Source organism: Hordeum vulgare, chromosome 7H (assembly GCF_904849725.1).
Source record: "Hordeum vulgare subsp. vulgare chromosome 7H, MorexV3_pseudomolecules_assembly, whole genome shotgun sequence".
Taxonomy (NCBI): domain Eukaryota; kingdom Viridiplantae; phylum Streptophyta; class Magnoliopsida; order Poales; family Poaceae; genus Hordeum; species Hordeum vulgare.
The window spans coordinates 627,436,677-627,508,765 of NC_058524.1; the positions used below are offsets into that span (position 1 = coordinate 627,436,677).

Here is a 72,089-nt window from a genome sequence, read left to right on the forward strand (position 1 = left end):
TTGAAGAGAAAAAGGAGGAGGGTGTCAATGACTAAAATTAGTAATTACCTCAAACTTTACAAGGATAACGGGTCATTAGCAATACATAATCTGGTTTTATATGGGGTAGAGTAGATTGTGAGTTTTTAATAATTTATTCATCTAAATTTTATAATTTACAACATAATCTGACATATTTGGAGACAGTATAGATATAGAAACTAGATTATCATAATCTAAGTGGTTTCAAACATGCCTAGAAAGTCCAGATCTCTCACCTTCTTATGCATATCGTTCCCCATCTATTTTTAATCCAACACCTCCCTGCACATCATGTCTTCTACCAATTCTTAATCGAGTTGTAGCCGCCGTAATCAAGCTCCACCGCGTGTGATCTTTCTTTTGTGGGAATTATTTAGATTCAATCATCGGTTAAGAGGACGGCGTCGGGGCTCTTCTGTATTTGTATGGACATTGCGTCCAACCGGCCGATATATTTGGTCCGCTTTCCGGCCGACGATCAAACTTATGCTATTTATTCATCCATATACGTAACTAAAAATAAACATTGTGTGTAGTTTTTAGAAAACCTAACTTCAATCGATCAGACATTAGCGGTAGATCCGTGCGATTCCATCGTCGCCAAGATCCTGATCAGACGGTGGTCCTTTGGCTTACTGTTGTTCTCCCTTCCCTGGTTCTAGTGCTCATCCATACATGTCACTCATGCATGTCACTATCACAACCAATGTTCACCCCGTATGCTCCCTCTCTACTTTTTACTTGTTTAATGTTGATTACATCCATGATCTTCCTGTCCAATGAAAGATTAATGCACTAATTAACGTTGGTGACTAGCAAATGAGATTTATTTTTATTTTTCATTAGCTGCATGCATAAGGCTAAAAAATTAGATTAAATTTTTGTTTTTTCATTAGATGCCTCATGCATCTGGAGAGATAATTTTTTTTTTGAGGGTGCCAACATAATTCGAACTTAAGCTCTTAATTTGTGGAACATCATGGTATCTTTAGTCCGAAAAAACACATCTCGATAAATTATGTGTAAATAGCATAATATTTTGATCTACAGAAGGCATGATAACTTAGGCCCAAACACAATGGTAACTTCGGCCCAAGGGGAAAAGGTTTTATATATGAGACGAGGAGGCACTAGCCACTATGCTAACAGAATTGCCTAAAAAACACTATGCTAACATAACCTTTGGTGCATGTCTGAATTAGTTTTTTTAATTGTACGCTATACAAACAACAAATTTCGTTTCCCATTCAGATTTGATCTTGGTTGCTAAAAACAGAGCGAAGCATCCACCTTAATTAATTCAGCAAATCAAAGCTATCATCGAGACTTTTGTACCTACTTAGTTACTATGTGATATAATTACCAACATGATTATTATGTAGTTTATCGGTCTAGATGTACTATAGTTACCAACATGGTTATTTTGTAGTTATCGGTGTAGATGTACTATAGTTATCAGCATGCCTATTTTATAGTTATCGGGCTAGATGTATTATAGTTAACAACATTAGTTACTATGCAGTTATTGGGCTAGATGTACTATAGTTATCAGCATGCTTATTTTATAGTTATCGGGCTAGATGTATTATACTCCCTCCGTACCTAAATATAAGTCTTTTAAGATATTTCACTAGATGTCTACATACGGAGCAAAATGAGTGAATCTATACCCTAAAATTTGTCTATATACATCCGTATGTAGTCCATTAGTGAAACTCTTAGAAAGACTTATATTTAGGAACGGAGGAAGTAGTTAGCAACATTAGTTACTATGCAGTTATTGGGCTAGATGTACTATAGTTATCAACATGGTTATATTTTGTAGTTATATTATCTGGCTACATGTGGTATAGTACAATGTAATTTTAGTGGAAATAATGTGCATTTCTGTGGTTTTGACATTGTAATTATTAGTGTAATTTTAGCCATTTGTATAGTTGATTCACAACAACAACTGTACTTTTCACTATTTTAGCGCTCAGAGTGTTATTCGGCTGTGTGGTTAGATGTCACTAGTTTTGGTCCTTTTCATCCTCCTGTAGTCAGCTTAGTCCACCTTTTGTTAGCTTTTCTCTCTTTTAGCTACTTTTTGTACGGGTTTGAATAATTTTGTGTGTGGACCCGTTTATAGTTTGGTGTGTGGACATGTTTAGAAGCGACCTATTTGTAGGGCAGAAAGAATAGGGGAACGGGGACAGGATACATGTGACACTTGTCATTCTTTAGTTGGCTGAAAAATATGACTGAAAGTGAATTAGATTTCATCCGGATGTAAAATAGACAGTCCCTAATATATTGGTACATAAGGATATCATCACCCTTGTTCAAGAATTCATCCAAGTAGCTAATAAACTGATAAATCACTCGATTAATTAATTAACTTATCCATTAGTCTATTAATCTCCTGTTCGCCAGTCAACCGAGCAGCTACTAGTTAACGGTTTTCTTAACAATGTTCATCATAAAAGAAGAAGAAAATATATAGTAGCAAATTGAATCTCAGACTCTCAATTGAAAAATGGAGATCCTCCCGTGCATCCGTACTCTGCCTCCTCCCGAGTCAACCAAGGCACGGCCAGCCAACGGACATAAATGATTCGCGGCATCCCGCTTGCTGCTTCACCTGCTCCATCAGCTTCCAGTTTATTTGCTGCGAGCCTCACAAGTTCACAACCGCCCGTGGCCACCATGGATTGCTCCAGTGTGCCGCTGCCGCGCAACGAACACTTGCCCGCCGGCTCGCAGCCCGACTTTGTCACCTTGGATATCCGCACCCCCTCCTTGCATGGACGCCGGTGCGCCGGCATCGACCTGCGGTGGGTGCACTCCGTGGCCGCCGGGGGCATCCTCTCCCTGTTCCTCCTTGCGGCCTCCGGTATAGCATTCCCCGCCACCTCGCTATTCCTTCACCCGTACCACTCCTCTGCCACCCAGAGCCCGTCGCCGGCCGGGCCCCCGCGCTTCGCCTACCTCGTCTCTGGTTCGGCCGGCGATGCCACCAGGCTGCGCCGCTGCCTCCTCGCGCTCTACCACCCACGGAACCACTACATCCTCCACCTGGACGCGGAGGCGCCAGACTCGGAGTACGCGGAGCTGACCGCCTTCGTCGCCACGCACCCGGTTCTTGCGGCCGTGGGCAACGTGCGCGTGCTGGAGAAGGCCAACCTGGTGGTGGCCAACGGGGGCATCGCCATGGTAACCACCACGCTGCGTGCCGCCGCCACCTTCCTGCGCGGCGCCCGCGCCGACTGGGACTGGTTCATCAACCTCTCCGCCTCTGACTACCCGCTCGTCACGCAGGACGGTCAGTACAGTACCACATGTATATACACATAGCTGCTTCCATTCCTGCTGAATTATACTGCTCATGATTTCATGTTGGCATTATCGACCGCTGCAGATCTGATGGACGTGTTCTCGCGGCTACCGCGTGACCTCAACTTCATCGTGGACCCGGGAGTCTTCATGAACGAGACCGAGAACTTCACAGGTATGCACGGTCTTCTCTCTAGTATAGACAAAAATAAATAAATGGTTTAGATCATCGGAGTTACTGGATACAGAGTATGCGGTATTTTTGCACTAACGACCTTTACTGCTGCTGGTTTTCGAGAACTGTGAATCTTAAAAGTATTTTGCATCCATACAAAGAGACTAAAGCTGGTTGTAAAGGGGAGTATCACATGCTAGTATCATGCATATGATAATAATAATATATGATAGTACATCCGTAATGTATAATATCATATGGTAGTTTATTTTTTGCTATGCGGGACATATATATAGTAGCACATCTTTAAATATGATACAATATCATGATAATGGTACTTAACTTTTTCTTTCTACATTTAATTCTATGTCACCTTATCAAAATTGTCTAGTTGACATGCATGATACTACCTATAATACTCCCATTACGACCGGCTAAGAGCAAAGTTGGGAGGAAATTAAATTGCACTTTGTTTGATAACCAGGTTCTGCTTGGATGGTGTTGTCACGGCCATTTGTCGAGTACTTGATCCGGGGGCGGGACAACCTCCCGCGCACCCTCATCGTCTACCACACCGACTTCGTCTCCTCCCCGGACGGCTACTTCCACACCGTGGCCTGCAACGCCGAGGAGTTTCGAAACACCATTATGAACCACAACATGCACTACATCTCCTCGGCCGACTCCCCTGGGCATCACCCGGAACTCATCACCTCCGGCCACTGGGAAGGGATGATTGGGAGTGACGCCCCCTTCGCGAGCAAGTTTGGCGACGACCCGGTGCTTGACAAGATCGACGCAGAACTCCTATCACGGCAGCCCGGAATGCTTGCCCCCGGCAGTTGGAGCATCGGAGATATTGGCGGCGATGGCTCCTTCTGGATTGTGAGGGACGCGACGCCCCTTCGTCCTGGTCCTGGAGCTGCGCGGCTGCAGCGCCTCGTCACGTCACTCCTGTCGAAGGAGAACTTCCGGCCTAAACAATGCCAGATGGTCAATCACAATGCCTAACATTGATCTGCCGGCTGCTAGTATTGCCGGCCGTGCTCTGTTTTTCTTCCAGGGCTGAGCATCATCAATAATAATTAAACCCGCTCCATGTATTACGCAGACTAGAACTTTAGAAATCAGTGAGACGTGTGTTCTAGTTCCGGCACCAAGCACTTGACAGTACAGAAATACATGTTCCCTTTCTCTTTGCCTCTTCGCTCTTCGGTGTCGTGTAACATAACTTTTCTGTGCCGGAGTTGTGTAACATAAATGATCAAGGGCCACTGATGTCGTGTAACATAACTGGCACTTGAGCATTTGTCAAAGAAACAAGGTGCATTTTCTATAGATGTGTATAGTCAGATGTATACAACAAGTTTTGGGATCTTGGTGCAGAACTTTTTATCTAATCCAAGGCAGTGCCTTCATAGTGCCACCCAAGCACGGTAGAAAATATCTCCCTGGTTTGGAGAAGCAAGAGGAACTACGATCACTTGACTCTAAAGACCAACTCAGAGACTCCGCTCCTGGAGAAGCAGGAGCTTCAGTTAAAAACAGCGAAGCGACGAAATAGGTACTCCGTCGATTCTAGGAGTTTCGAAGCTGGTGAATTTCCGAACAACTACTAAGTCTAAGCCCATATAACGATACAGCCGCTCAGTCTCGAGTAGAAAAGCGAAGTCTGACTTCTTCTCTATGTCAACTCACGTACTTGCATTGTTTGAAAAGTCGTCATGGACGGTTAGAAGTCTACTGGACCATGTGATTGAGCTCAGAAGTCGCCAAGGACTAGCGGGTAAGGTAATTAGGTAAAATAACTGATCTGTTGATGCGTAGATCTAAGTTGGAATAACGAGGAGGAAATCTTAATGAGCAACCCAAGTCAACTATAGCACTGCCCCGCAAATCGAAGACATTGAGCGACTTAATTAACTTTCTCGTAATACCTTGAATTAGGACTACTTCCTCCTTTTCGGTTTGTAGGACTCATCTTAAAATTTTCAGATTTTCATTATATTAGGCTCGTTTTAAGTCTAAGTGAGTTAAAATGTTTTGAGTCTCACGTCATATTTAATTCATAGAGTTTAGAGAAAGAAGATGAGTGGCTATGCATGCATTGTTTTCTATATCCATCATGCAAGTTTAATAAAAAAAGGATGCTACATTTATTGCCTTGAAAATTGCATATGTGAGAAATATTTCATTGGCTAGTTCAAACTAGTGTCATCCACTCACAATTCACCTTGGTTGATGAGATTTCAGATTTGAGCCCTATAAACCGGAAAGGAGGGAATATGTATTAGGTCATTCTCAATGCATTGATGTTAAGATGAAATGCTAAGCATATTAAAGAGTTTAATAACTAACAACCCTACTCCCTCCATCGATCACATCACAGTTCAATAGATGCGTCGAAAAATTCTCTAAAACCTAGATGGTTATCGATACAGCGGCTCAGTCTACGACCACTTGACTCTAAAGACCAATTCAGAGACTCCGCTCCTGGAGAAGCAGGAGCTTCAGTTAAAAACAGCGGAGCGGCGAAATAGGTACTCCGTGGATTCTAGGAGTTCCGAAGTTGGTGGATTACTGAACAACTACTAAGTCTAAGCCCATATAACGATACAGCGGCTCAGTCTCAAGGAGAAAAGCGAAGTCCGACTTCTTCTCTATGTCATCTCACGTAGGAGTACTTGCATTGTTTGAGAAGTCATGGACGGTTAGAAGTCTACTAGACCATGTGATTGAGCTCCGAAGTCGCCAAGGAGTAGCGGGTAGGGTAAAATAACTGATCTGTTGATGTGTAGATCTAAGTTGGAATAACGAGGAGGAAATCTTAACGAGCAACCCAAGTCAACTATAGCACTGCCCTGCAAATCGAAGACATTGGGCGACTTAATTAACTTTCTCGTAATATCTTGATTTAGGACTATAGTTCAGTAGATGCGTCGAAAAATTCTCTAGAACCTAGTTGGTTACTGATTGACTATATAATACGCTGAAAATAGTCTCGGTGGTTAACTATTGCACCTAATTAGAGGAGAAAATAATACTTAGTGTGCCCCATATGCCTTTCCACCCCACGTGCACATCGAGTGTTTTCAATATGCATGCAGCATACTAGTATTCCTAATTAAGTAAATAGTAAATGCCACACGGCTTAATCTTATTTTATTATGGAAACGCATATAAACGAAATTGTGCCTTTTAAATTGTGATGGAGTTAGTAATGCACAGTTGTTTACATGCATTACTCCCTATGTTACTTACCTATGTAAACAACTATGGTTATTACCTATGTTACTCCCGATGATACATATGTTAGTATTTACAATGAAAAGTAATATAGAGTAGTAACATGCATATGTTACATATCTTGTCTTCGTATCTGTTATGATACTTATAGTATGAGTAACATGTTAAGTTATTCAGTTTCTTTCTCTTCTCATTAATTATTTGTCACATCATATTTTTTATTTAGGTGACATGTATGACACATTTATGTTACTCCTATTACGAGTAGTCTTAACGCTTAAGCGATTTGCAACTGCCATCGGTCAGAAGTTGTCGTTTCAGTACCATAGACGTACGGACGAGCATGATAAGCTATACCTAAGCAATGGTGTAGCTCCCTAGACCTAGTTGACAATCACTTGTCAGCGCTCTCTGACGTCCCGATCTGTGCTACTAGATTTCTGATCGATTTACCTTTGAATACTTCACCTCTATCGAGTCCTCGCGAGCCCCGCCTGCTTGCCTGACGTTACTGTTTTCTAGAGTATTTCCTAGCACGGGAACACACGTACGATTCCGTGCATATCACATGCATCTTTCAAGCAAAACGATCAACGACTAGTACAGCGGTACGGATGCATCTTCTAATGCAAAAGGTACTACAACGGTACGGACCATGTGCTAGCTTTCTTTTTCGGACACATACCATAGTTGCAGAAAATAAAATTGTGCTAGCTACATCGAAGCCCAGAATAACGTTTTGGCTTCCGGGAATGCAAGCTCCCGCCTTTGTCGTAAACAAAAAAAAAATAGAGCAAATGTTTTGTAATTATTATTTTTTTGTAGATGTTCGTGTTTATGTCGCAAGCATCTTCAAAAAGATTCTTGTAAAACGGAGAAGCGGTGTTTCAATGATGAAAAACATAAATTTAAGGTGACATCTTGGGATAACATTTGGTGTGTTCTTTTAATTTTTTTCGCACATGCCAAAATGTTTAACCTTGTTGCCTACAAATTTGTGCATAGCATTTGGATGTGACAAAGAACACATAGAATTTTCGTTCCATTTTGTTTTGACATTTCAAAAAATATTTCCGCGCGCAGGAGCGCCTTTCTCGGAGCACCAAAGGATTTATGCGGCCAAGCCATGCTAGAAAAATGATTGGTCCGCCCAGGCCTGACCCTGAGAGGGCGCCCTGCAAGAGCAGCGGTGTTTTACCTCTAGATCAGATTTCTACAGAGCTCGGACGAAGCCCTGTAGGAGTAGATCATCACCACCACCAGAGCGCCGTCACGCTGTCGGAGAAGTCATCTACTTCTCCGTCTTGCTTGCTGGATCAAGAAGGTCGAGATCGTCATCGAGCTGTACGTGTGCTGAATGCGGAGGTGACGTCTGTTCGGTGCTAGATCGGAACCATTCGTGGGACGGATCGTGGGACGACGGTGATTTCAATCACGAAGCTGTACCACTACATCAAGCACGTTTTTTAACGCTTCCCGCTGAGCGATCTACAAGGGTACGTAGATCTAATCTCCTCTCGTAGATGGACATCACCATGATAGGTCTTCGTGTGCGTAAAATTATTTTTGTTTCCCATGCAACGTTCCCAACACAATTTAGCGTTAGAACCGACATGAGTCAAACTCCGTGGCCTCCTCTTTCTATCTTCCACCTTTCTATCCACGTGCTTCTCTTCGGGAACCCCTTGACGACTACACACAAACTTCCTTACAATTATATGATTGTTGGATCCATCCCACTCAACGTAGCTTTTCCTCACACTTAAACCTTTCTCAAGAGCATATTTGTTGTAGAATGCATAGCCTTCAGCCTCACTATCAAACATCTTGCTGACAACATTATAATACTCAAACATACACTCATCACTTACAAAGGCCATGTCTTCCTGCATATAACATACAAAATTAACAGTTGGTTTTTATCAATATTGCAGATGTAAAATAGCTTATATGCAAAAATAAGTGCATGGAAAAGGCTTTGCTCGTTTTACGTGTCACGACAACCGATCCTCAACGTCGAGAAACTGAATTGTACAACATGCACTACGAAAACCTAAAGTGATGATGACTAGAATAAACTAAACTAAATAGGAAGAAAGGAACTAGTATCTCATATTCTTTGCATAAGCAAGCAAGCCTCCAATGCCATGATGAAGCTTTCATCTCAAAGGTCAAGTAAGTCTTTTTTCTTCAATAGTAAAGGTAGTAAGCAATGTCCTAGTTAAATACACATGATGTGATTAGCTCAACGAAAACGTTGCTACGCTGAAGCTTTCCACTCATTGATCTTGTTGGTACAAATCTCGCATGAAAAATACTGGTAAATTACATACTCATGCAGGGTTCAGGTTTTACTACATGCATGGTGGATGGGCGCAAGGGCAGGAGAACTAACCGAACGATCCAAAGGATCCTAGGAGAATTCATATCTAAGGATGGTAGGCGGGAAGATGGGATTGCCCGCCGCCGTTGCAGATGTGGTGGCTTCTCCTTCTTCTTCTCGCCGGGCACGTCGAGGACAATGAGGGCGTAGGGGGTGGGTGGGTGGGGGGGGGGGTTGGGGGCTGGAGGACAAGAGGGCCATGAATCTCGCCGGGCACGTCGGTGAGCACGAGAAGGAGGACGAGGACTTTGATCCGACGAAGATCTTCAACTCGATCGAGTAGACGTGGATCTGCTCATGGTGATTGGTTGTAAAAAATTATTTGTCCTGGATCATTTTGCCATTCTCGAAATAAAACTATTAAATTTAATCAGTTTTAATCTCCCTCCGAATAAGACGGCTAATATAATTCGAGGGGTAAGTACTGGGTAGTACTCCGAGTACTATGCCAATAACCGTAAAACAGCTCAAGAAAGAATATATTTTATCACTTAACAATTATAATCTATAGAAAAGACATTACTTAACAAATACAGTGTCTTCTTTGTCAGGACTACTTGAACTCAGTTTAATTTTATATAAATTAGTCTGCTACAGACTCACCTATATGTTGTAGTCTTTCACTCGGTGATACTTCTAATTAAGAAACTACTCTTTTGTATACCACATCCCTTCCAATTGATGTATTTGTAAAAACTCTCATACAGAACTAATAATGTGAGATTGAGAATACCATCGACAAGGCGGTGACTTGCCGAAACAGCTACCGACAGCAGCGAAGGTGGCGCTGGTAGCGTCGGCGATGACCATGTGACCATCTCCAGCCGATGGCCGATGCCGGCTGCAAACGTTGGCCGGGACCGGCTTCCGGGCTATCGCCAATCGATCCTCCGACGGCGACTTCGATAGAAGCCTTTTGCTATTGATCTGAGTCCCCACGATCATATTTCCTTGTTTTAGGTGTGATAATCCTATTTTTGATCGATTGAGCAGCGCTGCAGCGGTCGTCTCCCGTCTGGACGCCATGCGAGGCCAAGGCCCATTGCCCAGGAAGAGCATCATTTTTCTTCTGAAATATATATACTAGGCCTATGTGCAAATTTGGGGCCCCTAAAACTATGGGCCCTTTGTGGGCTGCACATTTTGTATAGCTATGGGACCCGCCCTGGGCTACAATATCTTACCCGTGTCTCAAATATTTAGGAAAATTTGTATTATTTTATTGAAAAAATAGACAGACGCAGCCAACATGACACATGGATATTAGACTATTAGTTCAAGCCAATTTAAAAATAAAGCAAAACCCTCCATATATTTGTATCCATAACTAATACTAAATTGTTAAAATGGACGGACGCAACAACACGCATCATCAATGATCTAGTGGCAGTTAATTTCTACAAGAGCCCCTGGTTAATATTTCAATCCTGTTCATACATAGCCGAGAATAACGGATCATGTGATCACCACTTCCTTCATGGCATGCTGAGAAGAGACGTCTCACTCGTTTCCAATGATTGATCATTTCCTACCTCAAATGAAAAAATGATTGATCTTTCAAATGTGGATAGTTCTAAAGGAAAAAAAATGAAGCATCATTCGCAGTAGCAGTAGCAACAACAATAGCTCCTCCTCCACACGCACATCGACCATGCTCAATCTTTGTGCTCGACTATCTTACACTGTTTTGGCCGGAAGTTGTCCTCCGACATGAGTGACTCGACGAGCCGCTGCAGCTGCTTAGCTCTAGGGCCAGGATGCAGGTGTGCCACATCCCCCACCGCGGAGCAAGGGTCACCGCCTTCATCGACATTGCCCTTGCACCAGCCACCTGGGATGATCACGCCAGGCTTCCGTGACAGGAGTTCTACGTCAATCTTTGCGAGCACCGGGTCATCCGGGTCTCGCCCGAACTTGCGCGCAAAGGGAGCGTCGCTGCCGATCATCTTGTCCCAGTGGGTAGTGTTGATAAGCTCCGGGTGCTGCCCCTGGGGTTCGCCCCAGGAAATGTAGTGCATGTCGTGGTTCACGGTGGTGTTCCGAAAGTCGTCGGTGTTGCATGCCACCGTCTGGAAGTAGCCCTCCGGGGAGGAGACGAAGTTGCCGTAGTAGAGGAGGAGGGTGCGCGGTAGGTTGTCCCACCCCCCGATCAGGTACTGCACGAAGGGCCGCGACAACACCGTCCAAGCAGAACCTGGTTATTAATTATCAACAATTGGAACACTAAATATGTATAGTATGAAATATAGTGTTATGATATATTTATGAATTATGATACTCAATTTCATTTGATATTATGATAATTGATAATTTTCTATAAACTCGATCAAACTTCACCTCATTAATTTGACTCCACGCCAAATTTATATGACATATTTGCAAACATAAAGCATGGAGTTAGTAGGTGGAATCCTGGCTCCGACACCGGGGCACCATGATAGTTAATTAGAAACACAAATTCTTTGTAGGGGAGAAGTGCCCTCCATCCTCCCACTACGAAGCACGAGCTGATAGTTGAAGATTATTGAAAAAGGATATATAGCAGCTAGCTAGGAAAGAAGCACAGACGTGGAGCTTTGTCGTCGCACACGAGAGGCCTGCGACTGGTCTGCACGTATCTGGACGTGTTTTTTTTTTTTAATTTAAACTGAGACCTGAATTCTTTCTTAAAAAAAAAAAACTTAGACCTGAATTGCATATTTGCATGAACCTAACTAGCTATCTGGCCGGCCAAAAACCCTTTTTCAAAAGGAAGGAGACAACAGATTGATGAGTATTCAAGAGCTATGGATGATGCAACCGCAGCAGAGTAGTCCCTACATGAAATGAATGATACGTACGTACCGGTGAAGAGCGTGAAGGCGGTGGGCAGCTCCCGCTTCTCGGTCTCGGTGTTCATCCACATGAGATCGCGCTTCGTCTTCAGGTACAGCCCCGGGTCGACCACCAACGGCTTCGCCCTCGCATGCCTGCCATGCATGGAAACAACTCAGCAATCGTTCTCATCAATTCTAGATATATAGCTGCAGATTTGTTAACGACAACACATACGCTTTCCAGCCCATGTCGCTCGTGTGCTCGATGAAGTTGAGGTCGCGCGGCAGCCGCGAGAACACGTCCATCAGATCTGCAAAGGTTGATTATATATCCAACGACAAAACCCTCAGCGATAGAATTCGGCAGGAATGGAAGCAATTCAAAGCAGGCGTGTGCATATGTTAGTTATATGTACCGACCGTCTTGAGTGACGAGCGGGTAGTCGGACGCGGAGAGGTTGATGAACCAGTCCCAGTCGGCGGCGCCGGGGCCGTGCAGGAAGGCGGCAGCGGCATGCAGCGTGGTGGTGACCATGGTGATGCCCCGGTAGGTCACCAGGTTAGCCTTCTCCACCACGCGCACGTTGCCGACCGAGGCGAGGACCGGGTGCGCGGCCACGAACGCCGCCAGCTCCGCGCGGTCCGAGTCCGGCGCCTCCGCGTCCAGGTGAAGGATGTAGCGGTTGCGCGGGTGGTAGAGCGCGAGCAGGCAGCGGCGCAGCCTAGCCGCATCGCCCTTCGAGCCGGATACGAGGTACGCGAAGCGCGGCAGCGAGGGGTGATCGGTGGTGCGGGAGTACCGCTGGAGGAAGAGTGACGCGGAGGGCAATGCCGCCTGGGACGCCGCCAGGAGGAACACGGTGAAGATGCCCCCGGCGACGACCGAGAGCACGCACCGCAGGTCGATGCCGGCGCAGGAGGAGGAGCGGCCACGCGGGGAGGAGGAAGGGGTGTCGATGTCGATGTCCATGGTGGCAAAGCCGGGCTGCGGAGAGTCGGCAGGCTGGTGCTTGATGGGCGGCAGACCGGCAGCAACCATGGCGGCAATGGCAAAGCAGGTTGTGAGTCGTTGTGAGTTGCCAGCAAATGTATGTTTGTAGCTGCTGGGGATGATAGATGTGCAACGAACAACGCAAACGACCGCCGGTCGTCGGATAAAATATCCTATCCAGCCGAGGACCTGACCCCGCCAAATGAATGGGTGTTTAGAAATCTGAGATGAGATGAACGTCGATCGGACAAGCAATCATGGGCAGTGGCACGTCGACGATAAACACGTCGGGTGTCGGTGGCTCGGTAGTTGTATATACGTGGGAAGTATTCGAGAAACCTCGCCTCTAAGGAACAAATCCCTAGAGCCAAACTCGTCATCTTCGTTCAATCCTTGAGTAGATCTCAAACAGCTAACACAAAATCATGATACCATGCATGCATGGCAGAAAAAACCTAACCTCGCGGCCTCAAGGAAATGGCGGGAATCTATGCCTAAGCCTGGTCGACTACATTTAAATGGACAAACTAATGATAGGTTCCTGGAAAACCAAGTCAAAGGATAAACATTGCCATGCACCGGAGCTCCGGATCTGTCAGGACTAAAATGATCCTAACCTAAGTGAACCTACAACACCGTCCTGAAAAACCAACACATTATTTGTCGACGAACTTGTTTTGACGCGTCCGAGGACACCGACACGGAGCCTGCCATCCAGCGCTTGCCCCAAATCTCCGTCAACAATACAAAAAAAAAAAAAAATTGACCAGACAAACAAATATCATGCAAACATGGCAGAATTCATGCAAAGGCATAAGTTTGATATTATTTTTTTAGATGATATTTCATCTATTCAACTAGAACTTAAAAAAACCTAAGACTAATTGGTAGCGACTGGTGACCTCGTATGCATGGTCGGGCTAGCAAGCGGCAGCTCCATCGCCATCCATGTTGTCGTGGTCAACCTTCCAGCGGCGGAAGGGCGGGGGTAGTGCCATGCATAAGGCTGCATCGGCTAACGCCGACCCTATCCAGGAAACCCTTCCCTTGCCCTTGCCGATGGTGATGGCGGTGCGGCTCAACGATCATTCCTCAGTGATCCCGACGAGTGACGAGCTCCCTATTAAGGCGGCACCATACCGTGTGGACGGCTCTACGGTGTTCACCAATTGGTTCAGGACCTGGGCCTCCTTGAGGTCAAGGTTCGTGAGGACGCATGCGAGTGTGACATCGAACTTTGCAAACGCCGCCTTGTGCGCCGTGTTGTGTCACCCGTTCTATGCTTCCTCTCTGGCCTGCTTCTCCTCTGCCCTCACGGTGCTTCGTGATGACAAGCCACCACAGTAGCACCCAAGGTAGTGGAGGAGGCACACGCGCGCCCTCCGCGATCTTCGGTGGCACCTCCTCCTTCACAACCATGTCGCTCGAGATGTGGCATTGTGAACACCATGCGGTCGGTGCAGACGTATCAGCTGTGCAGGGGTGACACTCGCTGATACTCCACGCGGTGTCTGATTTGAACATCGCAGTTGCGGCGGGGGGAGGGGGCTCGTTCTTGATGCTTCAGAGAGGCGGTGACGCGAGATACGCCTTTAAGTGGTGCACATGAGGTGAGGGTCGCTCCGAAGTGATGTGCTCCTGCCATCTACCTAAGTTTGAACTAGACTAAGAATATGTCCAAATATTTGGCACAAAATACACAAAACCGTCTCTCCGCCTCCATGAATTTTTAAAACTAAATGTAGGTTCAAAATTACTATATGAGCTATTCCTAAGAGAAAAAGGTGTATGCTAAAATATCTCCCTCCCAATAGCGTGTAAAATGGAAAGGAGGTAATGTTGCTCCCAATCACGGCAAAAGAGAACTCTATCTAGTTCTTCATACTCCATGTTAGGCTAAGTAAAATTTCTACCATGCAAAGGCATTTCTCTAAGACCAACATGTTTAATAATTGCATTGCACATAAAAAAAGGGTTGTATAATGTTATAAAGTCACCCCCTACCAAGAATTGCAAAGGTTTGCGTTGGTAAACTCAAGACAACTCTACTATAAAAGGAGTTATTCTTTGAACTTCAGCATCACCATACACCTTAATCAAGGTCTACTTAAATTTTACAATCTTATCAAACATTAAATTCTGATAAAATATTCCCCGTTTTTCACTTGAATCACATCCATTATATTATTGTGAGTACCCATTTTCGGTGAGGTTCAGACTGCCCAAGTTTAGAGACGTTTCCACGGACTTGCCATTACGAGTGATGTTGGTGCAAATAGCTATCCGTGGCCCACTTGCCAGACACATACCTCGACGCTTAAGTCTTTGAGCTGATGAGTGAGTCTCTTTTTGTTTTAGCTTCAACTATATTTTCTAACTTCACAAATAGGTAAGCAGCATCATCATTTAAACATCTATTTAAGACGAGGCCCCCGGGTCGTCGTCTCCTCCTGCTAGGGCTACTCGGGCGAAGATACACCGTGCTCTCGAGCCTCCTTCACCGCGTCCTCTCCTCCGCGAAGCCCCGGCTGACTGATGGCGGCGGCGGATGATCACTTTTCTCCCGCACACGTCTGGATCTGGTGAGGCAGGTCACCCATCGGTGCCGGGGTGCTTCACCATGATCTGGGTCATGGCGGCGGCTCACCTCAAGCGATGGCGCATGGCGGCTGCGTGGTGGTGGACGAAGGTGACAGAGCTACAAGGCAACGTGGAAGATCGGGTGGTGCAGGCTGCTGGGCGCGTCCGCGTGGTCAGGACGACCATGGGGGTCGTGGTCAGCCGCTCGGCGATTCAGCGGCGACAGAACGTGGCTGGTGGCGGCGGCGATGTTCGGCTTGGATCCTGGGGCGACGTCCCTGGAATGTGGCGGCAGGTGAAGCTCGATCTGTCCGTGGCGGCATGGCGTGGTGCAGTCCCTGTCCAAGGCGGATCTACGCCGGCGATCTTGTGGTTTTTTCTAAGGATTCGTTCGGGTCAGAGACGGTGTCGACCGGGCGGGATCCATCTCGACGGCTCTCGCAGTTTGGCAAGGTGGGGTGGGAGCCCTTCTCCTAGGCTCCAGTGGTGGCACACTCAGGCAGTGCCCTGTATGCCAGGGCTCCTACGGTGGCAGTACCGTCGTGGATGGTTGCTGGATCTAGGCGGCTTAGATCTGGGGCTTTGAAGGCGGTCGGGACGGTGCGCATGTTGTCGGATGGATTTCTTTGGGACGGATGCGGGTGAAAACCTAGTCTTCGGCCGGTGGCCGGAGCCGGTGATGACGGCGCCCTTATCGTTGTTTCCTTCATGAAGGCATCATCGAGGTGAAAAGCTCCCAACTCCACCCAGTAACTCCAGTGGAAACCCTAGATCACAGATCGGAAGACGGCAACACTATTGTGTCGTTCCCCCCTTGGGGGCGTCATTTTTGGAGGTGTGTGCAGGCTCGAGGGACAAGTGGACGGCATCTTGGGTGTAGCGGTGCTTCATCCTTCATGTTCATGGCGGTGGATCTCGGCGGCATGGAGCAGTGGAGGCTTGCGTCCGATGTGTGGCGATGGACTCACGCAGGAGGACGACGATGTCTGGTGTCATGGTGGCGTCGATAGTAGAGAGGCATGGCAAGGTCGATGCGTTAGTAGCTGCTTTGAGGATGGATCGATGGAAGACGGAGGTGACGGCCATTGCAGCATGTTCGTTGGTACCCACTGAGAGTGCGTCGGACCGGTGTGTCATCCAGTCCGGGCGTGTGGCTTGAAAGGGGCATCCGGCTTTAGATGTTAGGCTTTGGTGCGATGTATGTTCGATATTTGGCCCAGACATTCGGCATCCCTTCAGCAAGGGCATAGAAGTAGCGATATGTGTTCCAGCATGATGACTTCAGGAGTACCGACTTATTATTTTGTAAGGTCTTGATGAATAATTAGTAAAATAATTGTGAACATTTTCCAGATGCAGAGGACGGGGTACATCAAGACCCTGAAATGCATAATGGCTCCCAAGCTCATATGCTCCTGCCTAAATGAAAAAAGCAAATCAAAAGAAGTAGTAAAGCATTTTAAATCATTCTGAAAAAAAATAGGAGATGAGCATATACAAGTGTTGTACAACCGTGCCAAGTTTGGTGGTGAAATGAAAATTGTAGTGATCTGTGCAAAAGAGACAAGTAAGTGGTTTTTGTTTTCTGTGTTTTAGTTTAAAAAAAATGAGGAGGCGGTCGAAGCAAGAACACCAGCGTGATCACGCTGCACGCCTCCAGCTGATCCGCAAGATGATCTGTAGACTGGTCGATCACGCTGCACACCTTCAGCTGGTCCACAAGTCCATCTGTAGATTGACAGAATTCCTGGTCTGAGGTGTGACATCCTTCTTTTGCCCCGCACATTCGCGCCTGGGTTTTTACCACCACCAGCCGGACTTGCGGACCAGCTGCAAATACCCGATCTAGCCAGTTAATCATCAAACATCTTAATTAATTGTCCTGGAAAACACTTTCAAATTAACCATGCCACACATGTATACAGCTAGCTAGCCAGACTGTTGGTTGTGAGTCACAATATCGTCAACACGCCACGATATTTCTCAAGGCCAAGGAACTCGTGAACAATCTCCCGGCAGATTTGGGCATCGATCGACTTGTTAGCTTCTTCCCTTGATCTTCTAGACTGACGAAGGGCCAACAGGTCGATCGTCATCGATTGCAGCAACCTTGCATTCTCGAGAATGTAGAGGGCAAGCTCAATTTGACCCTCGAGACCAAAAAATCCCGTTGCACGCACAATCTTCAGATGATTGTGAGGACTCGGCGAAGGGTTCCCAATCGCTTTACAAATATAGTGCGGATACATACTGGAGTCCATCTGTGTAGTTCAAAAATACATTGTGCAGTCATAGTGAGAATATAAACTGAAACATAGATAAAAGGATTTACATTTGTATCAGGTAGTACAAGGGACATATGATAAGCACTTACATGCAAATCCAATTTCTCAAGAACCGGAGCAGCCTTCACAATAGAAGCTAGCTCAAGTATTCCTCCTGTATACTTTGGATGCCCACGAATAATCACCGTGCAATTCACATATCTCAAATAATTAAACTTGACTTTGCTTATCGCATAATCTCGCACCTGACGTAGTGTCATGAGAAATGAAAGAATAAAAAGAAATGCAGAGATAAAGTGATATAAACATTATCTAGTGGGATGACAAACCTCTGCTTTTAACCGCACATCCATGTATAACTCCTCCAGACAAGGCAGTGCGGTAGAGAGCTCACTACAGACATATCCAAAGTAATAATATGGGCACAGCTTGATATCTGCTATTTTAAGCTTTGGGGATCCGTAAAACACAATAGGTAGTGGCTGCCCCACGTATTTAAAAGTCTCCAGACCTATGGCATGTAATTCGATTGCTTGCAGCTCGGAATATATAACACACAAATGTTGCAGGCGGTAAAATGTGCCATGCAGCTTTAACTTTCCAAAGTTGCAGCAGATGATGTGCAGCCACCTGAGAGCGCAGCAATTCGAGAGCAAGTTCCCAATATCTTCCATGATATGCACAGACCTAATCGTAAACTTGGTGAGCTTTGTGAATCCATAAAAGTCACGAGGTGGCTTTAAAGAAACACATTTGACCCAAACAGATTGGATACCGTTTTCACTCTGAAAAAGATGAAACGGGAAATCATAAGCGTCTTCGGCCGTGCGTGGCGATCTCGGATCAAGGTCGAGCACGATCTCACTCGCCTTTGAAGAAACTGCAAAGCCGATCCAGCTGTCAAGGGAACAAGCGTGCTTCTCACGGAGCTCAAAGGCTACTTCAAACTGGTCCAGGTATGTACCATCATGATTGCGTAACACGGTATCGACGATATCGATAAACTTTTTCTCCTGGCTGTCCATCCCATCTCCTTTCGAATTGGAATGTGTTACCATGGCAGCATGAAAGCTGAGATTAGAGTGAGAGTTCCATAACGTTTTCCACATGCTGGATAGCGTACTCATCCGTGCAGCATCTTTCAAAGTTAGTCGTGATATTATAATCTTTAAAATTTCCTAAAAGAATAAAATCAACCGTGTAAGCAGGAGAAATCACAATTATCCATGTAAATAAATACACCGACAAATTGTCGTCCTTTCTAGGTTCATATATAGGGGCAGTGTATATAGTTTCTGTGTCAAATCTTGTGCAAATGCTAAAGGCACATAGTTACTGTTATGTACAACAATATATCACCAGTGGTAAAAAAAAAAGGGCAACAGTTTGCACGGTAGTGGATAGTAAAATACATACAATAATAAAAGGGAGGTATATTACCTCGGGTAGATCATGGAGTGAATTATTTCTTGATTTTTTCCTTCTAGTAGCAGCTCGTAGAGAACTTGTGTAGAGGCATCTCTTTCTTTGGTTAGCCACCCTGAGAAGAAGTCATCAATTTTTAGAATTAATTGTGTATTAAAGGGGCGTCTCCAGGGCTATCCCCGATCGATCAACGCATTGTCTGCAAAAAGGTTGGGCAATAACAGATAGACATTTCTAACCAAGGTTTAAGATTGTGAGAGGAACCGTTTAGCGGCTGGTCCTCCCAAACGTTACAGCCACTATATATAGCAGGAGCCAATTAATTAGCGGCAATTAGTATATGCGCATATATTTCCCAGAAACAGAGCAGAAAACATGGGATCTTGAGTAGAAATTCAGACATAACCAATTAACGACATAATATTCGATATATATTCGAGGTCTCAAGGATCACTAGATCACCACTTTTCATGTCAATTAACCGGCAAGGGGAGGGAGATATTGGAAACGGCGACACCACCACCAAGGGCATGGCCAGGCCGCGGTCGCCACAACCTGAGGTCGGTCGGATTTCCGGGGGAGGGGGAGGGGGTGGGGGAACTGCCACCCAGCGCGGGGTTGAGCGGAGGGAGGGCAGCGCTAGGGTTACCCACAACCCACTACAGCTACAGGAGGCAGCGGAAACGAACTCCTTGCCTGAATTTGGATGCCGTACTGGGACTGGGACTGGGAGTTGGAGATGCCATCTGGGACTGGGACTTGTTGCTCATCGCCCTGCCGCAGTCACCACCTCCATCTTGGTCACTGCCCGCTCCTGTCGTTCGTCACCACCGCCGCCACAACCTTTTCGGCGATAGGGAGAGAGGGGAATGTGGAGGTCTGCTCTGCTCTGCTCTATCGGGGAAAAATATGGGCCGAGCTTTAGTTTCGCCCGAGATTGTAATCAAAACTAGGCCACGTGTTGCGGGAGGCGCTGCAAGCTCTGGCGCCTGCAGCGTATCTGATATGAGCAGACCCACTACCATGCTCTTCAGTTTTTTTATTGGCCTGTTTTCTTTCTATTGAACCAGTCGAAAAAAACGCCCAGATTTTCTATTTGTTACCAAAATTAAAATAACAAATCAAAAATGGTTTGAATAAAAAATTCATCCATTTGAAAAAAAATCATATAATTAAAAAAGTTCATCAGTTTAAAAAAACAATTCATTACATTGGGAAAAAAATCGTAGAAATAAAAAACAAATGTATTTTTAAAGTTGTTCATTCAACATAAAAAAATCGTAAATATTAAAAAAGTTCATAAAAAAGATGTTCATAAAAGTTCATCGATATTCAAAATGCTTCATACAATTCTAATATTTTAGAAAAGGTTCATCGATTTTTAGAGAAAAGTACATCAATCTTAAAAAATATTTGTTGGAATTTAAAAAAAGTTCATCTTCATCAATCAAGATGTAAGCTTCATCTTCATTATTTTCAGTAGCTTCCCAAATCCATTATCAAATAAATCATTTTTTGCCTTCCATTGCAGCAATTTCAATATGGTACCGAGCTTTGTGTGGTCATCTTTGCAATTTGGGTACACCTTTTTTTGTGTTCCTCTAACATGCGCTCAAACTTCAACTTCTCCATTTCACTTTGGCATTCTCTCTGTGCGTCGAAAATGACCCGGCGAAGATCATCATCGGACACATCGTCTGGTGCCTCTTGATCTTCAGCTTCCCCGGTTGCAGTATCACCGTAGTATACAGGGAACATAGGATCCGGATAGTTGTCATCATCCTCTTCTTCTTTATTGTCTTCCATCATAAACCCTCTTTCTCCGTGCTTGGTCCAAACATAATAGTGGGGTATGAAACCCTTCTCAAGCAGCTGGACGTGAATGATTTTCGCGGAAGAGTAATCCTTCGTATTATCACATTTAACACATGGACAATACATAAAACCATTCTGCTTGGTTGCCTCGGTCACACCAAGAAAATTACGCAGGCCCGTAATGTACTTCAAAGTGCTATTATAAAATTAAGTATATCAAAAACATTGCAGAACATCATGAATAGAGAAATGATCAAATTGATACAAGTCATCATCACATTAAAACCAAAGTACACTAGTGATCAAATGTTATTACTGCAAAAATAAATATATAAAGTTCATATATAGTTCTCATAAAACAACATACAACTATGTAAAATATTTAAATGCAACAACAAATGTGATCAAAATCGCAACTAAGGTAAAAATTGACCCAACAACATAATGATACCAAGCATATTTATCAACGGCATATATTCTAATATTTTTAATCTTCAAGCGCATTGCATCCATCTTGATCTTGTGATCATTGACGACATGGGCAACATGCAACTCCAATTCCATATTCTTTTCCTCAATTATTTTCAATTTTTTCTTCAAGTATTTTTTTTCTTTTCCAACTAAATTTAACCTCTCGACAAGAGGGTCGGTTGGAATTTCCGGTTCACATACCTCCTAGACAGGCGGGGAGGTCCATTGCACCTCCATGACCCAAAGGCCATAGGAGACCGGCGGGGGTGCCTACCGGAGAAGGAAACCTAATCATCTAGGAGTATTTTCTTGAGGAGGAGGAAAGTGATGATTTATAGAGTTATTTTTCCTTCTTTTTTTGTGCTGATTTTGGAGTTGTTTAAAGGAAAACCCTTACCTTCCATCAATGAATCCAAACAAATTATCCACTGCTTCCGCGCCAAACGATTTCTGAAACTGGGCAGTTGTTTCAGAAAACTGCCCAGTCCGTGCCTCCGCCTCCGCCTCGGCCCCGACGACCTCGTGCCGCCGGCCTGTTGCGGCTCGCCGCCGGCCTGCTGCGACCCCGCCGCCCCTTTGTGCGCCGGCCTGCCCGCCGCCCTGCTCGCGGCCCGCCGCCCCTGCTCGCCCGCGGCCCAGCGCGCCCTCCGCCGCCGCCCCGCCCACGGCCCTCCCGCCACTGCTCACGGACCCACCGACCTGCACGCGGCCCCGCGGCCCTCCGCCGCCGGCCTGCCTGCCGCCCTCCGCCGCCAGGGTTGCTCCGCAACTGAGCCTGCAAATTTATGCAACGAGGTCGTTGTTTCTGCAACTCAGCCATTGTTTCAGGAGTTGCATAAATTATTTTCTGCAACGCAATCGTTGTTTCAGGAATTTTTTTTGCAACATGACTGTTGTTTTTGCAATGCTGCTATTGTTTCTGCAACTCGACCTCTATTTTAAAAACTGTTGGATGCGGGGACGTAGATCGGACGGATGTACCGATACATGCAACGGCCGTTGAGGTGGATGCGAAACAGCCCTCAAAAAGGGACTTTCGGAGGATTTCGTACCGGCGGTCGCGTAGGGGCGAGGTTCCCAGGCCTCTATAGAACAACATATCATGGCTATTTTGTGGGCGATTAATTTTTTGCCCTTGACATCAAAAATGAAAGTAGATTAATTATTACTCGTTGGAAACCCAAGATACGGATTATAATCAACCCAAACACGAAAATAGATCTACCTAGATGGTGATCCACCACATAACGAACAACACACTAGATTACACAGGGCTGTCTCAGCAACCATGGAAATCCAGATTTACTCACACCGGCCAAGGAAGGATCTTCCAGCTTTACTCACTCCAAGGAAGGATCTTCCAGCGTTGGTTCTCGCCCTCGCACCATTCCCACAGGACGATGGCGGTGCCGTCGTGCACGCCGCCCTGGCCCTCGCCGGCGTCGAGGGCGTCAAAGTTGAGGTGGATGTTGTTCACCATGCGGACGCAGCGGAAGCCGTCGCCGACGTCCTGGCTCTCCGTCCACAGCACCGACTCGTCCAGGTAGTCCGGGTCGTAGCGCACAAGCCGAACCTGCGCGCAGTAGTCCAGGCCGTCTGTTAGATTATGTACTCAACTTGTTGCATGGTGTACTAGCTAGCAAGTCAGCTTACAGGGTGGGTCTCTCCAAGGGAATGCTTGATGGCTTCGCCGGTGAGCTTGTTCACCAGGGCGAACGCAGGGTATCCATCCTCGTCCTTGATCCTGGTGCTGCGCCGCATGTCCTTCACCCAGTGCTACATATGCATACATTTCGTTGGATATTGTTTAGCCGGGTGATGAGAATTTAAGATCAATCATCATGCATGGTGATGATGTTTTGACTATCTGTTGTCACCTGCAAGTCGTCGCTGGGGTCAGTAGGCACGAGGCACACGGCGCCGTCCCTGGCAGCGACGCTGTACTCCTCGCCGGCGCTGCAGAAGATGCGCACCGTGGATTCAGAAGACAGCGCAGGAGGCAGGCCACCGTCGTCGTACCCTTGGCGTCTGTCCTGTGGCGCCGCATCATCATCCCCGCCGTACTCGTCGTCTTTGTATGATTCCGATTCGGCGTTGGCGTCGGTGTCCCACGGCAGGATCTTCCAGCATTGGTTCCCCCCCTCGTTCCACTCCCACAGCCCGACGACGGTGCCGTCCTGAAGCTCCGGGTCGCCCTCGAAGGCGTCGAAGTTGAGGTAGATGTTGGTGACCATGCGGATGCAGCGGAAGCCGTCGCCGACGTCCTTGCTCTGCGTCCACAGCACCGACAGGTCCATCACCGCTGGGTCGTACTCGTACGGCACCAGATCTACCTGCAAAGATTCATGTGAATGTGAGGACAACAGTTAGAAAGATTCAACAAAAATTCAATCAAGAGCAGCACATAATTATTGGTTTGATTGGTACTCACGGGATGAGACTGGCCGAGGGAGTGCTTGATGGCGAGCCCGGTGGCCTTGTTGACGAGCGCGAAGGCCGGGTAACCCTCCTCGTCCTTCACCCTCGTGCTGCGCCTCATGTCCTTGTACCAGTGCTGCAACCGCCCATATCGATCAAGCACATGCGCGTCAGATCCATGTAATGAAAAGCTAAAAACATTCATCGAGCTTCACAATTGAATGGAAGTTAACTAAATAGCGAACAGGAGAGGTTTCCTTGCCTGGTACTCGTCGTCCGGGTCTGCTGCCGCCATGACAACGGAGGCATCTCCGTCGTCTCCGCCGCGGACGGTGACGCAGTACCCCTCGTCGGCGCGGCACAGGATCTTGAACGTTTTTTGCTCCGGACGAAACATGCTTCTCCAGCAACGACGACTTGGGATTTGGAAGCTATTGGGAGGGGTTGTCACCGAGTGAGAAGGAGGTGCATACCACGTACAGCCTCAGGTTTTATTGAACCAACCTGAGGAGGGATATGTTTTATTCCATGCTAGGTTGTATGCCTTAGTAACATGGATGTAACATGTGGCGCACGCGACCTCGCATGTGAACCAATCAAAGTATTAACATGGCAAACATCCATCATTATGCATCTCACATGCGGCCGGCGCATGTGGGAACCAGGTAATTAGCCAACTAAGCACGCTCAAGATCTCGGATGATCAATCAAATAAATTTATCGACCCAAGAAATTTGTCTCTTCTTGTATGGAATGGCCAAAGCCTTAGCCACTAAGGCAACCAAACTTAATACAATTAGATACTATGTAACAATGTTTACAGCAAGATTTGTCTTTTCTTCAAGATGTCACAGTCCCCTCTTTATTCTCCGTAAAAAATGGTACCTCTCTCGCTTACGTCTTGTTGTAATCCGATGATATCCTATGTGTTACTACGTCTGTTTCCAAACAGATGGTGTATAAAGTATAAACTGAATCAGAAGTCAATGTTATCTAAGTTTAACCAAGTCAATGTTTGGTGGGTTGGGTGTTCCCAACCTTAAAGATTTTAATATGGCTTTGTTGGCTTCATGGAGTAAAATATTTTTTGATGATAGGAATAGTGATTGAAAACAGCTCCTGTCCTTCAAGTATACCACTCATAAACCCAATACAGTGTGGGCTAGAGCTGGAGTTTGTTTTTGAGGCAAACTATCGAAACATTATTAACCCGTCACAATGTTTACAGGTACGAAAGAAAGTTCTTCCGGTTGGCCTAACCAGACATGACAGCCATCACCGAGAGAGAGTGCATATTTCATTAGATTGTGAGCTTCCTTATTGGAGCTCCTAAACTCATGAACGAAATTACAAAATTGAAAAGTCTAAGAATGATCTATAATTTCATGTAACACTGCTCCGTAACAAGCAGAGCTTCCCTTCCGAAGCTCGTCAACCACCAACTTGCCTGAAGCAACGTGAATGTGCCGTACATATAGGTCGTCCGAGAGTGCCAAGGCTTCTATGATCAACATTGATTCCAACGTTGGAAGGTCTATGATATACCTGAAAGACCGAGCCGACGCACCTAGGAAGTTGCCTTTGCGATCCCGGCACACAACACGAATAGATCCAAACCTGCCCCTAGTCGACACCGCCAGCATCAAAATTGAGTTTAGCGCACCCCGTCCTCCGGCGGCAACCATTGAGAGGGTTTAGGTGCAAAATGGGCCACCGGAGCCGGAGGCTTGTTGTGAGACTGACCTCCAGTTCTCACAGAAAAGAAGTTTTGAATCCATGTGTCGCATGTGAAGACTAATTTTTTTCCTCATTTATTGCCTCTCGTCTAGCGCCCTAAATTGCCCATGCAGTAACCACAAAGCACACAAAGGCATCAGCCTTAAGAATTTTGTGCAGAGCAAAGAGCCACTCCTTCGGGTCATCTTGCTGGTTTTCACTAATTTTCTCGACTAGTTCCTCGGGCGCTAGGGCCCATATACTCCTCGACATGGTGCAGGTGAGAAGGGCATGTCTCCAACTATCTCTCGCTAAACCCAATATAGTGTGGGCTAGACCAGGCAATGGTTCTGCATCCTCGAAAAGTATCACTTGGGCGTTGGTTGCTGACAAAGTCTTTTGGGTTTTCTATTTCTATGCCACTGGTTCACTACTAGGAAAAAGCCTATAGGTCTTAATAGTAGCGTGATCCACACAAGCTCGCTACTGCTACTTAGCAGTACCGCGGGAAAATAAAACTCGTTACTGGTAAGCAAATAGCAGTAGCGCAGTCAAAAAATGAGTGCTGCTGGTAAGCTTTCCGAAACTTACCCACCCGCCTATTTATAGTAGCAGCAGTGGTTAGAGAACCGCGCTACTGCTAAACGGGTCAGCAGTAACACGTTTTTTCATATGTGTTGGGCACAGTGTGCCATTTGATGGGCTCCATTTAGCAGCAACACGTTTACTTCTGCCGCACTATTGCTACTGCTCGTAGCAGTAGCGCATTTCTATTGCCCGCGCTACTGCAAATGCGCAACAGCCAATTTTTCCTACCTACCCCCTCCGTGTTCCCCTTCCTTTCTTCCTCTTTCTCACTTGCTTCCTTCTCCCCCATTACTCCTCTGTTCCTTCTCATTCCTCTTTTCTCTCTACTTTAGTGCCCCTCCATCATCTTCATTAATGCATCCCCTTTTCTCTCTTAGCTTCCTCCTCACATTTTCTCCTCCCTCTACTAGCTAGTTAGAGCTAGCTATGCATGCAGCTCCTTCCCCTACTAGCCAGTTAGATCTATCTATGGAGTAAGTGAAACCTTTGAACTTCCCCTACTAGCTAGATCTATCAATTGACTTCGTGGAACATTTCAAGTCTCCGCCAAAAATTATGCTTAGGACAACTTTATGTGTGTGATATGATGAAAATTGAGCGTTTGGCATGAATTGCTGCCTATATGTTTATTTGTCGAATTGTGTGTGTCATGAGAGTTGCTTATGATTTGCCGAAATGTCTATTATTTCTGTTTCAGCAAATTTCGTGCAATCTCTATATGTCCTTTTTTGGGAAGGTCATGCCGATTTTTTTTATGACTTTGATGATGCATGGATCTGTTTATAATCCTTTTGCTTATTAATTATACTGCACATGCGATCATGAAGGTCAGTGAAACGATGGTGGAAAGATGGTTTCGATCGGCCGTGCATGACATGTATGAAAATAACCGGATGTCCGTGTCGAAGATGCAAAGGAGGAGTCTTGCAGGACCCCTTTACGGGAGGCTATTTGAAAGCGCCCCTGCTCACGACTGGTTTAATGGATGGCTATACTCAGTGGATAAGTGAAGATGATGATGTCGTTGATGCGGCGACCAATGACGAAGAGATGAACGATAATGGCGATGGAGAAAAGGCCAGACATGGCGACAAAGAAGAGGCCGGACATGGCGGCGGAGAAGAGGTCGGCCATGGCGGCGGAGAGAGGCCATACATGAGGGAGCAGCCGCGGACATGTTGCATCATTCTTCAGTACTAAGTTCAATCCCGCAGGACCATCATGTTCGAGACGTGCTTCGCAAGAAGACGAATAGCTACAGTAATACTTGTGATTTGCGTTGGGTTTTTCATCAAAAGGGACGGGTAATTGCAGCACAATACTGATAAGTACTCCCTTCAGTTAAGAAACCAAAGTTTATCAAACCAATAAGAATATGAATCCTCAACTATCTTCAGCGGCTGCACACAAAAGAGCAAATAACTTGCATCCAACGCAGGCAAGAGGGTTGTCAATCCCCTTGATCTTGTTATTTGCAAGTAAATGAGATGTATAGATAATTGCAGAGAATTGTTAATTGCAAAATAAAATAAAAGACAAATATGAATAATGAGGAAATTATAAGTTTTCTGAATGTATAAGTGAGTAGACCCGGGGGCCAGAGTGTTTTGTCTAGTGGCATCTCTCATGACAGTAACATATGATGGGTAAATAAATTACTATTGGGCAATTGACAAAACATCAGATAGCTATGTAATTTTCACGACAATGATCATGTGTATATAGGCATCATATCCATAAGAAAAGAGGCCGACTGCTGCCTGCATCTACTACTATTACTCCACTTCAAGAGCGCTAATATTCTTGCCTATCTACGTATTAAGTTGATGACAATCAGAGTAATGCTTGCAGAATAATGACATGATGTAGATAAAGTAAACTCAACCAATATAAATAAACCCTATCATTTCATCCTTAGTGGCAGCAACACAAAGTTTTTTCCCTTATAATAAAACATTATACATGTTTAGAAGCAATTTTTATTGCTTGATGCAACGATGACAACTTACGTCAAGGATGTTACTCAATTCATCAGTAGGTATGATGGACTCTTATGGCAAGAAACTGGGTTTTAGGATTATGGATGCACAAGTAGTATCTCTACTTAGTGCGAAATTCCTTTGGGCTAGAAAAAAAATCTAAAGCAAGCACCGCATGTTAAAGGATCTAAAACCATATAACTTCTATGTGAATATAAACCACAATAATCATTATGTTGTCTCCTGTCTCCTACATCAACACTTGATCCTTATATTTTTAATATTTAGTGAGGGCTAACAATCATAAAAAATGTCCAAAATAATACTCCCTCCGTCCCAAAATTCTTGTCTTATTGTTTAGAAATTGATGCATCAAAATACTAAAACGTGACTAGATACATTCATATCTAGACAAACCTAAGACATGAATTATAGGACGGAGGGAGTATATTTATATGAGAATCTCCTATCCTCTATCATAATCGTGCATAAATAGTAACAATGACTAATGTTATGTTTGTTTTCTATCAACAACTATTATCACTTATACCCTTTTTCATGTCAAGTCATTACTTCTCATCAGGTAAACATATGATCTTTCCATTTCTTTTTATTGCCATGTTTGTTTACTAAGATCGGTTTGCGTCGCCGGCCGCCGCCTTCGACCCCGTGCCTCTACTTCGACACCGACACGACCACATAGCCTCTACTCCGACCCGGCGGCCTCGCGCGACGCGACGGCCCGTCATGGCCGTCGCACGCGCATCTACCCGCCAGTGGATCTACGTTGCCCGTCGTCACCCCACACTGAACAGAACGCCTGCATCACCCACCTACCGTCTTCATCAGCGGTCGTTGGCTGCCTCGGGATCGCCGATTGCGTCGGGCTTACTAGCTGATGGTTGCGTCGGGCCAGCTCCAAGCTCCGGTTGCATCGGCCTCATGTCGCCTCGGGCCGGCTGCCGACTCCGGCCGCGTCGGCCTCACCTGCTGCCTCGGGCCGGATATTGGCTGTCGGTTACGCCAGCCTCGCCAGCTGCGTCGGTGTGACAGCCCGAGACCGACGCCCAGAAGATTCCCCTTTTCCTTTCCGTTTCCGTCGTGAGAATATTTTGTTTGTTGCATTCATCTTGCGCATCATGGCATCATGCATGGCATCTTGCATCGTCTGTCGCGTGTGGTGTTTGGAGTGTTGTGCTTCGAGTGATCACCGAGTCGTAGAGCGATAGAAGTTCCCCCTCTCTCCCCTCTTATTTCGTTTTTTGCGGTTTGCTAAAGTTTCCCATTTTAAACCCCTATTTAAAAGGGTTCGTCTTCTTCTTTTCAATAGAAACCCTTTTATTAAATGTGGGAGTAACCCTTGGGTTTTTATTTCAATTCTCCTTTTGTTTTATTTTAAAACTATCTCATTTTATTTCTTTTTTAAAGAGCTTTTATTTTATTCTTTAAATAAAAGAGGTTTCTTTTATTCTTCAAAAAAGGGTTTTGTTTTATTCTTAAAAAAGGTTTCATTTTTATTTCTTTAAAAAAATGCCCAAGCTATTTTATAGTCGGGGTATATTATTTTCAAAGGAGCCAAAAGCTTTTTTTTCTATTTTGTTAAAACCCTTTTTCATTTTGTTTGAGTTTCCTGTTTTTTTTTAAAAGGGGGAAAACAAAATAAAGGAAAGAGAGGAGGAGCCCAGCCTGCCGAGCCGGGCGAAGGCCCAGCCGGCTCCCCTCCAACCCTAGCATCCCTTAGCCCGATCCCATCTCTCCCTCTCGTCCTCCCCAGCGCCTCCTCCCTCAGCCCGACCTCCCTCCCCCTCTCGATCCCGCAGCAGCCGAGTTGCTCCACCTATCCATCGGAGTTCCTCGCTGCTCCCCCCCGCCATGCTCGTCAGCCCGTGCCGCGGCCCCCCCTCGTCCCGCGCTCGCGCCACCCCGCGCGCCAGCTCCGGCCCCGCCGCCATGGGCACCCGCCGCCTCCTGCAAGGGCCCCTGCCGGATGTCGTCGGAGGCTAGGCCCCGCCGCAGTTCCCCTGCCCGCCTGCGGTCGCTGTTCCCGACGAGGCCCCGAGGTCCTCCCCATGGCGCTCGAGCTGCCTGTTGTTCCCGCGCGCCCGCCGTGCTCGCCTCGCCGCCCCGACGGTGCTCGCCCCGTCACCGGCCGCAAGAACCTGTCGCCGCCTCCCCTGCCGAAGACGAGCCCGAGCACGCCTCCTGGTTCCCCTCGCCGTCGCCTGCTGTGGCTGTCGCTGTTCTGATGTGGCTGTTGCCGAGCTTGCTTCCGCTGTTGCTATTGTCGCGTGCTGCTGCTGCTGCTCGCCGCTGGCTCGCCTCCCCGCGCCGCCGCCAAGCTCCCTCCAAGCCGGCCTCCTCCTGCCGAGTTGCTGCCTTGCTGCGTCGCTGTAGCCCCTGCTGTAGCGTTTTGCTTGCTGCTGCCATGTGTTGTTGCTGCCGTCTACCGTTGCTGAATTAGCTGCCGGTGCCAGTCAATGTTGCTGCCTGAAGCTGCTGTCGCTGTTGCTGCAGTTAGCTTGCGATTGCTGTTGCTTCTCATGTGGGGGCTTGTGCAGTCGCTTGTGTTGCGTGCTTGCTGCTTGCTGCTGAAGTTGCTGCCCGGCTGCTAGGTGGTAGGCCGCTGTCGCTGCTAGTTGCCGTGCCTGCTCGCTGCTGCTGTTGCTGTTGACTGATGGTTGTTGTGCTTGCTGTTAGCTGGCCGTAGCTGCAAGCCGTCGCTATTTGTAGCCTTGCTGATGTAGCGTGCTAGCTTGCCTTGCTGTTGCCACGTGCCTTTGCTGCTAGAGTGTTGCTGCTAGATGCTAGCCGCTGCTGCCAGCTAATGTAGCTTGCTTCCGCGTTGTTGCTGTGGTGTTGACTGTCTGTCGCCGCTTGCTGTTGCCGTGCCCGGCTGCCTGTGGGAACATCGCCGCTTAGACCATCCCCGCCACCATGGTTCGTTGACAAGATCGTGTGTCCAACTACGTCCTCGACGACCCCCGGAACGAGTTCGACCTCCGTCGCCGAAGACCGTGAACCACGACATCGAGTACAACTACCGTCGACGAGACCGAGTACCTCGACTTCCACGATGTCCACGACCTCCACGACGATCGTTGATCTCCTTCACCGACCCGATCCCCTCCGATTCGCACGCGTTGAAGGTATAACGATGAGGCGTGTCATGTACCGAATGCATGTTGTATGAGATGAATGTATGTTTGCACCGTATGTTGCCCGTTGTCTTCTTTCATCGTGCCTCGACACATGGGAACCCGAGATACGGGATCACCCCATCGTTATTTTACCGTTCCCGCACGCGTTCCTAGTACGTTGGCACGAGATCTCGATGAGTTGTCGGGATAGAAACGTTGTCGTGGCATCGTTTCCCTTTTGCCGCCATAGTTTCCTTTTCGCTCGCCGTGGCGACACCTCCTTCTTGTCGTGGTTGAACTTGCATGCATAACGCATTCATGGCATATAATCTTGTGCTGCATGTTCTTGTGCCAAAGCTCCGTCCTTTGTTCCGCGTGTTAGCCGTCGAGGATGACTTGTAGGGCCATCGCTTCACCCTTGCCATGATAACAACAATGTAATATTGCCGTGATAATTAACGGGAGTGAATTAAATAATTAAATGTGGAGTTTCATCGATATGCAACCCGTTGCATATCGAGCTTCACTTAATGTGTAGTGTTGTGTGAGGTGAATTGCCATGCCATGCCGTGCATTATTGAACTGATCATGCATCATAGTAGGTTATGCATCATGTTCTGCATCGTGTGGTGAATATTTGTGTTGATGTTTATTTCCGGTTTGTTCCGTCTCGATAGAGTTCTGCAAGCGTGTCGGAATGTGAGGACCCGTTCGACTACGTTGGTTCGCCGACATCTCGGAGATGTTCTTCTTCCAAGCGGGATCTCAGGCAAGATGATCATTTCCCCAGATACCATTACTATCATTGTCATGCTAGTTTTATCGCTTCTATCGTTTATGTCTCGTTGCCTACCACATGTTAAATATCAGCCTCTCAACAATGCCATGTTAACCATCAACCTGTTCGACCTAGCAAACCACTGATTGGCTATGTTACCGCTTGCTTAACCATGTTGTTAGCGTTGCTAGTTGCAGGTGTAGTTGCTTCCATGTGACAACATGGGTTCCTTGTTATATCACCCTATTTAAATGCTATTTAATTTAATGCACCTATATACTTGGGTAAAAGGTGGAAGGCTCGGCCTTTCTAGCCTGGTGTTTTGTTCCACCTTTGCCCCCTTAGTTTCGGCTACCGGTGTTATGTTCCATAAACGAGCCCTCCTAACACGATTGGGGTTGTTATGGGGACCCCCTTGATAATTCGTTTTAGATTAAAGCTGGTCTGGCAAGGCCCAACATTGGTACTACATTTGCCCAACATAATAACTTGTTAATACTGAAAGCATAGGGCGTCATGAACCCGAGGAGTAATTTCACATAATACAGGGGGGGCCAGTGTTGTTGGTGCTGGTCCAAAACTAGAGCCGTTTGCGGGGCCAACCCGCAACTCGGGAGATTTCTATCAGGCCACCGTACGCTGTGCTTATCCGTCGTGTCCTGAGAACGAGATACGCGACTCCTATCGGGATCGTCGACACGCCGGGCGGCCTTGCTGGATTAGTTTTACCTTTGACGAGATATCTTGTGCATCGGGATTCCGGTGATGCTTTGGGTAATCTCAGAGTTGAGGTTTTTCCACTAAGGAATCCGACGAGATCGCGAGCTTCGTGATTGAGGATTTCTATGCGGCTTGTGGTAATTTGTGATGGACTAGTTGGAGCACCCCCGCAGGGTTAAATCTTTCGAAAAGCCATGCCCGCGGTTATGTGGCAGCGTGGAAACTTTGTTTAACACTGGTTCTAGATAACTTGAAGTTAATTAATTAAAATCTGCCAACTGTGTGCGTAACCGTGACTGTCTCTTTCATGAGTCCTTTCTCCGATCGAGGACACGGTGTGGTTATGACCGACATAGGTAGGTGTTCAGGAACATTCATTTGATCATCTGTAGTTCCGTCCGCTATGCGTAGATCTTCCCCCTCTTACTTCTTGTACTCGTAAGTTAGCCACCATAAACATATGCTTAGCCCCTGCTGCAACCTCACCACTTAACCATGCCTCACCCATTAAACTTGGCTAGTCTTGATACCTTTGGAAATGAGATTGCTGAGTCCCCTATGGCTCACAGATTACTACAACACCAGTTGCAGGTACAGGTAAAGGTTACTTGACGCGAGCGCGTTGATTGTTCATTTGGAGTTGCTTCTTCTTCTTCATCATCGATCTAGGATGGGTTCCAGGCCGGCAGCCTGGGATAGCAAGGATGGACATCGTTCTTCTTTTCTCGTTTGTTTTCGTCCGTAGTCGGACCCTGCTCTTACTCTTGATGTATATGTAATGTACTGATGTGACTCTGATGTAGCTTGTGGCGAGTGTAAGCCAATTCTAAATATCTCTTCTTTTCAGTACATGTACTTGTAACGATATCCATTCTTACGACACGACGAGATGCGCTTCTATCCCTGACGAGGCCCTCGTGCCAAATTGAGGATAGGGTCGCATCTTGGGCGTGACAGTCGGGCCGGCGCTGGCTGCACTGGAGCGGCTGCTGGATTTCGGCTTCGTCGGCCTTGCTGCCTTCATCTTGTACTCAGTCGTCACCATGCGTCCATCGAGCGACGTTCCTGACCTCGCACACGATCGGATTCATCACCCGCTTGCCCGCGATCCACCTCATTACACTATTCGACTGAGCTCGGTTGCATGCGTCTCCACAGGTCTCGTGAAGACAGTCCCGAGTACAGCACACTCCTCCACCGGTCGAGCAACAGGTAGCCGCTGCGTCGCCCCATCGGACCGTAGGGTCGCAACCTCGTGGTTCTCCCCGCGGCTGCACCGACTCGCGTGTTGCCGTTACACTGCCCCTTCAGATTGTAGTGCCTCGACATGCGGTCCACGCCGTCGGACGAGTCCGTCCACGTGGCTGCACCCGACTTGTGTACAACTATTGCATTGTCCCTGTGGGCCTTAGCATCGCGACACGTGCTCCACGCCGCCGCCCTTGGTCTTCCCATCATCGCCCCAACTCGTGCGCTGCCTCTTTGTCATCCCTACGGGCCGTAGCGGCAAGGTGCGCGGTCCATTTTGCCGTCCCTGCGCATCGACTTCTACATGGCATGCGCCGCGCTGCCTCCCTAGGCGAGGAACGCCACTGTCCGTGATGGTCTTCGTGATCTAATGTGTTCTTCCTCACGTACTTCAAGCATGGCCGCCACACTCTTAACCATTCGCCGCCGCCACGGTAGTTGCTTTTCTTCGGCGTTAATGCAGCTCACTCACCCGAGCCACGCCGCCCGTCCTCCCCCTTCATCTCCCTCCAGCACCAGGTCATCGTCAGCGTCTTCCCCGACCATTTTGTCTACTCCGACCACGACGGGCGACTTCGGCCCCCACCGACTTGTGCCGCAACCATCGTCGAGTCCTTCTGTGCTAGCCCCCTCGACATGGCGTACAAGTTGTGTGCAGGTCTCCGTCGACGCATGCCTGATGCTGACAACACTGACGCGTGCCTTCGTCCCTGTTGTGTTCCCAGGCCTGACAAGCCTGAAGCGATGCATCGTTAACATCGACTTTGTTCGTCTACGCATGCTCGATGCTGACAACACGGATGCGTGCCGTGGTCCATGAAGTGTCCTTCGGCTTGGCAAACCCTGCGTGGCGCATCATCAACAACATCTTCCTGACGCACCGCTACTTCGACACCACTGCGGCTATGAATAACTCGGCGCCTCCTTACACCTGCGGCTCCACGACGACTTTCTCGACACCGGCTACCCCAACTTGACATCGACCACAACATTCTTCGCACGACTATCTCGACCAGGGCTAAACGACCCTACGCTCTCAGCTACATCGAGAATGGCACAAAGGGCTATCACCTCGCTTGAGAAACTCATCGGTTTCCTCTACAATCCACGCGTCCGCCACGCGGCACTTTCCCTGACGCTCCCGCTCCGACTGCAGGGGGTGTCAGCCCGTCGGCTGTTATTCTCTCCAATCTGACAGTCTGTGACGCTTCTGTTGTTCGCAACGCTATCGAAGCGACTGGGAGAGATGTTAGAGATATATTTAATATACATGTATTTAGTAGTCTAGGATTTGCAATCCGTCTCCTATCTTATCTATAGAAGAGATTTCTTATCTTTTAAGTCTTAGTTCCTATATGTACTCGTTCACGAGGCTCAATACAACATTCATAATATTCCGCATCAATCTCTCCTCCCTTTCCAACACTTTTGAAGCAAGTTGATTAATTATTAATGTGTAGCGGCAAGTCACAAAACTGGTAGGCGCGTGATATATATAAATAATTTGTGGTATAGGTTGTGTTTCGTTTACTCAACAATCATCGTTACATGCAGCGGCGGAGCGTTGGTTTGGGCATGCGTGTATGGCATCATCCAACAGGTACGAAACCTCGGCAGGATTAACAATGTCCTTCCTCAGCCCTGACACCACGGAAATGTCGAACACAGAATCAGCACAAAGCTGCGGGCGGAATATATTCTACTCTCATGCAGTATAAGGACCAACAATCGTAGTAGAGATCAACTTGTAAATACCTAAAGCAAACACCAATCATCCATACGAGGAGGAGAAAAAAATGCCCGTAGCGTATGCGTATGTATATATATAGCAAGCATTATAGCTATATAGCTGACTTTGCCAGCCTAGCTGCACGCCTAGACCTGTAGACTGTAGTACGTGTTTTGAGTTGGACACAGCTAGAAGCTAGAGATGGTTATGGTCGAACACCTGGTCGCCGTCGGCAGAGACGTGGTCTATAGCGGGCCGCATACGCTGACGCCGCCGGGGGGCACCAGCACCCACAGGTCGACCATCATCTCGATGGTGATATGCCTCCTGTTCTTCCTGGTCGGCCTCTGCGGGTACATCAACAGGTACTGCCGTCGCTTCGACGACGACGACGGCCACGGCAACGCAGCCCCGGTGGGAAGCATGTCATCGTCAGGGAGGAGCTCGAGGAAGCGCGGGCTGGAACAGTCGGTGGTGGCGACGTTCCCGGTCATGCCGTGGAGGGGCCACCACAAGGAGGAGAAGGAGAAGACGGTGATTGAGCAGGAGGTGGAGCGCTGCCCCGTGTGCCTGACGGCGTTCGAGGAAGGCGACAGCGTCCGGCTGCTGCCGCACTGCTCGCACCTGTTCCACCCTGAGTGCATCGATCCCTGGCTCCAGAGGCGGGCAAGCTGCCCCCTGTGCCGGGCCAACCTCGATACGCCGCTGCCGGCCGACGCCGTGGCGATAGCGATGCCGGCCGAGGGAGGCGGTGACGACGACGACGTGGATGACGGCAAAGAGGAGGAGGCCATGGAGCTCGAGATGCTACGCACAGAGCGACGGGCGGCGAGGTTGCCACCAGTAGCCGGAGGGAAGCTGGCACTGCCGGCTCTAGACGCGCGCATCGCTGAGAGAGCAAAAATGTCTGCAGAGGCCATGGACATGCAGCCGTCCAGCGTGAGTGTCGTGGGCCCAAGCTAGGCGGTTCGAATCTACCCGTTTGTGCAGCGGTTTACTTCTATACTTATCAGTTCAGGTGTCTTTTTTTAGGTAGTCCAGGTTGTTACGCCAAACTGTTGATTGGCACCGTTTAAGGCCCTGTTTGGAACCATAATAGAGTATGATAATCTGAATTATGAACATAAATTATATAATCTGGTTTATAAAAATAATTCAGGTGGGCATGTTTGGAGGTCAAATTATATAAACTGTAAACCAGCTTTTAAATTGTAAAATGACATGTTTGTCCTTTGTTTACAAGGAAAAATAGAAAAGTGGTAATGGCACTGCGTAATTTTCTTGAAGTTTACAAGGGTAACACATCATTTGTAATCCATAATCTCATTTTAGCTGGGATAGAGCAGATTATGAGATTATAATAATCTGGTCATCTAGTTTATAAAATCTACAATATAAACTGTCCTGTTTGGAAATACAATAGATTATAAAAACCAAACAGGGCCTAACAACGTAAATAGCGTCATTGCTTTTCCTTGTCAACTTGTGACCACTGAAATTGCAAGGCATCATAGTTTACTAGTGTCTTTAGAAAATGAATACTACTACGGATCAGTCGACTGATTTTCTAAAAAGTAAGTCCGTCTTGCTCATCCCGCCTAATTAAGCCGTTTAGTTGAGTCGCGGTCCGTCACTCCCTTGCTCCTCTGGAGCACCTACAGCGACGCCTCCATCGCTTCCTTCCTCTTCTAGCACACGCAGCAATTCGCTGCTACGTTTGCCGACAATAGCAATTGGTGACTCGAGAGGGTTGCATCGTAGCACAGGAGGCCAGCGATTGATGATGCATTGTAGCACACGACGGCCATGGCGGATGGCGCCATGTAGTGCATGGCGACGACGGCTGAAGCTGTGACACAACGCGTGGATGTTGCGATGCAGCGCCGGTGACGACGGCTGAAGTTGGAAGGTTTAATAAACGTAAGTAAGATTTAGTAGGTATAGCATTTTCGATGGAGAAAAAGGTGTGGTCCACATAGCCACGTGGCACGGATGCAAAACGGTTTATTTTTTAACGTGATCAGTCGGTTGAAATAGAATGTTTTCCTTCAAAAAATAGGTTAAGTATGGCAGTCTGACACCTTCGGTGGATCAATCCTACTTCCCATAACCTTAAAAAAAATCCTACTTTCCATCGCTTGGATTGAAACAACAGCAGCCGCTAGATGAGTTTTTTCTCTCTGCTGCACGGGGGTTCAAACCATCCCGAGGTTTATTTATCCTTTTTTTCGTGTGGCCGGAAAACCCGGTTTCTGAAAATCTGGGAAGATTTGGATTTTTTGCCTGAATTTGTCAAACTAAACTTGAACTCAAAATGAACAAGCATCAAACTAAACTAAATTTTGTTGGCGAGCTTTGCAAATCCGCTTCGGTTCATTTTCTGCTAATGTTTGATTTTTCGGCATGACAAATAAAACATGCTTTCATGGCAAGTTGTGTTTGTCGAGGATGGCAAGTTTTGTTACCGAGCATGGCAAATCCGCTTCGGTTCATTTTTTTGCTAGGAATTATGGTGCTTACCAACTAAAATAGGCACGCCAATTTAATTTCACGTGAAAACAATTTGATTTGCGGTGTCCAAAAATATGATGTTAGATTTTGTCTTTTCAAACATTTTTTTAAATGAAGATATACAAGTAAACTTTGAAAAAAATTAAAAAGAGTTGGCATATGGAATTTGAGTAAGCGAACCCGTGGGCATCATGAAAGCACTCTAAGAGCAAGTACAATAGTGGAGCCGGCTGCCGGCTGTAAGCTCATGCCATATCACCTATAGCCCATCTTATAGCTAAGATGTACAATAATTGGTTAGAAGAGTGTACTACTTATTTATTATATGACCCACCTTTCATTGCAGGCGCCTGACCTTATTTTGCCACGGGCTCCCAGCCCACAACTCCACACTACCAAACTCTTCAGCCCTCCGTAGCTGGAGTCACAGGCGCGCGCTGCCACGCTCGGCTGATGCGAGAAACAGGTGCTGGGTATATAAGCTAGTCCTGTGCTGGTCGTCTACCAAGGTGGTACTAATCATCTTCATGGTAAAAATCGGTGTACCGTCTTAACGTACCCTGCTACCAACAAAACGTGTACTTGCTAGCTCAGTTAGCTCTAACCAAATTATTTTGATATTGTGCTACGCACATGGGTAATAGAAACGGTTTCTCTTTCGAGTCCACATGGTTTTTAAGGGAGGGCTTCATTGACATGATTGCCAGGGAATGGAATAGGAACTTGGATGGATCATCCAATGTGGAACGCTGTCAAAATAAAATAAGTCATCTTAGACAATATCTTCGTGGTTGAGCTAAGAATGTTTCGGAGACCTATAAAGATGAGTGGGAGAGGCTCATTAATTATATAGATAAGCTTGATCGAAAGGTTGAGTCCTTTCTGCTTGACGAGTACGAACGGCGTACGAGGTTTGAGGCCGAACAAAGACTTCGTGTACTCCTTATAGAGGAGGAAATGAAGTGGGCAGATAGAGCCAAAGTTAGGGCCATCGTGCTCGGGGATAATAACGCTAAGTTTTTTCACTTAGTAGCAAATGGCAAGCATAGGAAGAAAAGGATCGTGCAACCTGAGCAGAATGAGGGTACAATTGTAGGGCATGAGAACTTAAAATTGTACATCTCAAACTATTATAAACAGCTTTTCGGTGCTCCTCATGATAGTTTTGTGACTATGGATGAGCACCAGGTGGCAGATATACCTCAAGTCGGAGAGGCCGATAATGAGTCTTTATCTACTCCTTTTATGGAGAAAGAGGTGCTTGACGCGATTGGAGGAATGAAGAGTGGCAAAGTGTGACAACCCGATGCCGACGTTTCAGAAGATTCCCCTTTTCTTTCCGTTTTCGTCGTCTGTCTATTTTCTTTTATCGCATCATTCGCATCATCTGCATTGCATCGGCATCTCCGTTGCTGCCAGTTTTCAAAAGTTGCATCCGTTGTTAGTTGCCGGTTCTCGTCGTTGTCCGTTCCGAGCCCGACCACACACGCACGCGCCCGCGGCATCGTCAAAACCCTGTTTTAAAAGTGTGTTGAAAACTTTCTCTGATCGGGGTGAAACTTGACATGAGGTCGTAATTAGTTATAGCTAGGCCGCCTGTCGAATTTCGTCGCGATCGGAGTCCGTCTGGTACCCGAACGGTCGACCGTAGCGGCACCGTATTCGGTCTATCGTCGGATGTGTCCCGGAGTTTTAAATCGCGTTGCCGCGCCGCCCGTTTTCCCTCTCGTCTCCGGATAAGCACTCTTCACAGCCCACTAGTTCCACCTAGCCTCTTCCTCCGTACGTGGTCATCGGATCGCGATCGGACGGACGAGGTCCACCCCACCAGAGACCAACCCTATATAACTATCACCCCCTAGAGAGACCCCTCTCACTTCACTAGGGTTTCCCCTAGTCATTTTTGCAGCCACCGCTCAAAAACTCCACCTGCTAGCCCTCACCCTTCTAAATCCCGCAGCCCAAACCCTTTGGACAAATCTGGCCATTGGATTCCCATCTAATGGCTCAGATTCGCCCAAAACCCCAACTACCGGACATGTCCGTGGTCAAATCGGACATGTCCGGGCGACCACAGCTTCTCCCGAGCCATCCCCGTGCAGTTCGAGCCTCCCATGGCTGCCTCATCGATCCGTGTGCCCGAGCCCGAGTTCCTCCTCCCCGCAGCCAGCCCCCGCAGCGGCTCGCCGGAGCACATCGTTGGCCGGAGCCGCATCCGCCGTTCCCCAGCCTCTCCGCGGCCTCCCCGTCCCCATACAACGCCGGCTGCCCCAGTTCGGCCCCCGTCGAACCCTAGCAGGAGGAGCTGGCCGCTCCGCGCCGCCACGCCGGATCCCGGGGGCAACCGCCGCCAGCTGCACGTCAGGTGGTCGTCCCCGCGTCCGAGCCTCGCCCCGCCTCCTGCTCTCGTCCATGGGAGAGCGAACACCAGCGCCGCCGGTTCCCCTGGTTCGAGGAGAACGACGGGAGGGCGACCGCCAGCCCTCCACCGCAGCTGGGCCCTGCGCCAGCCGGCCCAGGTGGCCGCCGCAGCCGGCCCGACTCTAGAGCCACTTTGCCTCGGCTTCGGTCCAGCACCAGGTCGCCCCGCCTGGGCCTCCTCCCCTGCTGCTAGGGGCCATCTCGAGCCGGCCCAAGAGACCCCCATGGTGAGCTGAGATCTTTTCCTTCCCCTGTGCACATTTTTATTATGTTGCGCATGCTGTAGGCCCGTTAGTAATATAGATGATTTTCGGAATTATTTATATTCCAGAAAATAGGCATATATTAGAACGGTCGTATCTATTTAACCGTGTGTCGGAACGAGGCGTGTAGTATATGGTTTTCGGGTAGTTTTGCGCGTAGAATCCGATTTCACAACTTGCATATTTGTTTAACATCGTTTCGCGTGCCGTATGACTAGAAACGCGTGCTGTTCCAATAGGTTTCGTCTTGTTTTATTTTTCACGTGCGTGTCCGGTTTGCCCGAATGCCGTAGATAAAATGTCCATGTTTTAGGAACCCCTTTTTCATGTATTTTAAAGTAGTCATTCATATTTTTGCGTGTAGGGATTAGCCGCTAGATTATTTTTTGTGCTTTGGACATTATCTCGCATTTACGTGTGGCATTATTTTTGTTGCGCAACCCCACATATTTTATATGTTTTTGGGGTAGAGTGCAATTAGTTTTAGCATTAGAGCAAGTTAGTTCGCGTGATATTTTGCCATGTTGCCTTCTTGTCTATTTCGTAGGATTTATTTCGTGCTTCGTTTGAAGGAGTTGTCAACTAGGGAGTTCTTCTTTGATGTTTTGTCTAGCCCCTGGTATTTTTGGTTGCAATAGAAATGCATGTTTAGGTGTGGTTTTCTTGCTCTCAAGTTGTTAGAAATAGTGCTGATTTGGAGGTGCTGAAATATTTCTAAGTCTGGAATCTGTTATGTTTTGTTGCTGTCTTGTCTTGTTTGTATCTTGTGATCTGTAGCTCTTTTGAGGTTGGTGCAATGGAGTAAGTTGTAGACCTTGTATTTCTCTAGCATGCTGTGAATTTTCATGCCATTTGGAGCTCTGTAGCTATAGGTTTTACTGTTGTCAATATGGCTTCACATCGAAAACTGCTATTTTCACTAAGTCTGAAATAGTGTGTGAGATGCCACTTTGTGACTTCGTTCTCTAGTGATCCATGATGCCATGCTAGTTGTTGTTAGTTGTTTTTTGTAGTTCTTCTTGCCCTCTTTCGTTTTATGCCTTGGTTGAGTAGATTGGAGTTGCGTAGCTCGTAGTTGTGGGGTGTAGAAAATGTTATGTGGCTGATTTTTGGCAGATTGTGGTGATTTCTTGTTTTGCTCGTAGTTGTTGAACCGTAGCTTCGTTTTGATCGTGTCTTATATGAAACTTACTTAGAATCTCGTGTGGTTTCATTTTCTCTTGCTGGTTGTATGTTTTGAAGTGCTCGTAGCCGTCGTTGCACATATATTGCATTCATGCCATCATATCTTGCGGTGCTTGTATCTTTTGAACCATAGCTCCGTTGGAGATGATCTCTATGTGTAAATAGCTTGTAATGACGCGTAGAATCACGTAAACCTATTTTTTTTGCTGTTTCACAACCAATTAAATGTGTTAGTTCAGATCTAGATAGAATTGTAAATTAACATGTGAGGTCGTTTCGGAGGTGCTATATGACATTTCCGACCTCATTTAAAATGCCTACATAGATAGATTAATTACGCTTCACCTCTTGCCATGTTTAACCACATTTAATATTGCCGAGTACCTAATCGGGATAGAACTAAATAAATTAACGTGGAGTTTCGTCAATATGCAATTCGTTGCATATTCAACTTCACTTAATGTGTAGTGTCTGTTTGTGTGAATTGTCATGCCGTGACTTGCATGTATTCAGCTGCTCATGCATCATTTGTGTTGTGCATCGTGTGGTGAATATCGTGTGTTGATGCTTGTTCCGGTTTCCCCCGTCTCGTTAGAGTTCCGCAGCGTGCCGGATTGTGAGGACCCGTTCGACTACGTCGGTTCGTCTGCTTCATGGAGGCATTCTTCTTTCAAGCGGGATCTCAGGCAAGATGACCATTTCCCCAGATACCATTACTATCATTTCCATGCTAGTTTTATTGTTGCTACCGTTTACGTCTCATTGCCTACCACATGTTATATATGAGCCTCTCATGTATAGTTCACGTCCGCTATGCGTAGATCTTCCCCCTCTTATTTCTGGTACTCGTAAGTTTAGCCACCAAATATATGCTGAGCCGCTGCTACAACCTCACCACTTAACCTTGCCTCACCCATTAAGCTTTGCTAGTCACTAGTGGGGACGGGGCCTTTAGCCCCGGCCCGTAAGGGGCTTTAGTCCCGGTTCACCAACCGGAACTAAAGGGGCGGGACTAAAGGCCTAACCTTTAGTCCCGGCCCTGTTACAATCAGGGACTAAAGGTGCTCCACGTGGGCGCCTCGTAGCGCCCCAGGGGCAGGCCCTTTAGTCCCGGTTCGTTACACGGACCGGGACTAAAGATTTTCAGATTTTGCTGGTTTTTGGGTTTTTTTTGAATGAAATTATTTTTGGGTTTTAGGGTTTTAGGGTTTAGGTGTTCGGGAGATTAACGTGATGCCTCGTTTGGTGTTCGGGAATTAGTTTTCATATAATTTAAATATAAATAATTATGCATATATATATATATAAGATTAAATTATCTTACAAGCGAGCATATATATACAATTATATGGAGATATGAATTATCGGGACTAGAGCCCGTCTATTCGATTACATGGACGAACATCAGTAATGGCCCCTAGTTACACTAAATCGTCTTTTGTCATCTATAGCTTCCGTCCTCAGAAATCCCGCAAGCTCCTCTGCAACAGCAATCGCGCGTTGCTCTGGTAGGACCTTCGTCCTCATGGCCGTGTGCTATATAAGAAGAGGAGATGAATATGAATATCAATCATGATAACAAAGAATGACGGGTAAAAATAGAGGTGTGAATGTTCATTGCTTACGTTGAATCTGTGATCCTTGAGCTCAGAGGTAAACGTGTGAATGGTCTCACAAACATAGTATCCGCATAGATGCGTTCCCCGTGGCTGCTGGTCGCACTTTACGAGAATAGAATATATATAATCAAAATAATAATCTAGCATCATAAATGTATTCAAAATTAATAGAAGTATATCATACACCTACTTACCTGAGCCGCTCTAAAGGTCAGCTTCTCAGGAAAGTTACCGGGAGTCACGCACTTGAACCGCTTCCAAACCCTGTCTGACAAGCATAATGATTTGCTAAGTTTTTCATTAACTGATATATCAGAAAATCATCGAAAGAGACCGATAGAGCGCAAGAATGATTAAAATTACCCTTGGAGCATGTCCTGCAGGCTTTGGAACTGTTCCAAGGGTCTCGATAATGGGTCGAAGGCATCAACTCTTCCCTTATCAATTTGAATGTCCAACAGAATCCAATGGAAGCTGCACATGTACATATATATATATATATATATATATATATATGTGTGTGTGTGTGTGTGTGTGTGTGTGTGTGTGTGTGTGTGTGTGTGTGTGTCAGTAACTTATCAATTACACTTATAAGTGAATGGACACAACAGAGTAAAGACCCTCACCTGAAGTTGTATGGAAACAGTATGTGGTCACATAAATTTTGATCTATTAGAAACCTTAGAAGGTTTCCCTCCGTCTCCTTGGGTTTATCAGTTAGCGTCACTATATGTATTTTATCTGGGTCAATAAACCCAATATTTAGGATGGTCTTACTTTTACAATCCAGAATCTTCATTCTGCATAATAGAGTACAAGTTATATATAGACAATGAATTGAAATAACTAAACAAGTTATATGTAGACAACGAATTGAAAAACTTACAGACAATAGCAACTCATAAGCAATTTGTCGAGGGCGTCGCCGTTGTACATCTGGAAGAGTTCATCAAAGTCGATAAGGATTTCTTTGGAGCGGCCGTAGTACTCCCGTGGGACACTCAGCACGATCATCGTTCTCCCATTCTTTGATTCACTTAAGTACCATTGATGCAAGTAACGCATATTTGTTGGGAGATCATCTTTGCTCACCAATGGCTCTGCCATGACAAACTGTGGCTTAGGGGCTACCACAGCCTTGGGTATCCTGTCGTCTTGGGAAGCCAGCAAATCTTCAACCGAGATACCACATTCAGCCGCCAACTCCTTTTCTCTTTCAAAAGCTTGCCCCTGCACCGGAGGGGGAACATTCTCGATTAACACCTTGAGGGGTGGGATCGACTGTTTGGCCTGTTGTCCAAGCTGAGGAACGTCTGATTTTTTCTTGCTTGTAGTTGAACTTGATTTGCTCCCACTTGCACTTGCACGTGAGCTGCTCTTTTTCACTTCCTTCTGCAATGTGTGTGTATAGTCATCAGGCTTATAGTGTAAGTCATACTGTGATGGAAGGGTTATGAAGTCTTTTGCCCATGCTATTTGCTTCTCGGTGTATTCCGGGCGGGGCTTGGGTTCCTTCTTTTTCATCTGCGCATCATGATGTTCCTTTGCTATCCTGGCGTTTTCCTCGGGGGTACGATCATAAGGTCTGATAGGAAGATTAGCATGAGGTACCTTTGGGAGGGGCGACCGTTTGCGCTTTGGGGGGCTCCGTCACTTAGGAATCGTCGGCGGAGCGTTTTTGGTGGCACGCTTCCGCTTAGTATCCTGTGCGGGCGGTGGCGGAGACGGACGACCCAAGTCCGGCGGCGGTGATCGAGATGGACTCGTGTTGTGCTGGCCGACGTCATGTGGAGGGCTTGTAGGTAATGGAGGTGTAGGTGACCTGCGACGACTCGGAGGCGGTGTTGTCCTTGGGGCCGAGCCTGGAAGCTTGATGTAGTTCTTGTCCCATAGGATGACTCCACCCAGTACTTCTCCGAGTGTCCTCTCATCTTCGGGTCCAGCTATGTCGAGCTCCATATCATTAAACCCCGTCATGATTTCATCCACCCCGACTTTAGCAAAGCCAGCTGGAATCTCACGGCCATGCCAGCGTGCATCAGGGCCAGAAGGTAAAGCTTGTCCAACGGCCACCTTCATGGATATGTTCTTGAATTTCTGATGGAGTTCACATGATGTTGACTCCTTGATTCCATCCACGGGGTAGCCGGGACCGCCCTCTATCATTCTTCGTGCATCGTCGGGTGGGGCCTCAGATTCAGCCACGCTGCTTTTCCGCTTAGATGGGGCGCCGGTAATATCAAGTGCAGGATCTTCCTGGCGCGGTACTCCTCTAAGCTCATCAATCTGCTTCTGTTACTCGTTAATCCTCGCAAGCAACTAGTTGAACTTGTCATTCTCCTCATCCTGCTGCCGCTTCTTTGCTCTCTCTCGGCTTCTGTAAGTGTCTGGGTCTCTGGCAAACCCAAGCCACCACGGGTAAGAAGGACCGAAGCCTCGCCTTCGTCCTCTATGTTCGTCATTGCCGAGGACCAGTGTGAGCAAATCTTTATCTCTATCTGCAGTGAACTTTCTTTTTCCCTCCTTAATTTCTTTCACTATCCTTTTCCAATTCTCCCTGGGTATCCTAAGACCGTCATTGCAGATGAGGTCCTCTGTTTTTTCGTCGTACGACCCACCATGCGCAAGGAACCAATTTCTTGCCCTCAATTCCCACTCATCACGGAGTGGTTCAGGTACGATGCCTTTATCTAGCAGATCTTGCTCTCTCTTATCCCACTTTGGGATGGCAGTCTCATAGCCCCCTAGCCCCAGCTTGTGGTGATATTTCTTCTTGTCGGCATTTATTTTGTTCTTTTCTGATAATGCCTGGGCATCTTCTGACTCCTTGTACTCTTGAAATGCCTTCCAGTGATTCGCCTGCTTGGCTAGATACCCCTCGAATACTCGCACTTTCTTTATCTTCAGATAGTTTTTCCATAGCTTCTTCTTCCAGCTACGGAACAGTTCGGCAATCTTCTTTGGAGTCCACTGCTTGACTTTGGCCCTCAGTTTGTCTGCGGCGTCTTCATTCTCACATTCTGGCAGGTTGAAATATGACAAGAGATCATTCCAAAGATTATCTTTGTACCTTTCGGCGACATAGTCACTATCGGCTGCCCCTTTGCGCTTGTTCCACTCCCGAACGCTGATCGGGACGTGATCCCTAACGAGAACTCCGCATTGCTTGTTGAATGTGTCACCAGCATTCTTAGGAAGCTTGGGTTCGCCCGTAGGCAATATCACCTCAAAGGTGTAATGCGTCCATGCATCCAACTTTCTAGTCGGGCCTCGTTTCGTAGTTTTGCTCGATGTGGAGGCCAAAGAGGGAGAAACATTCGTCAAATGAATGTATATGTATACAATATAGAGCTATCTCCAATATTTTTCACATATTACAAGTGATTGTCGAACTTCATATGTATACCTCGCCGGACTTTATTATTTCTTCACCGGCTTCTCCATCAGTGGAGCTATCACCTTCTCCGTCATTGGACCTATCTCCTGCCCCATCGGCTTCATCTTCGTGTCGCTCGACCTCCATTCCAACGTCGTGGTTTAGATATGACGACGGAGATTCAGCTGGTTCAACGTCGGGGCCGTCTTTGATTATATCTTCGAGAAGTTCTTCCTCTTCGAGGTTCCTGATATGTGGATCCATAGTTCTTCAAAAAACGGATTCTCTTAACCTTTGTACCAAAAAAGAATTATTCTATCAGGAACTCCGTTCCAAAACAACTTTAGTCCCGGGTCGTGGCAAAACCAAATCGTAAAATAAAGTAGTATTCAAATTAGCATGCATTCAATTATAAGGAAATACATCATCTCTTTTGTCCGTACATCGTCGAATATTATCACTAATACTCCTCGAATACTATCATACATATAGCATCACTGATACATCTAAAACCATAGCGCCCGAAGGGTATCGGCGCGGGCGGTGGACACCCAAAGAGAAGGAACCATCACAGGATCATAGCTCCAGTGAGATCCCCGAAGAACCTGCTAGGTATGCTCGAACCTGCCCTCCAACGCAACCATATTGCGACGGACGTGCTCATCCTCCTCGCTGACACGGTGACGTACCACCTCCGCGGTGTCCGGAAGCCTCGACACCCTCATTGGCCCACGCGACCGCCACCAAACAAGGATCGGGTCAACGACGGACTGGCTCCTCACCAACCTATGCCCCCCGGAAGGTAGCACCTCCCAATACCAGCCGGGCGGAGCCCAGTCCCGGACAGGGCCCCTCTGATCAAGCAGGTGTCCTCCGCCGAGTCGACGACGAGGATGCGGGATAGGCATCGTAAAATGAACTAAAAAAATAAACTAGTTCTATTAATTTTCTTGCTAAAAATAAACTATTAACACTTAAGCATATACAATAGCAAAATTAAACTATTAATACTTAAAAATATACAATAGCAAAATTAAGCAATAATCTAAGAAACACTATTAACACTTAAGCATATACACTATACAATATTTCTTCTTCTTGTAACCCTAAACTAAATTTTCCTCTTCTTCTATTTCTCCTCTTCTTCTACTTCTTATTCTACTTCTACTTCTCCTCTTCTTCTTCTACTTCTCCTCTTCTCTTCTTCTACTTCTCCTCTCCTCCTCTTCTAATTTTTTCTCTTCTTCTACTTCTCCTCTTCTTCTCCTCTCCTCCTCTTCTTATTCTCCTTTTTCTTCTTTTCTTCTCCTCCTCTTCTTATTTTCCTTTTCCTAATTCTAAATATTACTATCCCTAATAATCTAGCACAAACCTAATAACAATAGGAATTAAATGACAAAAAAAATCTTTTTCTTCTTTTCTTCCCTTTTTCTTCCTTTCTTCTCCTTTTTCTTCTTTTCTTCTCCTTTTTCTTCTTTTCTTCTACTGGCCGGAGTGTTGGGGAGGAGGGGGCGGGGGGCTTATCGGCCGTAGGTGTCGACGGCGCGCGGCGAGGAGGACGGCAGGCGACGAGGAGGACGGCGCGACGGCGAGGAGGACGACAGGCGGCGGCGAGCAGGACGGCGGGCAGCCTGACGGCGTCGTCGAGTTCGTCGCTGTGTCGCGCCGGGCACGAGAACGAGAGGAAGAAGAAGAGAAATGGACGATTTGGGTTGGAATTTTTCGAAGTCCCGCTTATATAGGTGGATCTTTAGTCCCGGGTGGAGCCACGCCCCGGGACTAAAGACCCCCCTTTAGTCCCGGTTGGAGCCACGACCCGGGACTAAAGGCCTCTTTTTGGGCAGACCAGGAGGCGGGAAGCACGGGGTCTTTAGTCCCGGTGCGTGGCTCCAGCCGGGACTAAAGGTGGTCTTTAGTCCCGGGGTGTGGCTCCATCCAGGACTAAAGTTTAGTCCCACCTCGCCCAGCGATGAGGACTAACACTTGTTTATAAGCTCTGTCGCAGCTTCTCCATCGAGCTCCTCTCTAAAGCAGGCTTATGGGCCTAAACTCACTGAAAATTGAAACTATATTCGAAATTATAGAGAAAATTCAATCTAAGTTCAAAGTGAATTTAGATTGAATTTTCTCTATGAATTCTCATATAGTTTCAATTTTTTTCTATATTCATAGTTAATAATTTTGACTATCCAAACTATTATCTATTATGTTATTTTCAATTAAAAACTATGTTTATTAAAAATTCTTTTTGCATATTTGAGAATTTAACAAAACTATGATAATGAAAAGTGTTTGAAATTGAATAAATAATGCAAAACTATTTTCTATTTTCATAATTAATAATTTTGACTATCCAAACTATTATCTATTTTGTTATTTTCAATTAAAAACTATGTTTATTAAAAATTCTTTTTGCATATTTCAGAATTTGAGAAAACTATGATAATGAAAAGTGTTTGAAATTGAATAAATAATGCAAAACTATTTTCTATTTTCAAAAGTAATTATTTTGACTATCCAAACTATTAACTATTTTGTTATTTTCAATTAAAAAACTATGTTTATTAAAAATTCTTTTTGCATATTTGAGAATTTGACAAAACTATGATAATGAAAAGTGTTTGACATTGAATAAATAATGCAAAACTATTTTCTATTTTCAAAAGTAATTATTTTGACTATCCAAACTATTAACTTATTTTTTTTGAGCTAGTTGACCATGAAATTGAAAAGCACTACAAATGATCTCTGAAAATGTTGAAAGTTGGCATGCTATCATCATTTCACCCACATAGCATGTGTTAAAAAGTTGAGAGGGGTACGACAAAAATTGGATGCACTTCGTGTACAGAACGGACAATCTCTCTCGAAGTATCAGCGTTTCGAACGAGAACTCATCTCTTACAAAGGGATTTCAATTTTTTGAACTTATTTGAACTCCATACTTTTTGTGTGTTCAAAATGCACCATTCAAAGGCACATCACAAAATATCAACAATTTCTGACTTTATTTGGTATTCTTCGTGCATTTACTTATTTTTTTTGAGCTAGTTGACCCTGAAATTGAAAAGCACTACAAATGAACTCTGAAAATGTTGAAAGTTGGCATGCTATCATAATTTCACCCACATAGCATGTGTTAAAATGTTGAGAGGGCTACGACAAAAACTGGATGCACTTCGTGTACAAAACGGACAATCTCTATCGAAGTATGAGCGTTTCGAACAAGAACTCATCTCTTACAAAGGGATTTCATTTTTTTGAACTTATTTGAACTCCATACTTTTTGTGTGTTCAAAATGCACCATTCAAACGCACATCCCAAATTTTCAGCAATTTCTGACTTCATTTGGTATTTTTCGTGCATTTACTTTTTTTTTGAGCTAGTTGACCCTGAAATTGAAAAGCACTACAAATGAACTCTGAAAATGTTGAAAGTTGGCATGCTATCATCATTTCACCCACATAACATGTGTTAAAAAATTGAGTGGGCTACGACAAAAACTAGATGCACTTCGTATACAAAACGGACAATCTCTCTCGAAGTATCAGCGTTTCGAACGAGAACTCATCTCTTACAAAGGGATTTCATTTTTTTAAACTTATTTGAACTCCATACTTTTTGTGTGTTAAAAATGCACCATTCAAAGGCACATCCCAAATATTCAGCAATTTCTGACTTCATTTGGTATTTTTCGTGCACTTACTTATTTTTTTGAGCTAGTTGACCCTGAAATTGAAAAGCACTACAAATGAACTCCGAAAATGTTGAAAGTTGGCATGCTATCATCATTTCACCCACATAACATGTGTTAAAAAGTTGAGAGGGCTACGACAAAAACTGGATGCACTTCGTGTACAAAACGGACAATTTCTATCGAAGTATGAGCGTTTCGAACGAGAACTCATCCCTTACAAAGGGATTTCATTTTTTTGAACTTATTTGAACTTCATACTTTTTGTGTGTTCAAACTGCACCATTCAAAGGCACATCGCAAATTTTTAGCAATTTCTGACTTCATTTGGTATTTTTCGTGCATTTACTTATTTTTTTTGAACTAGTTGACCCTGAAATTGAAAAGCACTACAAATGAACTCTGAAAATGTTGAAAGTTGGTATGCTATCATCATTTCACCCACATAACATGTATTAAAAAGTTGAGAGGGCTATGACAAAAACTGGATGCACTTCGTGTACAAAACGGACAATCTCTCTCGAAGTATCAGCGTTTCGAACGAGAACTCATCTCTTACAAAGGGATTTCATTTTTTGAACTTATTTGAACTCCATACTTTTTGTGTGTTCAAAATGCACCATTCAAAGGCACATACCAAATTTTCAGCAATTTGTGACTTCATTTGGTGTTTTTCGTGCATTTACTTTTTTTTTGAGCTAGTTGACCCTGAAATTGAAAAGCAGTACAAATGAACTCTGAAAATGTTGAAAGTTGGCATTCTATCATCATTTCACCCACATAACATGTGTTAAAAAGTTGAGAGGGCTACGACAAAAACTGGATGCACTTCGTGTACAAAACGGACAATCTCTCTCGAAGTAGAAGCGACCCCCATAATAAGAGACGACATTCTACTTCTCTCATATATGGTGGACACTAGCTCACCTGATTTTTCAACCGTCGATGATGGTCGCTACTCCTACTTTCCCTAGTGCATAACCAATATCTAGCACAAGGAGAAGAAGGAGAAACGACCCCCACAGGAACAGTCGACATTCTTCTTCTCTCATGTATGATGGACACTCCCTCACCTGATTTTTCGACCGTCGATGATGGTCGCTACTCCTTCTTCCCCTAGTGCATAACAAATATCTAGCACAAAGAGAAGAAGGAGAAGCAACCCCCACAACAACAGTCAACATTCTTCTTCTCTCATGTATGGTGGACACTCCCTCACCTGATTTTCTGACCGTCGATGATGGTCGCTATTCCTTATTTCCCTAATGCGTAACAAATATCTAGCACAAGGATAAGAAGGAAAAGCGACCCCCACAACAAAAGTGGTTCCGTTGCACGCCACGTGGTTCCGCTGCACGCCACGTGGGACTAATGGTCTTTCATTTTTAAATGACTGTTTTAATCAAAAACAGATCTGTTACAAAAGGGATTTCATTTTTTGAACTTATTTGAACTGAAGACTTTTTGTATATATATGTGGTCGAAATGCATGATACCATGAAGTTAGAAAGGGCTAAACCATTCAAAAGTAGCAAATGAAGTTAGAAAGGGCTAAACCATTCAAATTTGGAAACTATAATGGCACAAACAGAAACTAGGCATATATAAATTGGTCCAAGCAGTACATGATACTAGTCCAAAAAGTACATAATAATAGCTACCATAGATATATATACTGTTGGGGAACGTCGCATGGGAAACAAAAAATTTCCTACGCGCACGAAGACCTATCATGGTGATGTCCATCTACGAGAGGGGATGAGTGATCTACGTACCCTTGTAGATCGTACAGCAGAAGCGTTAGAGAACGCGGTTGATGTAGTGGAATGTCCTCACGTCCCTCGATCCGCCCCGCGAACAATCCCGCGATCAGTCCCACGATCTAGTACCGAACGGACGGCACCTCCGCGTTCAGCACACGTACAGCTCGACGATGATCTCGGCCTTCTTGATCCAGCAAGAGAGACGGAGAGGTAGAAGAGTTCTCCGGCAGCGTGACGGCGCTCCGGAGGTTGGTGATGATCTTGTCTCAGCAGGGCTCCGTCCGAGCTCCGCAGAAACGCGATCTAGAGGAAAAACTATGGAGGTATGTGGTCGGGCAGCCGTGAGAAAATCGTCTCAAATCAGCCCTAATTGCTCCATATATATAGGAGGAGGGAGGGGGACCTTGCCTTGGGGTCCAAGGGACCCTCAAGGGGTCGGCCGAGCCAAGGGGGGGAGGACTCCCCCCCCCCCCAAACCGAGTTGGACTTGGTTTGGTGGGAGGAGTCCCCCTCCCTTCCCACTTCCTCCCTCTTTTTTTTTCTTTTCCTTTGATTCTTTATTCTTGGCGCATAGGCCCCCTTGGGGCTGTCCCACCAGCCCACTAAGGGCTGGTGTGTCTCCCCAAAGCCTATGGGCTTCCCCGGGGTGGGTTGCCCCCCCCCCCCCGGTGAACTCCCGGAACCCATTCGTCATTCCCGGTACATTCCCGGTAACTCCGAAAACCTTCCGGTAATCAAATGAGGTCATCCTATATATCAATCTTCGTTTCCGGACCATTCCAGAAACCCTCGTGACGTCCGTGATCTCATCCGGGACTCCGAACAACATTCGGTAACCAACCATATAACTCAAATACGCATAAAACAACGTCGAACCTTAAGTGTGCAGACCCTGCGGGTTCGAGAACTATGTAGACATGACCCGAGAGACTCCTCGGTCAATATCCAATAGCGGGACCTGGATGCCCATATTGGATCCTACATATTCTACGAAGATCTTATCGTTTGAACCTCAGTGCCAAGGATTCGTATAATCCCGTATGTCATTCCCTTTGTCCTTCGGTATGTTACTTGCCCGAGATTCGATCGTCAGTATCCGCATACCTATTTCAATCTCGTTTACCGACAAGTCTCTTTACTCGTTCCGTAATACAAGATCCCGCAACTTACACTAAGTTACATTGCTTGCAAGGCTTGTGTGTGATGTTGTATTACCGAGTGGGCCCCGAGATACCTCTCCGTCACACGGAGTGACAAATCCCAGTCTTGATCCATACTAACTCAACTAACACCTTCGGAGATACCTGTAGAGCATCTTTATAGTCACCCAGTTACGTTGCGACGTTTGATACACACAAAGTATTCCTCCGGTGTCAGTGAGTTATATGATCTCATGGTCATAGGAATGAATACTTGACACGCAGAAAACAGTAGCAACAAAATGACACGATCAACATGCTATGTCTATTAGTTTGGGTCTAGTCCATCACGTGATTCTCCCAATGACGTGATCCAGTTATCAAGCAACAACACCTTGTTCATAATCAGAAGACACTGACTATCATCGATCAACTGGCTAGCCAACTAGAGGCATGCTAGGGACGGTGTTTTGTCTATGTATCCACACATGTAAATGAGTCTTCATTCAATACAATTATAGCATGGATAATAAACTATTATATTGATACAGGAATTATAATAATAACTATACATTTATTATTGCCTCTAGGGCATAATTCCAACAGTCTCCCACTTGCACTAGAGTCAATAATCTAGCCTTCACATCACCATGTGAATTACATTGTAATAAATCTAACACCCATACAGTTCTGGTGTCGATCATGTTTTGGCCGTGGAAGAGGTTTAGTCAGCGGGTCTGCTACATTCAGATCTGTGTGCACTTTGCATATATTTACGTCCTCCTCCTCGACGTAGTCGCGGATGAGGTTGAAGCGTCGTTTGATGTGTCTGGTCTTCTTGTGAAACCTTGGCTCCTTTGCTAAGGCAATGGCACCGTCGTCCGGATCTGTGTCAAAGCTTGCATCGACGTAACCTTTTACGGCGAGCTCTTCGTCACCTCCATACACGAGAAACATCTCCTTAGTCCTTTTCAGGTACTTCAGGATATTCTTGACCGCTGTCCAGTGATTCACTCCTGGATTACTCTGGAACCTACCTGCCATACTTATGGCCAGGCTAACATCCGGTCTAGTGCACAGCATCGCATACATGATAGAACCTATGGCTGAAGCATAGGGGACGGTGCGCATATGCTCTCTATCTTCATCAGTTGCTGGGCACTGAGTCTTACTCAATCTCGTACCTTGTAACACTGGCAAGAACCCTTTCTTGGACTGTTCCATTTTGAACCTCTTCAAAACTTTATCAAGGTATGTGCTTTGTGAAAGTCCTATCAGGCGTTTTGATCTATCCCTATAGATCTTAATGCCTAGAATGTAAGCAGCTTCTCCTAGGTCCTTCATAGAGAAACTTTTATTCAAGTAACCTTTTATGCTCTCCAAAAGCTCTACCGTTGTTTCCAATCAGTAATATGTCATCCACATATAATATTAGAAACGCCACAGAGCTCCCACTCACTTTCTTGTAAATACAAGATTCTCCAACCACTTGTATAAACCCAAATGCTTTGATCACCTCATCAAAGCGTTTGTTCCAACTCCGAGATGCTTGCACCAGTCCATAAATGGATCGCTGGAGCTTGCACACTTTGTCAGCATTTTTAGGATCGACAAAACCTTCGGGTTGCATCATATACAACTCTTCCTTAAGGAACGCCGTTTTGACATCCATCTGCCAGATTTCATAATCGAAAAATGCAGCTATTGCTAACATGATTCTGACGGACTTAAGCATCGCTACGGGTGAGAAGGTCTCATCGTAGTCAACTCCTGGAACTTGTGAAAAACCCTTTGCCACAAGTCGAGCTTTATAAACGGTTACATTACCGTCAGCGTCCGTCTTCTTCTTAAAGATCCATTTGTTCTGAATAGCCTTGCGGCCCTCAGGCAGTATCTCCAAAGTCCACACTTTGTTCTCATACATGGATCCTATCTCGGATTTCATGGCTTCTAGCCATTTGTTGGAATCTGGGCCCATCATTGCTTCCTCATAATTTGCAGGTTCATTGTTGTCTAACAACATGATTGATAAGACGGGATTACCGTACCACTCTGGAGCAGCGCGTGATCTCGTCGACCTGCGTGGTTCAACAGAAACTTGAACTGGAGTTTCATGATCATCATCATTAACTTCCTCCTCAACCGGCGTCGCAATGACAGAGGTTTCCCTTTGCCCTGCGCCACCATCCAGAGGGATGAGAGGTTCGACAACCTCGTCAAGTTCTATCTTCCTCCCACTCAATTCTCTCGAGAGAAACTCCTTCTCGAGAAAAGTTCCGTTCTTAGCAACAAACACTTTGCCCTCGGGTTTGAGATAGAAGGTGTACCCAACTGTCTCTTTTGGGTAGCCTATGAAGACGCATTTTTCCGCTTTGGGTTCCAGCTTTTCAGGCTGAAGCTTTTTGACATAAGCATCACATCCCCAAACTTTAAGAAACGACAACTTTGGCCTTTTGCCACACCACAGTTCGTATGGTGTCGTCTCAACGGATTTTGATGGTGCCCTATTTAAAGTGAATGCAGCTGTTTCTAATGCATAACCCCAAAATGATAACGGCAAATCAGTAAGAGACATCATAGATCGCACCATCTCTAACAAAGTACGATTACGACGTTCGGACACACCATTACGCTGTGGTGTTCCAGGCGGTGTTAACTGTGAAACAATTCCACATTGTCTTAAGTGAGCACCAAACTCGAAACTCAGATATTCACCCCCACGATCAGACCGTAGGAACTTGATCTTCTTGTTACGATGATTTTCCACTTCACTCTGAAATTGCTTGAACTTTTCAAACGTTTCAGACTTGTGCTTCATCAAGTAGACATAACCATATCTACTTAAATCGTCAGTGAAGGTGAGGAAATAACGATATCCGCCGCGTGCCTCTACGCTCATTGGACCACACACATCGGTATGTATGATTTCCAACAAGTCACTTGCACGCTCCATTGTTCCGGAGAACGGAGTCTTAGTCATCTTGCCCATGAGGCATGGTTCGCACGTGTCAAGTGAATCAAAGTCAAGTGACTCCAAAAGTCCATCAGCATGGAGTTTCTTCATGCGCTTTACACCAATATGACCCAAGCGGCAGTGCCACAAAAATATGGCGCTATCATTGTTTACTCTAACTCTTTTGGTCTCAATGTTATGTATATGTGTATCGCTATCAAGATTCATTATGAACAATCCTCTCACATTCGGTGCATGACCATAAAAGATGTTACTCATAGAAATAGAACAACCATTATTCTCAGACTTAAAAGAGTAACCGTCTCGCAATAAACAAGATCCAGATATAATGTTCATGCTCAACGCAGGCACTAAATAAAAATGATTTAAGTTCATCACTAATCCCGATGGTAGCTGAAGTGACACTGTGCCGACGGCGATTGCATCAACCTTGGAACCGTTTCCTACGCGCATCGTCACTTCGTCTTTCGCCAGCCTTCGTCTATTCCGCAGTTCCTGTTTCGAGTTGCAAATATGAGCAACAGAACCGGTATCAAATACCCAGGCACTACTACGAGAGCCGGTTAAGTACACATCAATAACATGTATATCAAATATACCTGATTTTTCTTTGCCCGCCTTCTTATCTGCCTGATACTTGGGGCAATTGCGCTTCCAGTGACCCATACCCTTGCAATAGAAGCACTCTGTTTCAGGCTTAGGTCCAGCCTTGGGTTTCTTCGGCGGATTGGCAACAGACTTGCCGCTCTTCTTCGAATTGCCCTTCTTGCCTTTTCCGTTTCTCTTGAAACTAGTGGTCTTGCTCACCATCAACACTTGATGCTCTTTACGGAGTTCAGACTCTGCGACTTTCAGCATCGCAAACAACTCGCCGGGAGACTTGTTCATCCCTTGCATGTTGTAGTTCAACACAAAGCCTTTATAGCTTGGCGGCAGTGATTGAAGGATCTGTCAGTGACAGCTTCTTGCGGGAGTTCAATCCCCAGTTCAGCTAGACGGTTTGAGTACCCAGACATTTTGAGCACATGTTCACTGACAGACGAGTTTTCCTCCATCTTGCAAGCATAGAATTTATCGGAGGTCTCATACCTCTCGATCCGGGCGTTCTTATGAAAGATAAACTTCAACTCCTGGAACATCTCAAATGCTCCATGACGCTCAAAGCGACGTTGAAGTCCCGGTTCTAAGCCATACAAGACTGCACATTGAACTATTGAGTAGTCCTCCTTACGTGCTAACCAAGCGTTCTTAACATCCTGATCAGCCGTAGCGGGTGGTTCATCTCCTAGCGCAGCATTAAGGACATAATCCTTCTTCCCAGCTTGTAAGATTAGCTTAAGATTACGAGCCCAGTCTACAAAGTTGCTTCCATCATCTTTCAACTTAGCTTTCTCTAGGAACGTATTAAAATTCAGGATGACACTTGCGTGAGCCATGATCTACAACACAAATATATTCAAAGTGGACTTAGACTATGTTCAAGATAATTAGAGTTCAACTTAATCAAATTATATGCTAAACTCCCACTCAAAAAGTACATCTCTCTAGTCATTTGAGTGGTTCATGATCCACTTACACTATCCCAAGTCCGATCATCACGTGAGTTGAGTATAGTTTCAGTGGTAAGCATCCCTATGCTAATCATATCAACTATATGATTCATGATCGACCTTTCGGTCTCATGTGTTCCGAGGCCATGTCTGCACATGCTAGGCTCGTCAAGCTTAACCCGAGTGTTCCGCGTGCGCAACTGTTTTGCACCCGTTGTATGTGAACGTTGAGTCTATCACACCCGATCATCACGTGGTGTCTCGAAACGACGAACTGTAGCAACGGTGCACAGTCGGGGAGAACACAATTTCGTCTTGAAATTTTGGTGAGAGATCACCTCATAATGCTACCGTCGTTCTAAGCAAAATAAGGTGCATAAAAGGATTAACATCACATGCAATTCATAAGTGACATGATATGGCCATCATCACGTGCTTCTTGATCTCCATCACCAAAGCACCGGCACGATCTTCTTGTCACCGGCGCCACACCATGATCATCCATCAACGTGTTGCCATCGGGGTTGTCGTGCTACTTATGCTATTACTACTAAAGCTACATCCTAGCAAAATAGTAAACGCATCTGCAAGCACAAACGTTAGTATAAAGACACCCCTATGGCTCCTGCCGGTTGCCGTACCATCGACGTGCAAGTCGATATTTCTATTACAACATGATCATCTCATACATCCAATATATCACATCACATCATTGGCCATATCACATCACAATCATACCCTGCAAAAACAAGTTAGACGTCCTCTAATTTTGTTGTTGCATGTTTTACGTGGTGACCAAGGGTATCTAGTAGGATCGCATCTTACTTACGCAAACACCACAACGGAGATATATGAGTTGCTATTTAACCTCATCCAAGGACCTCCTCGGTCAAATCCGATTCAACTAAAGTTGGAGAAACCGTCACTTGCCAGTCATCTTTGAGCAAAGGGGGTTACTCGTAACGATGAAACCAGTCTCTCGTAAGCGTACGAGTAATGTCGGTCCAAGCCGCTTCAATCCAACAATACCGCGGAATCAAGAAAAGACTAAGGAGGGCAGCAAAACGCACATCACCGCCCACAAAAACTTTTGTGTTCTACTCGAGAAGACATCTACGCATGAACCTAGCTCATGATGCCACTGTTGGAGAACGTCGCATGGGAAACAAAAATTTTCCTACGCGCACGAAGACCTATCATGGTGATGTCCATCTACGAGAGGGGATGAGTGATCTACGTACCCTTGTAGATCGTACAGCAGAAGCCTTAGAGAACGCGGTTGATGTAGTGGAACGTCCTCACGTCCCTCGATCCGCCCCGCGAACAATCCCGCGATCAGTCCCACGATCTAGTACCGAACGGACGGCACCTCCGCGTTCAGCACACGTACAGCTCGACGATGATCTCGGCCTTCTTGATCCAGCAAGAGAGACGGAGAGGTAGAAGAGTTCTCCGGCAGCGTGACGGCGCTCCGGAGGTTGGTGATGATCTTGTCTCAGCAGGGCTCCGTCCGAGCTCCGCACAAACGCGATCTAGAGGAAAAACTATGGAGGTATGTGGTCGGGCAGCCGTGAGAAAATCGTCTCAAATCAGCCCTAATTGCTCCATATATATAGGAGGAGGGAGGGGGACCTTGCCTTGGGGTCCAAGGGACCCTCAAGGGGTCGGCCGAGCCAAGGGGGGGAGGACTCCCCCCCCCCCCAAACCGAGTTGGACTTGGTTTGGTGGGAGGAGTCCCCCTCCCTTCCCACTTCCTCCCTCTTTTTTTTTCTTTTCCTTTGATTCTTTATTCTTGGCGCATAGGCCCCCTTGGGGCTGTCCCACCAGCCCACTAAGGGCTGGTGTGTCTCCCCAAAGCCTATGGGCTTCCCCGGGGTGGGTTGCCCCCCCCCCCCCCCCCGGTGAACTCCCGGAACCCATTCGTCATTCCCGGTACATTCCCGGTAACTCCGAAAACCTTCCGGTAATCAAATGAGGTCATCCTATATCAATCTTCGTTTCCGGACCATTCCGGAAACCCTCGTGACGTCCGTGATCTCATCCGGGACTCCGAACAACATTCGGTAACCAACCATATAACTCAAATACGCATAAAACAACGTCGAACCTTAAGTGTGCAGACCCTGCGGGTTCGAGAACTATGTAGACATGACCCGAGAGACTCCTCGGTCAATATCCAATAGCGGGACCTGGATGCCCATATTGGATCCTACATATTCTACGAAGATCTTATCGTTTGAACCTCAGTGCCAAGGATTCGTATAATCCCGTATGTCATTCCCTTTGTCCTTCGGTATGTTACTTGCCCGAGATTCGATCGTCAGTATCCGCATACCTATTTCAATCTCGTTTACCGACAAGTCTCTTTACTCGTTCCGTAATACATGATCCCGTAACTTACACTAAGTTACATTGCTTGCAAGGCTTGTATGTGATGTTGTATTACCGAGTGGGCCCCGAGATACCTCTCCGTCACACGGAGTGACAAATCCCAGTCTTGATCCATACTAACTCAACTAACACCTTCGGAGATACCTGTAGAGCATCTTTATAGTCACCCAGTTACGTTGCGACGTTTGATACACACAAAGTATTCCTCCGGTGTCAGTGAGTTATATGATCTCATGGTCATAGGAATGAATACTTGACACGCAGAAAACAGTAGCAACAAAATGACACGATCAACATGCTACGTCTATTAGTTTGGGTCTAGTCCATCACGTGATTCTCCCAATGACGTGATCCAGTTATCAAGCAACGACACCTTGTTCATAATCAGAAGACACTGACTATCATCGATCAACTGGCTAGCCAACTAGAGGCATGCTAGGGATGGTGTTTTGTCTATGTATCCACACATGTAAATGAGTCTTCATTCAATACAATTATAGCATGGATAATAAACTATTATCTTGATACAGGAATTATAATAATAACTATACATTTATTATTGCCTCTAGGGCATAATTCCAACATATACAAGTGTTCGACGTTGAGAACACTACTCGTCTGAATCGTCTGAATCAGAATGTCCACCTTCCTTGAGGTGACGCTGGCCATAATTGACGACTCGAATCTTGCGGTACAACTCGTATGAAACGTATGCATCTTTTGCTGCATACTCAATGTTGATACGATCAAGTGGGCCCTTCTCCCAAAGTTTGTGCTGAGACTTTGGGAAACTGGTCTTCATATCATCATATTCCTCGTCGATCAAGGCAACTGCCATATGAGCCATCGAAGTCCTGACATGTCGAAGCGTGAATACCGTTTGGAGATCAATGAGGCAACCAGTTGGTATCTCAATACCGAAGCTGTAACTCATCTTCAACTTGTCGTTCCTTATGTCAACGCTAGCAAAAGTGATGCCGCTCCGAAGGAAGTCCATGAGTTCTGGACAATGCTTGTCACTTCTGCAACATAAACAAATTAAAATGGAACAAATGTTACATACTGCTGCAATAAGGAAACATGTTTCACTACAACTAAAGAGAAAATTATCTTTAGGATTCAAATAGAACATATGCAATGGAACCTAGAGAGATCACTATAGCTATCCAATGGAACCTAGAGAGATCACTAGCTATATGCAATTTTCATGACTATGACATATCATATTGCTATCCAATGGAACCTAGAGAGATCACTAGCTATATGCAATTTTCATAACCTTGGATCAAAGAACACCGCATAAAATTGTATCACTACAACTATGATTTCAATGGAACATATTGAACCAATCAGATTTTTCAGATTGTGGAACACTATTCCAATCAGATTGTGTTCCCTTCAACTAATCAAAATTGTTTCACTACAACTATTTGAAGCGAACCAACTATGATTCCAATGGAACATATTAAACACTAGTTGATTCTAATACGATTTTTCAGATTATGGAACACTATTCCAATCAGATTGTGTTCCCCTTCAACTAATCAAAATTGTTTCACTACAACTATTTGAAGGGAACCAACTATGATTCCAATGGAACATATTAAACACTAGTTGATTCTAATACGATTTTTCAGATTATGGAACACTATTCCAATTAGATTGTGTTCCCCTTCAACTAATCAAAATTGTTTCACTACAACTATTTGAAGGGAACCAACTATGATTGAAACAAATAAACTTACAATGTCATTATCTTGGATCAAAGAAAGCCTGAAAACTTACCTCGTCCAATGGAAGATCAAGACATGGCGTGCGAAGCATAGTTGGATGACGGCAACACCGCGTTGATCGGCCGTGTACTCCAGATCAAGCCCCAAGAACTTCTCATGATCCATTGCGGCGTCAAGCCATTTTTCCTTCAACTGTTCAAGAAAAAACGGCACCTCCCTGCTCTCGTTCGTGTACACGAAATCGAGCATGGTCGTGCCATGTGCGAGCACCTCTTCAAAGCGAGTTGGCATGGTGGAAGAAGAGAAGGGAAGAAGAGAGGAGAAGAACAGAGAGCAAGAGCGAGAGAGAAGAAGAAACAGAGAAATGGCGACTGTGCTTCGGTTCGTGCTTTTCATCGCCCGAAACGACGCGGGATGCAAACCGTTTGGGCCTTTAGTCCCGGGTTGAGCCACCAACCGGGACTAAAGAGGTATACCAACGGTTGCCACCACTACGGCAGGCCACGTGTTAGGTCTTTAGTCCAGGGTTGAGCCACCAACCGGGACTAAAGGGGGATACGAACGGTTGCCACCACCACTGCCCGCCGCATAGCCCTTTAGTCCCGGTTTGGGACACGAACCGGGACTAAAGGCTCCTTACGGGCCGGGACTAAAGCCTCCAGGGAGGCATTGAGAATTGGGGCGACGTGGCCGGGCCTTTAGTCCCGGCCCAGAGGCAGGCCGGGACTAAAGGGTCCCGGCCAAAGGCCCGTTTTCCACTAGTGAGTCTTGATACCTTTGGAAATGAGATTGCTGAGTCCCCTGTGGCTCACAGATTACTACAACACCAGTTGCAGGTACAAGTAAAGGTTATATGACGCGAGCGCGTTGATTGTTCATTTGGAGTTGCTTCTTCTTCTTCTTCTTCATCGATCTAGGATGGGTTCCAGGCCGGCAGCCTGGGATAGAAAGGATGGACGTTGTTCTTCTTTTGCCGTTTTTTTCGTCCGTAGTCGGACCCTGCTCTTCTTCATGATGTTATGTATTGTACTGTTGTGACTCTGATGTAGCCTGTGGCGAGTGTAAGCCAATTCTATATATATAACTCTTCTTTTCAGTACATGTACTTGTAACGATATCCATTCTTGCGACACGACGAGATGCGCTTCTATCCCTGACGAGGCCTTCGTGCCAAATTGAGGATAGGGTCGCATCTTGGGCGTGACACAAAGCCCCTGGTCCTAATGGTTTTCCGGCGGAGTTTTACAAAAAATGTTGGCATATCATCAGAGCGGATCTTATGGCAATGTTTGATGATCTGTTTGCCGGTAACCTACAACTCTTCCATCTGAATTTCGGTACCATAACGTTGATACCAAAGAAGGAAGGGGCGACCCGCATTGAGCAATTTCGCCCTATCTGTTTGCTTAATGTTAGTTTCAAAATTTTCACAAAGGTGGGAACGGATAGACTAACTAAGATGGCACATTCAGTAGTGCAATCTTCACAAACAGCATTCATGCCCGGGCGTAATATTCTTGAAGGGGTAGTGGTTCTTCATGAGACTTTGCATGAAATTCACTCGAAGAAACTTAATGGGGTGATCTTCAAAGTGGATTTTGAAAAGGCTTATGATAAAGTGAAATGGTCCTTTTTGCAACAAACTTTGTGGATGAAGGGGTTCGATGAGCTTTGGAGAAAGCATGTAGACTACTTTATTAGAAGAGGGAGTGTCGGGATTAAGGTTAATGATGACATTGGTCACTTTTTCCAGACACTTAAGGGGCTCAGACAAGGGGATCCGATGTCCCCTATTCTTTTCAATATTGTTGCGGATATGTTGGCTCTTATGATTAAGAGAGCAAATGAAAAGGATCTTGTAGGTGGACTAGTCCCGCATCTGGTAGATGGGGGTGTTTCTATCTTACAATATGCCGATGATACTAGTCTCTTTATGGAGCATGATCTAGTGAAAGCTAGAAATCTTAAGCTCATCCTTTGCCTTTTTGAACAGCTATCTGGGCTGAAGATAAATTTCAATAAAAGTGAGTTGTTTTGTTTTGGTGAAGCCAAAAACCAACAACATATTTATAATCAGCTGTTTGGGTGTGTAGCTGGGGATTTACCTTTTACGTACTTAGGAATTCTCATCCATCACCGTAAACTTTCCAATGTTGAGTGGAAATGCATTGAGGAACGGTTTGAAAAGAAACTTAGTAGTTGGAAAGGTAAGCTCCTTTCTTACGGAGGTAGGTTAGTGCTTGTTAATTCGGTATTAACAAGCATGCCTATGGTTCTCCTATCTTTTTTTGAGGTACCTGTGGGTGTGCGAAAAAGATTGGATTTTTACCGGTCCCGTTTTTTCTGGCAAAGCGATGAGGTTACAACCAAGTATAGGTTGGCTAAATGGGATATTATCTGACGACCTAAAGAACAAGGAGGTTTAGGAATCGAAAATTTGGAGACCAAAAATAGATGTCTTCTCAGCAAGTGGCTGTTTCTATTATCTATGGAATCCGAAGGGATGTGGGTACAAATTCTGACGAACATGTACCTTCACTCCAAATCTTTATCTCAGGTTACGGCTAGACCACTAGACTCGCCGTTCTGGAAGGATCTGATGCGGGTGAAAAACTCTTTCTTCAACAGAACGAGGTTTATCATTGGTAATGGTGAATTGACTAGATTCTGGGAAGATTCCTGGCTAGGAGATTCGCCTTTAGCTCTTCAATACCCGCGGATGTACCATATTGCCCAACGCCGACAAGTGTCCGTTGCGGCAGTATTTCGTGAGATACCCCTTAATATTCAATTCCGTAGATCTTTAATTGGTGATAGATGGGTCTCCTGGTTGCATCTGGTTAGAAGGTTAATGAAGGTTAATCTTTCTGACAGGATTGATCGAATTTCTTGGAGGTTAACATGGAATGGGATGTTTACGGTTAAATCCATGTATTTTGATCTCATCGATTTCGTACCTATTCCAAAAACCCAGCATATTTGGAAGGTCAGAGTGCCTCTTAGAATTAAAGTTTTCTTTTTTTTATTACACAAGGGGGTTATTGTAACAAAGGATAATCTGGCCAAGCGAAATTGGAAGGGTAGCCCCATATGCAGCTTTTGTCCAAGGGTAGAGAGTATTCATTGTCCTATGGCTAAACTTGTTTTGCGCTCGATTTACATTACTTTTAACATCCCTCCTCCTGTTAATTTGAACTCGTTATTTGGAACGTGGTTACAGGGAGTTGATGTTCAATTGGCCAAATCTATTCGTGACGGAGCATGTGCTCTTTTATGGGCTTTATGGAACAACAGAAATGATTTGGTTTTTAACGGACTACGCGATATTCACTTTCTGCAGGTTATGTTTAGAACTACCGCATTGATCCGCACATGGTCGTTATTAACTCCTGTGGCAGCCAGGGAGCCTATGGTTACTGGGTGTGTCCGTTGGGAGATGGTAGCACAGGGTATCTTCAACCGGTTTGGATGGCGGCATATTAATAGGATAGGTGTTTAGGCATCTAGATCTTTTAGTCTCCTCCGGCTTGGGCGCGCTGTTCGCCATGTATCTCTTATTTTAGCACTTTGTTGCTTTTGATTTATTTGTACTTTGTGGAGACTTGATTTAATTACTTTAATATATGGTTGCATGCATCTCTTGATGCAGAGGCCGGGGCTAGGCCTCCTTTTCTAAAGAGAAATAAATTAAGAACATACTTAAACCACCCGCAATCATCGAGACCACATGGTTCGGACTTGATTTACCATCCAACATGATCATGCATAGGTCTGTACGGTGGTCATGACCCATTTTTTCCCCTAACAACGGAAACAAACTGGAGGCCTTTGCGGGCGACCGGGCCGCTGCCTTGACCGATTCTGACGACCGTGGCCCACCAAAAACACACGCCAGCATCCGCGTGTATTCCCGTCCGAAAAGGTCAGCGCTGCATCAGAGTATCAGTGTCGCTTTCATGTCGTATCAGAGTGACGCGACCTCTTACAACGCTCATGCATTGAAATGGCATGCCGGCCGAGAGCGTTGTCCTCGACTTTCCCTGTGCATGTGCATGGATCTACCCCGTGTACGTTTAAAAGACAACCCGTTCGCTCGGATGCCTACCTTAAACATGTGTGCGGTTGCCAAGGAACGATGCTCCCTCGCCACACTTTCATTTGTCTGCCGCCCATCATTAATCACGTAGATCCTTGCCCTGCCATCCTCTGCTATGTCTGGCCATAGACGCATCCATCATCCTTCGCTCCTTCCTCGTCTCTGCATCATGCCCGTCATGGCCTCCAAAGCCATCTGGGACAACCTCTCGATCGAGCAGAAAAACGAGGTCGCTGCCATTGCAGCCAGGTGGCAGGCCGACACATAGACGAAAGCCACCATTGTGAACATCCCAATAAAGGACGTCACCGAGGACGAGCCGGGGCTATCCTCCTCGACGATCCATGCCGGCATCGCCATAAGTGAGGCACGTGCACACTACACAGACATGATGCTGGAGGAGCGAGAGGCCGAGTTCCTGCAAGCGTAGGCCGACCTTTTTAACATATCAGCCGGGTCGCGAGCCATTAGATGTGCCGCATCGGGCGAGTCAAACATGTCTTCACCACTTTAACATGGGAACATAGGTCTTGTTGCATGATTTTTTGCGACAACTTTTTTGTTGGATTTTTTTTTTTGCAACTTAGGTTTTATAGCATTTTTTTTTGCAACTGAAGTACTGTTGCAGAATATTATTGCAACATAGATTTTGTTGTAAAATATAGAATCATCACGACACCGTATATGTTTTAAGAACATGGTCCCTGTTATAGACGTGTGTTCGATGAAGGACATTATACGGATCCTCACTTGGACGAGTGTCATGCGGTGAAGGTGGCGGAGGCACTGCAAGTCGTCGGATTTTATGGATTGAGTGGTCGAGCATCACCCTCTACCATTGCAACACATGGCGTGTTGCAGAATTCAGAATTTTTCTATAACACAAGTAGTGTTGCAGAATTTCTTTTTAACATGGGTCAAGTTGCAGAATTATTTACAACATAGGTTAAGCAGTAGATTTTTTTTCCAACAAAGGTCTTGCTATCGTTTTTTCCTTGCAAATAAAGGTCTTGTCATACAAATTTTCACGGCAAATTTCTTGTTGCAGAAATTTTATAGAAATGCAGATTTTTCTTTTAACACAACGGACTCGTCACAGAATTATTCTGCAATAGAGTTGTTGTTGCAGAAATCTATAGAGGTCTTTTCACAAGAGATGTCTGTGTGAGCCAAAGCTCTGCAACTATCTTGGGTGGTCTTCTGCAAGGCATGATGGACAGATAGAACTACATGGGCACGTGGTAGAAGATGGAGACGGTGGACATTTGGGAACAATCCGCCGGTGGATGCTAATCATTTCCCGTATAGATTTGTTATGATAGCTATTTATATTCGTATCGGTAAACTTGTTTACCAAGTTTGGCTTCAGTCAACTCTAATATGCGGAGTAATAAAAAATTGATGGAGTACTAGGTAGAGGGAAAAATGACTTGATTTTTAAACCATGACATGGAAGGTTTTAGTTTTTCTTTTCGCCAAAAGAAAAAAAAAAGTCGTAAGAGTACTTTCAAATGTTATCAGCAGAATTTTTTGGATAACTCGGTTAATCATCCTAACCAAGATCGATTATTGGATTACAATTTTTTTTATTCTGAGTTTTATCTGAGGGGTTTGTGATTGTTGTGGAAATCCCATTCTCGCTACGGGAATTATCTTGTCCGAAATAAAAAGAAATACCAAAGTTTCAGAATTTACGCTCTATTCATTCAATATTTCCCTTTTTAGAAGACAAATTTTTGCATTTGGATTATCTATCACATATAGAAATACCCTATCCTATCCATTTGGAAATCTTGGTTCAACTCCTTCAATACCGTATCCAAGATGTTCCATCTTTGCATTTATTGCGATTCTTTCTCAACTGCTATTCGAATTGGAATAGTTTTATTACTTCAATGAAATCCATTATTATTTTCAAAAAGAAAATAAAAGACTAGTTAAATTCCTATATAACTCTTGTGTATCAGAATATGAATTTTTCTTGTTGTTTCTTCGTAAACAATCTTCTTGCTTACCATTAGCATATTCTGGAACTTTTCTGGAACGAATCCACTTTTCTAAGAAGATGGAACATTTTGGGATAATGTACCCTGGTTTTTCTCAGAAAACCTTATGGTTCTTTATGGATCCTCTTATACATTATGTTCGATATCAAGGAAAGGCAATTCTTGCATCAAAAGGCAGTTTTTTTTTGAAAAAGAAATGGAAATGCTACCTTATCAATTTCTGGCAATATTATATCTTTTTTTGGACTCAGACGCGAAGAATCCATATAAACCAATTAGCAAACTCTTGCTTCGATTTTATGGGATACCTTTCAAGTGTACCAAAAAGTCCTTAGTTGGTAAGGAATCAAATGCTGGAGAATTCATTTCTCATAGATACTCGAATGAAAAAATTCGATACGATAGTCCCCGCTACTCTCCTCATAGGATACTTATCAAAAGCTCAATTTTGTACTGGATCGGGGCATCCTATTAGTAAACCCATTTGGACGGATTTATCAGATTGGGATATTCTTGATCGATTTGGTCGGATATGTAGAAAGCTTAATTCCAACAGTCCCGGCATAACATCTCCTCGGCGTGCATGCATGAGATTTACGAGCTGTGTTACGTTTGTGAGCCATGCGTGAGTCCAACACACACGTCCACAAAGCGATATCCTAGTCAGTCACTACTCACTGCTAGCTACGACTATGCCAACAAAGTAGGTGCTACTGACTAATTGCCGTGCAGCCAACAAAACGTACACTTAGCTTAGCTCTAACTACTTTGGTTGATATAAAAGGAATTGCCATCTAAACAGTGATCTTAAGAAAAAAGATATTAACAAAACTAAAATAACTACAAGTTTTTTCTTCCAATGGAAATGGAGCTTTATTAAACAATGATAGGAGTACAATCAGCAGCCAGCAAGTTATTCAGAGCCTCTGGGGCGACCTGCAACCACCAGATTGGTCAATCTGCAGTCCTATTCTGCGAACGATCAATACATAAGAAAGCATGGTCCCTTAAACTCAACAACTCCTTAATCTATTGTATCAATTGGCCTAGGTATGACTTGTTCTGTCCATTCTCCCTCGTCACCTTAACAACAGCAGCACGGTCAGTTTGAATGATAAAGATGAGGAAGTACAAGTTAATTATATATCATGTCCAACCGATAAACTTGAATGCTAATTCGTGTGACGAACCAACCTATGGTTAGATGGTTACGAGGGACGTTAGATGCCAGGACGATCAGGGTTCAATTCCTAGACTTGACAGCAGTGCTCGTATTTTCGTGAATTTATCAAAGCCTTCCGGCGATATGAATTTGGTGGGAGGAGACGTTACGGTCGACTACGAAGGCGTCAGCGATAATTTCGTCAATCTCAAAATTATGTATCGGCTCAATGTCTAGGAGGCAGTGTCAGAGACATGACCCACGCCTGGGGGGCCTGGGACCGGGGTGTGAGAAAAAAAATCCTTTGTTAACTATAGCACCATGGACACAATTTGACACTTTAATGATACTGTTGCAAGCTTGGGGCCCGGAACTTGGCCCAATCCTAACTTCATCCTTGCTAGGAGGTGCACATAACCCTTCCCCCCCCCCTTCTCCAGTTCCCGCCCTAGCGCCGCCTTCCGCTGCCAGTGCTCCTCTCTTCATCGGCCCCTCCTCCCTACTCCCCCACCTGCCGCAGCCGGCGGGCGCCCCCGGCTTTGGCCTAGGTGGTGTCGGCGGCAACGGGCTCTCCTCTCCCCACGCGCGCGCTCCCCTTTCCGGGGCAGGGGCGGCGGCGGTGCGGCTCGGCCTGGCTGTGTTCCCGAGACCCGGCGGTGGTAGCCGGCGGCGGGTGAGGTGGCGGCAGGGGCAACGTGGTGGTGCGGGGCGGCCGGCGGCGCGCCCCCGACCCAGATCTAGGCCGTGAGGGGTCCATTTGGATTCTGGCGGGCCAACCGGCGGCGCGCCCCCAGCCCAGATCTGGGCCGTGAGGGGTCCATCTGGATTCTAGCGGGCCGGCGCCCGGCGCGGTGCATTGTCTTCTGTGTGGTGGTGAGGAGGAGGAGCAGCTTGGATGGGGGCGGCGTCGTCGATGGCGTGCGTCTTGCAGCACGATGGCGGGAGCTTTACGGGCGAGTTCCTGGCCGGGCATTTGGGCCCACGGCCCTGGTATGCTCCTGCTTTTGCGTTCGGTCGGCTACCGTCGTTGACAGTGATGGTTGAGCCCTCCCGCGTGCCGACGGTGCTGTTGTTCCTAGTCCCGGCTCATTTTTCATCGATGTGCATGTCTCTCCTTATGGTGTTGTGGTGAGACGACGCGGGGGCCTCAAGACCGTGTTGGTGCAGGGTGAAGGTCGGTTTGGTGGCAGGCTCCAGAGCGCCCGAGGTGCAGGTTGGGACCGGGGAAACCCCTGTTAGCCCGGCTGACACCGACGCGGTGACGCCTTTAGATGTAGTCGAACCTTTTGGGAGGGCGTCGGGGCCTACCCTTCCTTGCGCGTCGTCAGGTACCGGGGGAAACCGACCTCGGATCTCTGCTCCTCCCACGGCGAAACAATCTCAAAAGTCGACGGTGTTGGCCCTCGCCAGGGCAGACGCGGACAAAATGAAGAAGAAGAAGGACGCAACGGTGCCTTGGCCAAGGCCGGCGCCCCCTACGTCCACTGCTCCGGCACGGGCGACGGCCATAGCCGGTAACAAGGGTCGTGGCCACCAGGTGTTCGACGAAATGTCGACAATGTAAGAAATATACCAACACTCATGCCCGTCGGCCAATCACTCATGCCCGTCGGCCAATCGGTGATTGTTTGTGTGTATTTGAATAAACATTTTTACAAATTGAATGTCCAACAAAAGAAATTTGTTTGTGTGTTTGAATACACATTAAATTTGCAAAAAAAGAAAAAATGCAAAAGAGTTGGTACGTGGTGTTAAGCGAGCGAGCCCGTGGACCACGGAAAGGAGGCCCGAGGCCATCTATTCCCGTGGAAACCCAAGCACACAAGTGGGCAACAGCCGGGGAACATGTCCACACAGCATACGCGCCCGACAGCCTCTAAGGCAACGCCTTCTTGGGCCAAACTTGCGCCACATCAGCTATAGACTTTAGCTGATGGGCCATTCTCTCTCCTTTCATCACAAAGGAGAGACCGTATGAGAGGATCTCCTCTCTCATGTAGCGACCGCTCGTCAGCAATCATCTTTGCCCCGCTGTACGTACGACTTTTCCAGCAGGGTCTTTCTTTGCCCCGCTTGCAATGCAAAGCGGGGTACCTTTCTTTGCCACGGGCTCCAAGCCCGCCAACACCACGTACCAACTCTTTAGCCCTCCGTAGCTGGAGTCACAAGCGCGCGCTGCCACGCCCGGCTGATGCGAACGCCTCCTGCTGGGAATATAAGCTGGCGCGAGTAGTACTCGTTTAACGAGGTGGGACTAATTAATCGTCCTGGTGAACATCGGGTGTGCAGCCGCTTCCCTTCTCTGCGTGAGTGAGACGTGCCAGCTGGCTCCATGATTCTGTCAAGCATGCGTCAGTCACACGTTGTGT

At 46.0% G+C, this 72,089-nt stretch overlaps 2 protein-coding genes and 1 pseudogene across 2 annotated transcripts; 1 reads left to right on the plus strand and 2 right to left on the minus strand.

Annotated features, from left to right (window-relative positions):
• Nucleotides 1-2,658: 2,658 nt before the first annotated feature.
• Nucleotides 2,659-4,799, plus strand: LOC123411696 (beta-glucuronosyltransferase GlcAT14B-like). Its single transcript, XM_045104657.1, has 3 exons — nucleotides 2,659-3,325; nucleotides 3,422-3,511; nucleotides 3,996-4,799. Exons 1-3 carry the CDS (start codon nucleotides 2,710-2,712, stop codon nucleotides 4,520-4,522), a joined length of 1,233 nt encoding a protein of 410 aa, XP_044960592.1. The 5' UTR covers nucleotides 2,659-2,709; the 3' UTR covers nucleotides 4,523-4,799.
• A 5,704-nt stretch (nucleotides 4,800-10,503) lies between these two features.
• On the minus strand, nucleotides 10,504-13,116 carry LOC123411697 (beta-glucuronosyltransferase GlcAT14A-like). Its single transcript, XM_045104658.1, has 4 exons — nucleotides 12,377-13,116; nucleotides 12,192-12,267; nucleotides 11,985-12,109; nucleotides 10,504-11,334 (listed from the first exon to the last, which is right to left on the minus strand). The coding sequence occupies exons 1-4, from the start codon at nucleotides 12,993-12,995 to the stop codon at nucleotides 10,796-10,798; spliced, it is 1,359 nt and encodes a 452-aa protein (XP_044960593.1). The 5' UTR covers nucleotides 12,996-13,116; the 3' UTR covers nucleotides 10,504-10,795.
• Nucleotides 13,117-22,671: 9,555 nt separating this feature from the next.
• Nucleotides 22,672-24,392, minus strand: LOC123411223 (annotated as a pseudogene).
• Nucleotides 24,393-72,089: the final 47,697 nt, after the last annotated feature.

Coding starts and splice junctions, on each gene's coding strand:
- LOC123411696 (XM_045104657.1), top strand. CDS start 2,710: ATGGATTGCTCCAGTGTGCCGCTGCCGCGCAACGAACACTTGCCCGCC. Junction 3,326..3,421: donor CCCGCTCGTCACGCAGGACG/GTCAGTACAGTA, acceptor CGACCGCTGCAG/ATCTGATGGACGTGTTCTCG. Junction 3,512..3,995: donor CGAGACCGAGAACTTCACAG/GTATGCACGGTC, acceptor TTTGATAACCAG/GTTCTGCTTGGATGGTGTTG.
- LOC123411697 (XM_045104658.1), bottom strand. CDS start 12,995: ATGGTTGCTGCCGGTCTGCCGCCCATCAAGCACCAGCCTGCCGACTCT. Junction 12,268..12,376: donor CCCGCTCGTCACTCAAGACG/GTCGGTACATAT, acceptor CAACCTTTGCAG/ATCTGATGGACGTGTTCTCG. Junction 12,110..12,191: donor AGCGACATGGGCTGGAAAGC/GTATGTGTTGTC, acceptor CATGCATGGCAG/GCATGCGAGGGCGAAGCCGT.